Source organism: Ischnura elegans, chromosome 7, assembly GCF_921293095.1.
Source record: "Ischnura elegans chromosome 7, ioIscEleg1.1, whole genome shotgun sequence".
NCBI classification, from domain to species: Eukaryota; Metazoa; Arthropoda; class Insecta; order Odonata; family Coenagrionidae; genus Ischnura; species Ischnura elegans.
The window spans coordinates 79,169,971-79,242,059 of NC_060252.1; the positions used below are offsets into that span (position 1 = coordinate 79,169,971).

General features: G+C 39.1%; 1 protein-coding gene across 2 annotated transcripts; it reads right to left on the reverse strand.

Moving 5' to 3' along the window:
* Positions 1–3,023: 3,023 nt before the first annotated feature.
* On the reverse strand, positions 3,024–48,629 carry LOC124162777 (proton channel OtopLc-like). Of its 2 annotated transcripts, none has more exons than XM_046539415.1 (10): positions 48,491–48,629; positions 44,503–44,611; positions 22,960–23,124; positions 19,454–19,677; positions 17,778–17,858; positions 16,536–16,696; positions 13,057–13,207; positions 11,311–11,575; positions 8,737–9,018; positions 3,024–4,762 (listed from the first exon to the last, which is right to left on the reverse strand). In XM_046539415.1, exons 1-10 carry the CDS (start codon positions 48,606–48,608, stop codon positions 4,225–4,227), a joined length of 2,094 nt encoding a protein of 697 aa, XP_046395371.1. In that variant the 5' UTR covers positions 48,609–48,629; the 3' UTR covers positions 3,024–4,224. The 2 variants fall into 2 exon arrangements, with proteins under 2 accessions (XP_046395371.1, XP_046395370.1); XM_046539414.1 differs by having other exon boundaries at positions 11,311–11,578.
* Between the last annotated feature and the right edge of the window lie 23,460 nt (positions 48,630–72,089).

The following is a 72,089-nucleotide window of genomic DNA, read 5'->3' on the forward strand; positions in this document are numbered from 1 at the left end:
GAAGTATGAACTATATGGGCAAATTAATTTTTATATCTATGAATTATAAAAAACAAAGAAGGGGGTTACATTGACCTTATCGTCGATTACGCTGTCGTTCACTTATTTTTTGGTGAACTTTTTCATCTTTAGGTCCTCAATAACCATTCGCGCTATGTGTTAAATGAAAGTTGTAAACTGTTCAAACTTTGTTGTTGCGAGTGAAAAATTTTGGCAGTGGTTTCCATCGGGTATTCCCAAAAATATGAGTTTCTTAAGGCTCAGGCTCTATAGTGTTCCCTCCAGCTCCGTGTTACTAGCGTTAAATGCATGGGAATACGGTGTAATCAATGAATGGTAGTGATGAGGTATTTCTGTGGCGTATAGGGATAAAGACTTACCTTCGGCGTATCAATAACTCATGTAGTTATTCATCGTGTCGGGGAATCAAGTGTTTAGAGAAATGGGCTGGGGTATAATCATTGTTCTACAATTTTGCATCTCTTTCCCTGAAAGTAATTTTATTCTCCTTGCGGAAGCTTTCCATCCTCATGGATGCTGTTTTTTAATTTAATGTGCACGACTGATCACATATATCTGTGCAAACTTCTGTATGTTGTTAAAACATTTGATATAAATTTCACTCGTTTAAATTATATTCATGAAAATCCTTTGCTAATGAAGTGTGTTAGATACGTACTTCAGGCTTTCTTATTTGCTGCATGCCAAAAGCTATTATGCAGCGCTGAGCACGGTTTGTATTCCTGGCTCGTGGCTTTCGTGGGTTTGATTCTGGCATGAAGTAAGTTAATTCCTCTTGCAGTTTTCCCTTAATTTACAGTTAAATCAGAAAAGAGAAAAATCAACTTAATATAATTGTTTCGTGGTTTCGATGTAGTATTCTGATCTCACCTCAGGTCGAAAGAAATTCCTCATCAGTGTTGCCAGCGTACAGCTCTGTGTAAGACATTACCTTCAGTGAAGGCCCCACCGTTTATTGCTTATCTATACTGTTGAATCACCTTGCACACCCTCTTTCTTTGGCTAATACAATAATGTGGAGCTGTTGACTTACGCTATACTTTTCATAATGCATAATCATAGAATAGCCCCTCGTCTGCGACATACCTGCACGACATAAGGGTATTTCGGGCAGACAGGACAATAGGCGTTAAGGTCAGAGGCGGTGAGTTTTACTAGAAACCACATATCAGAGAAAGTGCAACTACTTGTTGACATTTTTTTTTGGATAGGAATGTTGTTCTTCTTAACTTACTTCCCGTGTGTGCTCAATTCCTTTACATCGTGAAATAGACACGTTTTAGGTGTCCATCTAAATTAATATGACGGGTATAATTTGTGAACATGAGAAATAGATTGTGAAACGTGTCTTGAGACATTAAATACGACACTATTTATGAGAATCGTACTGACAAATTATTACTCTTGAGCTTAAGTCTTGAATCTTAGCAATTGCTTTACATCTACCGTGGAACCTGCCATTCATTTCGAATTTTTTTGCAGCATAATTAATTATTTATTACGTGAGTTATGGGAGAAATGAAAATCGGGTGGATATGTAATGAGAAACCTAACTTAGAAGCAAAAAGAAGGACGAGAAGGTACCTAACACCTTTTTTATGATTATACTTGTTGGTGGCGTAACTTTATTAAAAATACGAGTTTTCAGTGCTTTCACAAGTAATTAAAAGATTTAGGACTTTGCGGTTTCATTTTAAGTAAGGTATTTAAGGCCTACGTGGAACACCGAACGTGTGTTCACTATCTGAAACACTAAAACTAATGGTTTAGTTTAAATTGTTTTAAGTCTTATTTAACGGTTTACAAAGCAAATCATTATTTACAATATGAATGAAAGAAATATTATTAGTGTGTAGTGAAATGTACGCTTATTTTTTTATATTATCATTATTATTTTATGATGCGGCCGCTCTTTCATTGGACGCACTTACATTGGGTCAATAGCTAATGCTCAATACATCATTCTCACCGGTATTTGTAAATGAAACACCTACTATTGTTGAATATCTAATATCGTATGCGAAAGATATTATAAGTTGTAAGTGTTTGACGCACAAGTTTGGAGGGCATACATCATTAAATTTTTAAAATGTGTTCTGAGAGATTTTATCAGGCCGTGTACTAGGTCGAAAAGTGATGTCTTGTTTTAGTGACCTTCATTTTACAATATTTGTGGCTTAGTGTTAGCTGTGGTTCATTGGGCAGTACAAATCCTTGTACGTTTTACTCGCTATTGAAATCATGACTTTCGGCAAATATGCAAACGAGAGGGTTAATATAGCTATTATTATTATTATTAAATCTGTATGGTAAAGGTGTAATGAATATTAAAATCCCAATGGCAATAAACGAGTTACCAGATAACTTGAAGAGAATAAAAACTATTAGGGAATTAAAAAGTAAACTAAAGAAGCACCTACTGGAGAGATCGTAAAACGGTTGTCTTATTATTTCTTAGATATGTTTTTGAGTGTCATAATGTAATTCTACTTTGTGGCTAGGGAATTTATGAATACGTTAATGCTCATATGTATGTTGGGGTATATGTATATTGTCTGTGTGTTAACACTTAATAAATGTTTTGTAAAAGTAAAGATAATAATGGAACCTGCTGATAAGCTTAATGCTTAGCGGGACCATTAAAATGCAAAAATAATGTAGCTTTCATTCAAATGTAAATATTTAAAGAACTTGAATGTTTTATTGGAATATATACTTAATTGAATTGAATTATATAATGACAATATTCTTTTTTTAGATAATATTTTATATATTGTAACTTTTTTTTAAATTTTGTAATATGCTAAGCAATATGACTACTTATTTGAATGGCTGTTAACGAATGGTTAATATTTGATAGGTATGGAACTATTGTATGAAAAAAAAAGTATCTGTTAGGTAGGAAAAATGACACAGTCATGCATTCCTTTCGGTGATATTTACCCTACCTTTCCTGATACCAAGGGTCTGCCTCACTAGGTATAAATATCTTCAATTAACAATGGCGAAAGAATTTTGCATTTCATTTTCTTCACATGATTAACAACCTTAGTTTCTAGTAAGGAGGAAGCATGTAATGAATTGATATTTGTTTTTTTTTACAACTGAACAAAATTATACATGTGTCATCGCAATTTTGACTCACTGCTATTCATTTAAGCACTTCCTTAGGAATGCACCACAGGTGATTATAAATTATAACAGATAGATTTAAATAGTTTGACGATGCATTTATGTACTAAATGCTTCGTTTCTGTCAACCAGGTGAGTTGAATGGTGGTCTGCCAACTTCTTAAAGTTGTTGTGAAGACGGTCGTTCGTTTCAGTTCAGAACTATCACTTCATTTCATTATTATTGCTTTTCAGCCATAAATGCAAGAAAGAGAAGTGCAAATAAATAGGAGACATAATATTATTGTATCTTAGAAATAACTTCTCGAATCAATTCCTTGTATATTTTCAATTGTATTCATGGTGAATATAGGTGAGTGTAGTCATCCATACCTATTCATAAAGTTTGAGTTCACTATGCTGGTGTACAAGCTTCCTTCTGGCAAACATCATTTGTGTCATCGAATTAAAAAACATAGCTGAGGGTGAGGCCCTCAGATCATTAGAGGTGATTCACGGGTAGCATAGTCCATCTACGTCTTTTTGAATTTCCTATTATTTGACCTATTATTTAATTTAGTTCAAAAGAATAAATAGTGCTGCGCGGGACTTTGGTTGGAACTGGTTCACAGCCCCAGGTAAAGTCATTGATAGGTCTCATTCTTTCAATCTGCCATCATAATGGTATCGCTTTAATTTAGTGTAGGCGATTATCACTAATCAAAGCATGGGCCGTGACAATCATTCTGAGGTAGCATTAAAAATTTTTAAATCAATCAAATGTATCGAAGTTTCATTTCCTAGCGCAATGGAGATTCTGTAGAATTCCCGGAGAGGGCGTTGGAACTTTAACGAAGCCAGCTGTTTTCATTGTGATGGACCGTGTTTTTTTTTTAGCTTCTCGTATGGTTGTTTGCAAAATAAATCTTCAATTTTGGTGTACCCCAAGGCTGCTGTAATTCAGCTTCATCCTAGGTAGATCAATAAGGAGGATTGGCTGAAATTCCACGCCCCCTGGCTTCACCTGCTAACAATAGGTGGAATAGCTGGCGCCCTCTCTGGGAACTTATATGTTCGTAACAAGGATGCTCCCTAGCTGCGGTGCACTTGGCTCTTGGGCTCTGGTTTCATCTTGTACGCATTCTTCCAGATCTCGTAGAGACACACGGTCGAGTGGAACCTGTAGAAGATGGCGAGAGGCATGCTGACGTGCGTGATGATTGTCCACGCCCACACGCCGTAGAAGTGGAGGTGCGTCGGATGGAACTCTGCCCGGTTCTTCTCCAGAGTGTTGATGGTCCACATGGCCATGTTTGCCACGAGAAGGAAGGTGACCAGCTGTCTCCCCGGCTTCCGCCTGCACTGCTCTTCGGTGCGGCACTTGCGGCACCACGCGTCCAGCACGAAGATGGTCTGGCACGTGGTCTGCACGAGGGAGCACAGCTCGGCTGCCACGCCCCCCGCCTTCGCGTCCTCCGTCATCTTCAGCTCGCCCTCGCCTCCCTCCCTCTCCTCCCCGCGGGCGAAGTACGCCCCCACGATGGCGAACATGCAGTAGACGTACATGCCCGTCTGCGCGGTGACCAGCAATGCGTTGTCCATGCCGAGCTTCCTCTGCGGCCCGCGGTACCTGGGAAAGACGCAGTTCATTTATGTATTATGCATTTGGGTGAAAAAATACGACGGACGTCTTTTTTTTCAACCTTCGTTGGGTCATGATCAGAGGACGAAGTGATAGATTAAAAATTATTTCATTGCTAATTTTTGAGCGCACTTGTGGTATCCTTTTGACATAATCGCCTCTGTAATTGAGGTATCGGTCGTGCCTGTGGACAAGTTTTACTATACCTCCTTCATGGAATGTTGCCGCCCGTGACCTCCAATGAAATTTGGCTTAGTTCTGAAGCTCAAAGCCTGTTTGAAAACCCTTCCCTCCTAGCCACTTCTTCACTTCAGTGTTAAGATGGATGTCAGTCAGCATTATGTCGGCATTGCACGGCGGGTGATCGAAACTGTCTCATTAAAATTGCTCAAGGAGCGGTTGGGCTGCATCAGCGCTGAGATGACGGCCGTTGTCATGGATTAGAACACTCCCTGAAGCCAGCATGTCTCCTCTTTTGTTTTGAATGGGAATGGGTGTAATGTTTCACACTATCCAAATCGCATAGAAGAAAACTTCTCTTCTATCGGCATAAAGGTCAAGACATGTCAATGCTGAAGCCATTCAGCGAGTTTTCTGGATTTCGCTCCGCAGCGCACACTTGGCGGGAGAATCAATTGAGGAAGTGTAGTTAATGATAAAATTCGAGGAATCAAGCGAGATGGAGTGGAATTGATTCATAATGAAACACTGACTTGCAATTTTCCACAAAAATAAAATTTTACTTCGACTCGAGTTTCAATGATACTACATCATTTTCAAGGTACAACTGAGAGAGGAGAAATGGGGTGGAAGGTCCTCAAGGATCTGGTTGGAATGGGTAGGGGTGCAAGGCCTCCCCCCCTCCCACGCCTTGCACCCCTCCTCCAAGGTCCTCAAGGAGCTGGTTGGAATGGGTAGGGGTGCAAGGCCTCCCCCCCTCCCACGCCTTGCACCCCTACCCATTCCAACCAGATCCTTGAGGACCTTCCACCCCATTTCTCCTCTCTCAGTTGTTACTTGAAAATGATGTAGTATCATTGAAACTCGAGTCGAAGTAAAATTTTATTTTTGTGGAAAATTGCAAGTCAGTGTTTCATTGTAGTTAATGAGATTGTTGCTAACCTTAAACTAAAAACATAAGACCAGAAATGACTAGAGGGTGTGTTGCGGAGGATGCGCAGTTGCCCTATGCGCGCAGTGCCCGCCTGTCGCTTGTATGGTGTTTTTGCTGAGCTATCGGAGGTTGGAATAAAAACGTCCCTCGTATATAGGAATGAAGACCTTCTCGAGTCCTATCGCAGCAGGAGGCTGCTGAAGATAAAAATGGACAGATAGGATGATAAAACAAGGAGGTATATAGGTTGATGAATAGGAGAATGGAGAACAATCTTGATCTATATACACGTGGGGTTTGCCATGTAATTATATGCAGCTTTTACGTAGGAAGCACGATGTGAGGCAAAATGAATTGAAAAGTCTCCACGTTACATTTATCATACAAGTCGCAATTTCATCTAAATTATGTGGGCTTAGAAAAATTCAAAGTTTGCGCTATTTCCCATATGTTTTAGTTGAGGCGAATTCTCTATGTCCTTCTCAAGATAGCCGGATGGTCCATTTCTTGGTTTGATTCGGGGAGGAGGTTATTTTTATTCCGTTATTTCGTTATTTTTAAAGCAGTTGCTGTGGAAAACTTAAATCGATAGAAAAATCAATTCTTCTTGCTTACATAGCTCTGGTTCTCTTTTGGCTCCGATCATGTCATGGATTTGCGTGTTAAATGATTATTCCATGGTTAAAATTATCTTATAATAAATAATTATATAATTGAGTCTCAGAGCTTGTGATTGTGGCAGATTTATTTTTAAGTCAGTCAACACTTATTGCTTACACAGGAATGACTAAGGTCATGTGAACAGATGCGTAACTAATTTAAAATATTGGTCCCAACATTATAACGTTTTCATGAGGAGCCGTGAAGAACTATGCAATTTAATGCGAGCGCTTCGATGTTTAGCTACCCACGGCTTCAATGGGGGACATATTTGCCCAAGGAGGGTCTGAGTAAAGCTGAACGCTGGGAGAAAAAAATACCTCGTCCGCGCTCCTCAGACCAGACGTCGAACTCCAGCCTCCGACTGAACCCTATACCCACCTACCAACTCACTAGAAATAGGTTTTAGAAAGTGAAAAAATAATTTCTGTACACATAGCGTAAGGATCAGAATGGTGTCCACGTTAACTAAGCGGTCATATGGTACGCAGGTATATTTCCACTTGTCAAAGAGAAAGCCTTTGTGTAAGGGAATATGTTTCGGTTCAGTGGGTGCTTAAAAATTTCCATAATGTCGCTCTCAATTTTGTGGTAATTGAAGTGGAAGAAAGTCGTGGGGTAAGACTGCTGAGTGGAATAAGTTGCATTCGGGGGATACAAAGGGAGGGGATGGTAGAAAAATTCGAATTTTGGTGTCCGAATTTGCGGGAAGAAATTGAACTATGGTAAATAGCATCATGGATAGCATATTGATTTAGGGGTCGGAAAGCATTCTCGATTTCACTTACCATTGCTGTCCGCCCATTCTTTCAGTCTAACAAAAAATATATTTCATCTTGCATAATATCCCTGCATTTAGTTTCAACGAGACTTAATGCAAATTTGTGGGATTTATGTTCTGACTAAGTCAGTCAGTGCGTCGTTGATCATCTATTGAGAGTTGAGACACTCTTAACTTTTCGTCAGGCGCAATATTGAAATTGCTGAGTTCAGGTGCAATGTGCCTGACAGGTACAGATGTGAAAAAAACATTATTCAGCATGGCTCATTGGTACACGTTTAAAGTTTTAAGTACCCGTATTAGTGAAAACGAACACTTAAATGATGTCTTTCATGCTATGTGTATACCCCTTTACATGCAGTCATACGACCCCGGACCGTTCCAGCAAGGTGCGATTTAACGTGCTCTTTAGGCTGTTATGTATTATTTTATGTAATGTATTTTAGCATATGAATTCTATAAGTTCAGTATTTTTTATTTTGCTATGTTATTTATCTAAAAATGACTTTATTTTGATTTATTGTGCCATTATTTCGTATAATTATGCTGTATAACCCGCCACTGATTTGTCGGCATAAATGCAAAAAGCATAAGGCTGCGTAGAACATGTAAAAAGAAACAACTACTATAAGCGCCAAGGGCCTACGCCGCCTAGTGGCACGAAGAAATGAAAAAAAAATCGCGCTGTGATCCATTGCGCCCAACGGAAGGTTGCATTGTTGCGTTTGTGTGTGTGTTTTATCGTTTACCTTGACCTGTGAAAGAAAATGTTTTGTGCTATCGTTAGCGGGTAAATTTAAAAAAATATGGAACAATCAGATAAGGGAGTTTCCGTGGGAAAAATTCCAATCACCAGAGTTTTTATATTATCCAAATTGGTTACGGTCTCAACTGAATCGGATACTTGAAGTTCTACTGTAATTTTATTGACCAAACCTCAGGTTAGTAATTTAAGAATACCGGGACTAGCCATGGTGATGTATTTACGGAGTCACCCGCGATGTACAAATTGTGCAAAAAATCCACAGAAAAATCAGCATTGATCAGGATTCGAACCGGATCCCCCGATTTCTGGGCGAGTGCTTCAGCCAGCCAGGCTACCGAGATAATTTGAAGATTCCACTGGACAAGGTGGTATGGACTGCTGAGCATATGATGCCACAAGCTGTCCAATTCGTGCTCACAGCGCCACGGCCGGAGAGCAAAGCCCAAACTTTGACCACATAGAGGCGGTCGCTCTTGACAAATTTAAGAATACCGGGACTAGCCACGGTGATATCTTTACGGAGACACCCGCAATGCACAAATTGTGCGAAAAATCCACAGAGAAAAAAATCATTCGCTTTGACTACGATTCGATTCAAGTTAGCAGTTCAGCCGAAAAATAGTTCTTAGCTTTTGCCTCACCTGAGGTCACGCATCTGGACGGTGCACACGATGACCGCTATCGTGGTGAGCACATACAGCACCATCTCGCACACCGTGACCTCGAACACGGCGACGGCCTCGAAGCCCGGGGCGTGCACCAGCACGAAGAACGTGATGAGCGAGATTATGGTGAGCACGAGCACCAGGATGCCGGCGAAGAGGCCGCGGTGCGCGTTTGCGCAATCCACGGAGAAGAGCTCCGCCGAGTGCGCCTGATGGTGGTGGGTCAGTGATGGCCTCCGGAATATCCCAGAGGGTGACCTGGGAGTAGTTATGGAATAATCATGCAAAATACATATATTTTTTTATAAAAAAACATTCTTATCGCGAACTAAAAAAGCACAATAAATTTTGTATGAGCCTGGCACACTCTCTAAATAATTTTCTTCTAATATAGAAGATCCATGCTACTGTCACGTGCAAATACGATTCTTGCCCATCCACAAATATAAAGAAAGTGAAACATATAATGGAGAAAAATAGCAATACAAAGCTCGTTGCTATCAAATGAAGTAACGCATTTTATCATTCATTGGCGTAACTAGGAATATGCTTTGGGGCTGATGAGAGGGGATGGGGGAGGGCGACCTCCCACCCCGCCACTTTTGGGAAAATTTTGGAAAAATGACATGCCTGCAAATGCATTTTACATAAGTTTAGCACTTAAAATTTGGGTTTCTTTAAAAGGTTACGTTAAAATTTACTATATGTCAAAACTAGACAATAGTTTTGAATTTATTTTTACTTCTCTGAGGGGGAAGGAGAGATCCATCCTCCTCATCCCCCCATAGTTACGCCACTGTTATCATTAATGCATAGGAATTTTGTAAAATTACGTCACCACCACTAGTGGTGATTTGAGTCGTCAATACAACGAGAAACGTTGGGCGCATGTTCCACTATAAAACTCAATTCATAATTAGTATCATAACAGAATGAAACTAAGGAATTCATTGAACTTAAGTGTATATAATTGTATGGTTTGTTCAATAAATGTTTCAAAGAACTTTGATGCAAACAATTTTTTTGTTATGACTATCATTCTCATTCCTTTAAATGATCAAAGTGCCGCCATCGAATTTTGGTGGCCTTTTTTTGAACTAATCTACATATTTAATTTTAAATTGTGAATAACGATAGAAGTACAGTTAAAATCGTAAAAAAGTGTGAGAATATAGCAAAGTCATATGGTTCTGAATTTTCCTTGATTGCTAATTGAAAGGTGGGTTGTAATTTAGTTGCAGAATTTGACCCGGACAAGATGGCTAACAACAAAGCGAGTTTAAGAAAACGTTATAAAAATGATTTGAAGAAGTGACCTGGGTGACAAGTGGGCTGAAATCGAAAAAAAAACTGGACAAAACTTCAAAAATCTTTTTTTTGAGTACATAATTTGAAACTTTGCAGAGTTATTGTCAATACACTAGTACATCATTTTACACAACACAGTTTTTCATTGCCCGCATTGAATTTTTTTCGAAATTCAACATGTTAAAACTAATGCCACACCTTTCATAGTTATTCAATGACAACAAAAATTAACAATATCATTAAACGGTTTGTTATTGTTAATTTTCATTAAATTTCACGACTTAGTTGCGGCATTTGTGGCCGAAACGATACAAAATGGCGGACCCTGTTTTTAGTCGAAATTTGATGTTTAGGTACGATTATAAAAAAAGAATCACCTAGTTACCTCGAGACATTTACACCAGATATTCAACAAAACTCGTAAAGTGTGATACCTAGAGAAGATGTGCTATCGCCTGCGACACCAGAATTAAGATCGATTTTTCGATCGTGCGGCACAGTCGCTCGTTGCTGGCTATCATGCTCGACGGGTGTTGGCAATTGAATCTTTTACAGCAAGTGAATTGAATAAAAGCTAAAATATATCAGTTTCACATTTATTTTGCATTGCATATAACCTAATTTTTTCACTGTAATGCGATATTTATCGTCGATACGATACTAATTGGCGGAATGTTTTTCGTCGAAATTTTGTGTTTATGTGGGATTATAACAGAAGGGTCACCGATTTACCTCGAGATATTTACATTAAAATTACATAAAACTCTTTAGAGTGTTCATCCAAATGAATCTAATACGACCGTTATCGTAAAAAAAAATAAAATCGATGCTTTTACTGCGCCGCGCATCCCGCGGCTGGCTGCACCGTGAGGGTATGGAATGCCTTGACGCGGCGTATATTTTACATTATATTGGTAATTTGTGTGTATAATCGTATGGTCTTTCTTTCGGATACCGTTAGCCTTGATTATCTGTAACCATTTTGTTTCACATGGGATAAAAATGAAATTATTAGAATTAGATTAGAATGAAAAACTGTTTGCGTAAAAAAATGCACTAATGTATAGACAGCATATGTGTAAAGTTTCGAATCCTTGCTCAAAAAAACAATTTTTGAGGTTTTGTCCAGCTTTTTTCGATTTTAGTCCACAGTGCGTCGGTCGGTGCTGAAGTCGAAATTTTCATTTCGATTAAAATCGATTTCTCGAAAAATCCTTTTCGACGACTTTTTTCCATCACTACCTGGCAGTGAGACTTCTCCCCGCTTTAGCGGCGGTCGCAGTTATTTTCTTGGCCGGCGAGTCCGTCGTGGAAGGCCCGTATCGACTCACGTCCTTCCACATGGCGTAGAGTATGACGGCACAGATGAGGCTGTACTCGATGGTGCACGGGAACAGGAAAGGAGAGGCGTTCTGCACTAGGGTACCCATTATGTTGGTACGCCGGCAGTCGTAGAGGTCAGCCACTGCACTTGAGGTGGCGTTGCTGGAGCCGTCTTCGTGGTAGTCTGCTGAAAAAGTGGATGAGAATAGTTTCCACGCATGTAGTCTGAAATATCCATGAATTTTTCCTAATTTTTTCGGCCAAAGTTTTATTTTTTCCCCAGAGGATATCAAACAACAGCTTTTATTTTTTGATAGTTGTTAAAAAATGAATGAAAGTCACTGTTGCAGTTTTCAATCAAAATATAGGCTATTTTTGAAGAAAAACATAATACAGAATTATCATATCAGGGTGCGGCTTTGAGCATGGTTTAAATGAAAACTGGATTTCATATCAGTTAAGTTTTTTTGTTTTTTTTTCTTTCAAATTTGTTGTCTCAGGCATTTATTTTTGCATGACTTATACATTTTAATTCGTGAGCTCTTAGTCGCTGGACAAGAGAGAAACCCAGTGTCTACACTAGCCTACTCCTAACGAAAGGTACCAAGGGCACCACGGAATGACGTCCCATCCGACAGACGGAGTACTGCACTTGAAATTCCCATCTAAAGGCACTCAAACAGAGATCGGGCGGTGTCTGAAAAATCACTGTTACCCCATCACGGCTCTCTTTCCAAAACTTACTAAAACCGCACCATTCTTTTAACATAATACTGTTTAATGGATTAATAATGAAGAAAGCAAAATATCAAAAGAAATATTTGAATTATTTTAAATCAAATTAACGGCACAAAATTTGACTTAAGCATAAAATATCCCAAGTGTATCTGAGAAACCAAAGTAATTGGGCGAAGGAAATAAAAGCTTTCACAATATTTATTTAAATCACGAGTAAGTTTTGAGGATGGAGAATTTCGCATCAACAACTGAGTCATCTTTCTGAGTATTTTAGCTTTTCACACCTGTTACTCAGAGATTTTCGTAATCAAGCTGCAATGGAGACAACTGACTATTCATGCTGCATATTTTTCTGTGCATTTTTATTGTAATGAAGTCATTTGGAATGGAATGGAGAGGAAAGAATGTTAATTATTTATATTTCAACAGTAGTTATTTTTTTGTAATTCCGATCTGGGGTTCTCATCCTTGTAGGATAGACATTCTTCTGAAGGCTTTATTGACAAGTTAGAGGTAAAATTCAGTCGTATTATTAGATTCATTAAAAATAATAACCTCAAAGCTCTAACCTCTATTAATAATAAGTTCAAAGCCGCGGAGTATCATGTTTCTCTCAATTCGTAAATCGATATTTGCGAAGGAGAAAATGCTACTATTATTTTCATTCTAAATACTGGAAAAAAGACTCGGGTTCCTCTGGGAGAGAAGTCCGTAGGTATCAATGGAAAGAATTTGATCTGTTAACAGAATCATCTCTGTGGTAGATATAAATGTATAAATAAGGGCCCAAAGATAGTAAAACCCGTACCAGGTAACCAACTGATTCATATATTGAAAAGTTTGTTACTTTTTTAACTTGGTGGAAGCACTCGCGTAGTGTATTGAATCTTATTTCTGATTATTTATGATTCCTTTGCATAGCCTTACCGTGATGATCTCCATGTGGTGGATAGGTCAGATGCACGATTTCGTGCTTGGTTTCCTCCACTATGACGTACAGCCATTCGCACATGTTCATGGCGATCATATGCATCAGGCCAAAGCGGGCGAACATCTTGTGGCGCCGTATGTCCACCAGCTGGAAATGAAACCAAGAAATACGGTGAAGAGTGGCAGACTAGCTCTTAGAAACTTTTCAATGTTTAGGAGGAAGACAAAAAATTCTGCGAAATTTCGCGGTATTTATGGACATGTGCGTGCTTGTATAAGTCCTCATGCATGCATTTTTTCTCGATGTCTTCAAAGAACAGTTTCGTCGATGAAACCGAAACGGGAGCTCGCAGAAGTCGCAACTCATGGCGTGAATGGAACATGGTCTTCGGAAAATTAGCCGAATTCCGTGAATCGCCTCTTACATTTATCTACAGTTGGAAACTTATACAAAACTAATGTTTTAAGAGTCATTCCTTGAATGTCAGATTTTCATACCTTGGTACCGTTTTTGAAATTGCCTTTCATTACAAAAATAATAATAATAATGAGCACGAAAAAATATTATTATTATTTGCACTCCGAGAAATGTACCCTATCTTAAGTTTTTGTGACACATTGGACTTCAGAGAGGTAAGCTTGGGTCAACTTGAGTCATGGAGGAAACTTTGGTGTCACCATTCTTATTTAATTCAATCAGCAGTTTTAAATACGTAGAATCCTCGCGATGAGTAGTAAGCCTGAAATTACCAATCTTACGACCAATTACCAGCAGAACGAACCAACCACATCCCCTCACTGACTTTGTATTTACACCCAAAGGGTAAAGAGGATAGGGGAGGTGAGAGCTCTCCCAGAATCAACCCCAAGCCTCTTCCCTCTCACCTCTACTGTCCCTCCCCACTCCCTCTAGTTTTTATATCTACCTTTTGTATCTACCCCTCTATTATTTAAGATGGTGAACCAATATATGCCTCACAAGAAGATGACGTAAACCGTCGAAACTATGGTCGTGATTTAATATAAAATTCTAGGTAAAAACAAAGTTAAACTAATTTATTTAAAAGAAGAGCCATAGGCCTTCAAGATTCACTTCATGCTCAGGGCCCAGCTTCATGGGTCATCTTAAACATTGATGACCTGTCTGAAGGCTTCCTTCAATGTCCCCAGTATTATATCGGCTATGTAGTGTTAAGGTTAGATATGAAGTGATACTACTTTGCATTTTTTTACATAAAACTTTATTTCAACTGAGTCAACATGTTTCACTGCACTGCAGCATTATCACGACTAACAAAAAAGTTAACCGTGCCGGAATGAATAGTCTCGTACAACTTGGCACACTCACAAAAAAATGAGAGGGTGGGGGTTGAAGGAGAAAATTATCCTTTTCCTTGGTTAACTTTTTTGTTAGTCTTGATAATGCTGCAGTGCAGTGAAATATGTCGATTCAGGTGAAGTTAAGTTTCGTGTGGAAAAGTGCAAAGTAGCAGGATTTCATGTCTTACAATCGATCTCCACAAAGCAGGGTTGGCAAGTGAAACGGAACGAAAGTTAAAACCAGTAAAATTTCAATAGTTTAGTTCCAGGGAGCGGAATGTAGAAACGAAACGAAATGGTTTTTAACCCAGGGAGCTAAACTCAGGGTCTAAACGAAATCGGAGTCAAAACTACTTCGGGTTGAAACTAAAATAAAACTCTGGGACGAAACGAAACGCAGATAATGCTTTGCACGGTAGGGATAACGTGCTTCACCTTCGTACGGTTTAGTTTTGACCCACACACCGAGTACGAAGTACGGTTGAATGAAGTAGTGGTTCGGCCTACCGGCATTAGATGCATGGGGCATTGGGGCTCTCATCTTTTTACCACTAGCATGAGAACGGTGAACGCAAACTGGCCATTCGATTTTAAGCTCGATCTTTTAACCTCTCTACACGTATGTCAAACGTAATGGGTCGAAACTATTCCCTCCTATCCCCCTCCACTCAACTTATAGGATCGAAACTTTAATATGAGCCGCGGAGTTTCGATTTATTTTAGTTTCGTCCCGGTTCGAAACTAAACTCGTTAATGTTTTTATTTCGTGCGGGAGCGAAACTAAACCGAGGCCTCTTATTTTCGTTTCTCTCCGGGTCGAAACGAATATTTTTCGTTTCGTTTCACTTGCCAACTCTGCCACAAAGTATCTGCTTCTCCCAATTAATTTAGTGTATGAGTGTTTTGTTTTACGCAATAATCCGCAGCCTCTAGTCAGGAGGGCCTGCTTCATATTTTAGGCTTAGATTACTTGATCGATTAGATATAAGCGATATTTAAGCGATACGGAGAACATCACCTTTGAACCTCACTATTATTTCAGGTCCTACAGAACTTTTTCCGAACGGATATGTATCATCATCATCATCACTGGTCAACAATCCTAGGATTGGTTTGACGCAGCTCTCCACTCAGTTCTCCTATCAGCTAATATTTTCACTCCTACATATTTCTTCTCTTTCACATCTCTCTTTACTTGTTCCATATATTTTGTTCGAGGTCTTCCTTTCCCATTCTTGCCTTCCACCTGTCCTTCGACGATTGTCTTCATCAGGCCATCATGTCTCAAGATGTGGCCTATAAGGTTGTTCCGTCTTCTTATTAAGGTTTTCACGAGGCTTCTCTTCTCTCCCACCCTTCTTAGGACTTCCTCGTTACTAACTCGGTCGATCCATTTGATTTTCATCATTCTTCTGTAGCACCACATTTCAAAGGCCTCTATCCTTGCTTTCTCCGCTGCGGTCATTGTCCATGCCTCACTTCCGTATAGGAGCATACTCCAGATGTAGGTTCTTATATATTGTTTCTTTACTTCTATATTTAAGTTTCCCGCTGTAAGCAGGTCTCTCTTTTGGTGGAATGCTCTCTTCGCCTGGGCTATTCTGCTGATAATTTCTTTCTTGCTTCTCCCGTCACTAGTTATCTTGCTTCCCAATTAACAGAATTCATCCACCTCTATCAGTTTTTGCCTCCCTATTTTAATGTTGGTCTTGACGGATATGTATAGGGATTAATTTTTCCCAGGAACATTGAAAAAGTTCAAAGATAGTTTTACACGGTGAAAGATTTTACACAAACGATAGAACATGAGTTTTTAAACTTTTCGGAACGAATTATGAAGTTCTAGTTTTCGTTCTGTCATTCGTGGAATCCGACGCCGTACTCAATGAATTTGCCTGCAATCAAATGTTCCCGAAAGAGTTGGTATTATTAAATTTTCCGTGTAAAACGGATTTAATTAATGCTATGTGGAACGCAGGATTAAGATCACTTCCACGTGCAGCTTTTTTCTCGTAAACGGCTGGTATCCTGAAATTCCCCGCCACTCGTTTACTGAGGCGCCTTTTGAGCTAGAAGGCACATGCTGGTCGAAAGGTACTGTAGTGCTGCTAGGATTTACGACCATATGGGGCGTGATGCGACGGAACACGACTCACCTTGTTGTTGAGGAATATAAATTGCATCTGTAGGAGGGTGAGCAACATTCGAGTGACAGGGGTGACGGCGTGAAGCACCTTGTGGCACTTCTGCTCCTTCCGAAGCTCGAAAAACTGGCCAAACTCCAATCCCGAGTATATCATACTCCCTATTCCAAAGCCTGTGAAACGAGAGAAAAGAGAGGAGAAAATATGATTTTCAGTTGGTCAAACTGCTGTGAATACCCTTCTACAATGCTTACAGACGAGATGTAGGGGCGTGTATGCAAGATAGTATTTCCATTTTGAACAGTACAAAGGGTCTCTCGGCATCATTCTTCTCGATGATGCATTTATTTTAATTTGATCCGAGCTATTCGTTTGTTTTTTCGTCCATTTATTTACGTTTCTTTATATTATGTTCTGTAAAGTCTCTATTTTATTGGGAAATATGCTACTCACGCTAAATTAATAAATATTCTGTAGGAAATTAGACCCAAAGCATTTAAACTTTTGATGAATTAAAAAAATATGTATAGTAGTGACAGTGCCTCTGCCGATGGAATTTCTCGGAGAGACTGTTCATAAAAGGATATGCTTTGTCTTATTCTAATGATAACGATGCTGTCATGTCGGTGGTGGATTCTAGATGCTAGGTGTCGATGAAATGGCTGTGGTTGCTAAGTCATGATGCGGGAAAAGGCCTGTAGCTTTTATTCAAGAAGTATTAAATGCTAAAAAATGTAAAAACTGGTTTCTGAAAGTATTGAAGCCCTTTTACACGATATGCCTGTTAACAACTCGAATTTTGACCAGAAGTGAAATATTCAAGATGACAACCAAGGAATCATTCAAGATGATGATGAAGTTAAATGTGCGCTGGCCTCTTTAGAATTGTCTTAACTTGCTGGTATTATCGACTTTTCTCATTGTTCTTGGAGTTGATAACACGATTATTTAGAAATTATCGACTTGTAAATCTTATTTTATGGGATATTGAAAAGCATTACGGTATAAATGAAGTGCCATGCGGCTAAATTTATCCTTTTCTGGAAAAGGACACGGAAAATGAGGATAACGTCCCATGCTAAAGGTTTAGAAAACTTTAAAACTAAATAAAGCGGAATACGGCCAATGGTGACTGGGATTTGTCGTGTTGAATGGAGGCATATACCACGCCGCAGGCTCTAAGTGACAGTGGGCTCGTCAGTAGTGCTCTCGTACGAGCTTCTAGGTCGATTTGGGGGAGGTTGAGGTACTCACCAATAGCTCCCACGCGCAAGTAAAAGCTGCAATACCTCTGGACAGGAGTTGGAGGCTTTCTGAACGCCCGTTGTCCGGACTCTGTGGAAATCGAAATTGAGAATTAGGATCAACAGTTTTTGTCACATTGCCGCATGAATACTAGCTTAGAACTGTTAGTTGTGGTCTGCATTAAAATACTCAGTAGAGTACTAAAGGTTCTACATTGGATATGAAAAATGACTTGTATCTGCTAGAGAATTTATCAATATTTTCAACTTTATATCTTTTTCCTCCATTAGAAAAAACGCTTATTGTCCTTAATTTGCGATTGATGCGTGAGCTCAGAATTAGTTTTTTTGTAAATATTCAGTTTGGTGTATTTTCTAGTTTCCTGAAAATAGCACAAGGAGGAAGTTTTGCATGAAATTGTGGATTACATTTTTTATCGTTGCTCTTGATGTTTTTCGCATTTCTGTGTTCGCCGGATGCATTAATCGAGCGTTATGACATTTGGAACTTTTTGAGGCGTGCTTCAAAATTATAAATTAAAAACCTGCGAAAGATGTTTAAAAGGGAGCTTGTTCATCTGAAATGTATCGCGCCTCCTCAAATTGATTTCCTTGGCTTGGGAGTTTTTACCGATATTGTGACTAATACTAACATTCTTATCAACCAATTGTGCATTGAAAATTATTCTGAGCTATTTTTTCCTGGAATTTCGTTTGAGGAAAGAAATTTATATTCAGCCAATGTTTCTACGAGTTATATTTACCATCTCCAGAGCAACCAATACGAAACGATACCTCAGGAAGTGTAATTTAATGCGAAAATTTTAGAAATTTTAACATGCATGGCACTTATATGATTAAGGCTAATTAATAAATAAAAATACAATAAAAAATATAATACTTAAACTTTTTCCTGGATTTCACACAATTACTTATACCACTTCTTTATTAACCGAGCGCGACCCCGGTTACAATGAAGTATCATCATCTTCAGGCCATCTTATCATCACCTTTGTCTGAAGATGATGACAATTCATTGAAACCCGGGTCCCGCTCTATTAAAAAAGAAGTGGTTTAAGTAATCCAGGAAAACTTATGAAGGAATACCACAAAGTTGACCAAGAGTTAGTGAAAATACTTAAAAGTATTCGTACAATGCTCTATCCTTTTTTACAGTAAAATCGTACTACTATTGTAACCAAAATTTAGGATTTGTTCAAACGAACTAAGTAACGATGCAGATGAAAACAGAAATTATGTGCATACAAGTCAGAATAGCCATAGTAATATTTCAATTCGAATAAAAAAATATTAATTATAAGATTGAAGAGGAAAAACAAATAGTGGCGAATATACTATATTTTTCTTTCAATAAACTAGTTGAAATATTACTTTTAGAAACCTGTACAAATTGAATTTGGGTTCAAAATACAACTGCGTTTATTATATGAATTTATATCCCAGGATACTGAGAACAACAATTCTTTTAACAGTCGCCTTTGTACTATTGTCTTTCCATTATCTACCTCATATTTATAAAAATCAATTGTTTCCATATTAGTTACTTGTGATCCGTTATATAGCTATTGAAAGCTATATCAATTCCTACCGTCGCCAGAACTCGAAAAAAAGATTCAAAATAATTTATACGATTAGTGACTGATATATAGATGAACTTTGTCTCACCACTGTGGTAGGCTTTCACGATGGAGAAGACGGCCCTCTGGCGAATCAGCGAAGCGTGCATAAGGAACACGAAGAGCAGGGAGCCGGAATAGAGGTAAAGGTAGAATCCGTGGTAGAAGGCTGCTGGCACCTGGGTAGATATCACCTCCGTGACTGGTAGAGCCACGCCCAGCACCACCAGAAGTTTTGCATAGAGTGCCGACAGCGCTGTTGTTAACGCCTCGCTTCGCATAGGGAGAGAGAAAATAATGAATTGTTAGGAATTCCAACCCAAAACTGCAATTCATGAAGAGGGTTAGATGAGCGGATAGAATGAAAAGGTTATTTACGACGAAAAAATATATTCCTCATTCAGCCATTATTTTGTGAATTCGAAGTAAGAAGTTGCGAAAGCTGCCTTTTCATGAGTTGGTGACGTCATTAGAGCTTTGGTTCAATTACTAGTTCAGGGAGAATTTTTCATCGTTTGAAAGAATCGCTCCCTATAGTGTAAACTACGGCGAAATATCTCCGTTATAAACCCATGCTATGTTTCAAAGAAGTTCACTCCTTCAGCAATAAACGAATTAATTATTATTTTAATTCTCGCAACAGATTATTAAGATCTGAAAATGAAACGTTGAACCAGTTTTTTTTTACGTTCCATGAATACCTCACAGTATACGTGTCTGGCGTGGAATTCGAAAGGGATATGTTTTCCCTTCCTTCTCCTTACGTCAATGTTCACTGAAATTCCAATTTCAAATAATTAGTTTTATCATCGTAGTTGGGGTGGGGAGAGAAAAATTCGGATTGCCCTATCGCCCTACGATGTGCAGGCATTCTCTTCCCCATTCCACGTTTGCGGTCCCGAGAATCGCCTCTCTACTGTTTCGCGTGCACCCTTGCGGTAATTGAGCTGTTGGTGATGCTTTTAGTTTCTCCTTTGCGGGAGAAGGAAGGTTTTTGACTCCGTAGCAAAGGCGCTCTGGAAGGACACTCCCCCTCCCACACGTTGCTATTGGAAATCGCATTACGCTCCTCTCTCTCTTTCCTTGCATTTCTCTCTTCCTCGCAAGAAGCAGTTCGAGACCCCACCTTCGACTCCTTTAGAGCCCTCAGAGCCCCATCCATATTGGCGTCCTGGAGTGAGTGTTGATTGGCCAGGAAAGAGGGCAAACCTTAACTGTTTTGTCTGAGGAAAGGGTCGTTTTTATCGTAGGAAGGTAATTTCTTGTACGTTGTCTTTGTTGCATATTATTCTCGTTGGAAAAAAAGAATGACATGAATCACTGCGTAAATTGTTGAAATTTTAGCAAATTCTGAGTCTGCGTGCGAAATAAATATAATATTTAGATGTCAAGTTTATATACTACCGTTAATTTAAAAAGTAACGGGAAAGGAGACAAAAATGCCCCAGAATTACACGGATATAAAAGCGCAGGATAAAATTCATTCAAACGTAACTGCAGTGAGGATGACTTGAGATTGTTCCGTCGAAACGTTAGTTGCCAAAAAAAATTAAATCGGCTGAATATACTTCGAAATGTGCCCATGAACCGGGATTCGCGATGAGCAAAAACTTTCAAGTGTCGCACGTGGATAGAGTAATAAGTTTATCGGGCTGTAGAGAGGGCACGCCAGAAATGTTGTCGGAGGAAGTCTTTATTATCTTAGGAAGGTATTTTATTGTATATTGTCTTTTTTGCATTTACTTCCTATTGAAAAAAATAATAACATGAAACACAATGTAAACATTTTTAAGTACAAGAAAACGATGAGTCTAAATAAATTTTATTATTAGATTGCGCGCTCAATCTACGAGGAAATTGACTTCTCAACATCTATGGAAACTGAACTCGAACGTTTTTAAGTGGACATGTAGTTAATGGTTGCCATATTAATGCCTATAATAACATTGATATGTTCATGATTTGCCATTTCTTTGTATCATGTCCCAAATCATATCAAAAGTGACACCAGCACCGTATAACGATAGCTGAAAAACAAATTTAAGGAAGTGACTCATTTTCGTTTTAATTTATCACAAATTGGACGAAATACACGTCGAGTGACAAAGGATTTTTCGTTAGTGTAGTGTTTTTCATTTTTTCGCCATGATGAAATCGACCGCCATTTTGAATCCTTAAAGTACTAAAAAGTGTGGCTGGACCAAATTGCCTTCATTGCCGTTCTCGACATTCCTGGCAATCCATTCTCAGTATTTCGCTCTTCCGACGCAACAAGCAGTGTGATCTTCTGCTCAACCTCTTTAGAATCCACTTCGCCCCATATTGGAGAGAGTGTTGTTTTTTTTTGTCTGGGGAGAGGGTACGCCAGAACTGCTGTCAGAAAGCTTTTTTTTCACTTATAGCATAACATTCCAGTAAATAAACTTGAGAGTGCTGGAAAAATCTATATGGTGCGTGAAATTTTTAATTCCTACAAGTTGGATTATCGCCTTCGGTAATCGATAACACTAGCTAATGTAAGCGAGAAATATCTCCACACAATTTGGTGAAATTGTTTTTAGACGCAACGATATAAATTCAAATCTATGTTAATTAACTTAGCATCTTATTTTTCCATCGCGGAGAGGTACTGAGTTGTTTAATTTTAATATGACCAGCAATGCCCCACGTGAAAGCAAAAACATTAATAGTCATAAAGTCTTGAACAAAGTTTCTTCAAACACGAGAAAAATTATATTAATGTAACTCATATAAATAAAATAAAAATGGGGCAAAAAACCCACAGAGAAAAAATCATCCGCCTTGACCGGGATAAGTACTTTAACCAGTTGAGCTATTGAGGCGTCATTCTACTCTGTGGAAATTTGAATACTATACCGGTCAAGGCGAACGATTTGTTTCTCTGTGGATTTTTCGCACAATTTGTGTAATGCGGGTGACTCCGTAAAGTTATCCCCGTGGCCAGTCCCGGCATACTTGAATAAATAATGAAAATTATTTTTTCGATTAATTCCCTGTAATAACCAAGTAATTAGAGATACTTTTCTCGTGATATTGGTTTCATTCGCCTTTTCCGTACTGAAATGTCGCAACCTGAACCATGGCTTGACCCCGTGTCATTGTTTTGATCCTGGGTGCGAGGGACGCAGCTAGGAATTTTGGCTAGGAGAAGCTTTAGGCGCAACTAATATTGGGGTATCTGAGGGTGAAGAATACCCGCCAGGGTGCGGAGCCCTCCCCAAAAACATTTTAGCGGAAATAGGGAGTTTTACGGCTTTCTGAGGGATATTTTATAAATCCTTACATTGTTCTATAAGTAATATTACTGAAGTTAATTAAAATGGTGGTTTATCCCCACACCCCCCACCCCTCGCTGCTGGATATAAGAGGATGTCACTTTTTACGTACGTATAGAAATTAGCAATAGGCATGGGAAAACGACAAATGTTAAAGCAATTACAAATACTGAAATTCTGTGGATTTTAAGAAATGCAAAGCCTAAATTGCTTGTGTCATCATGTTCACTGTTGGGTACGTCCTTGGTTCGATGCTTACTATCCCATTCGACGATCCTCGTTCCTCCGCTTCTTGCTGTTCATCCTGTGGCTGGAGCAACCGGGTGGACATTGGCCTCCGTGGCCGGACGACTGCGGTTGTTCGCCGTCAGCGACCTCTGTGAGCTCCAGGCGACCCGGGGCGTTCTCTCCTCTTCCCATGATGCTGTGAATTGGAAAGAAATGAACATCGTCAGTCAATGAGAAATATGATGAGTCACATCACCTCTTGAGTGGCTATTCTGACGTCACATATCGTATTTACTCGTTTAAGCCACGCCCTTGAGTATCTTGCGCCCCCCCATTTTTTGGCCGGATTATGAGGGGGGAAAAAACTTCCCAGCGCTTTTTGGGTGCGGTATAACGTAGGTACTCGTGATTCATTGCAAAATCAATAAATTTACGTTACCGTGATTAATAAGGTTAAATAATGTTGGAAATATAATTCCTGCGAATGTTTCCTTCATCAATGCTTAACTCTGAAGAAATAAACGAAAAGAATTTGAGGGAAAATGGTGCGCGGCTTACATTAAAATTTGGATGATCCGTGTAAGCCGCGCACCTCTTTTTCTCACCGGCATATCCGGATAAAAGGTGCGCGGCTTCTAATGGTAAATAAATGTGCATTGTTTGGAAGTTCAATAAGCGACCGCCTATGGCGCACGAGTAACTGCTCACTTCAGAGTCTCAAGATTGGCATATAATAACTACGAAGTAAGAAGAAGGCTAACTTCGAAGACGTGGTGAGGGAGTAGTGTTGAGATTGAGGACTCTGGGGTCACTAAACCCATTTCCGCCCACCATAGCTGTATGGCTTCTTCTGAGCATATGAGGAAACTCTTGAAGAAACTCGCACTCATTTTTGCTGTCGAATTGTCACAAATGTTGTTTAAGTTCGCGATAACTTGATCCACTCGTTAGTTTATTTGTCAAGCAGGTCGTAATGAGCCCACTGACGGAAAAATACGGTTTCGAAACGAATATTCAATATGGAGGAATACTGTCTTAAAACTGGAAATGTCATTTTGTAGATTATCTTATCTTTCCCGCATCCAAAAATGTGCTTGCCCCGAAGATTCATCCACTCTATCAAGACCACTCGTAGAAATTCAACAACAAGAGATTCTGACCTCGTTAATACCCAATGTAGCTATACAGAAGGGTGGTGCGAAAAAACTCAAGTTACAAATTTCGTGTCGTAATAGCGCGGAAAAGTTGCGATACGTTAGTACAAGAAAAACAAAAAAAGAATTATTAAAATCGGACGTCATCTTCCGATCCCGCAAAGCACCTGAAAAAATGACAAAAATGAAAGAAATTGTTTTTTTTTTTTCGTTGAAAAAAAATGAAATAAAATTAATATCTTTTAACGCAACAGCAAAAAATGGTTACAAATAGCATAGTTTATTATTAATATATGCATATTTATGGTTTTAAACTGTTATTACCGATCACACCAGATCATTAAAAATGTATAAATTTTGCAATTTTGCCGGTTTTTCAGAGTTTTGTAATAATTACTTGAGGATAATTTTTGCGAAGTTTTAAATAGTCCTTTAGATCAAAATGACAATAAAACTGGCCACTAGAATTGAAAGGCAAAATTGCACCTTAAAAAGGCAGCATGTTAACCCTATTGAAACCGAAAGTGAAGATGTTGAGGTTTTAAATGACGCAACGCAAAGTTCAACAATCAAGGAGAAATTTGTTGACCAGGAAGATCACATGCCTAGTACACCCAACAAAATATAAATCACCATGGCAAATTAGGGTAAATTTATAAACTACAGCTTTTCATTGTTATCAATACGGGGTATCTCACCGTGCAGCTGCTGCTATAGCATCAAGTGTATTTGTAGACAATGGTGTTATAACTGAAGAATATACTTCTAAGTTCATTGACTGATGTAGAATTAGAAGGAAAAAGAGAAATATTATTAGCGATATACAGAAAATCCATCTTGATCTAGGTGAGCTACACGGGCTATACTTTGACGGAAGGATATACAATACCATAGTAATAGAAATGATTGAATTGAAAGAGTACTGCCGGACAGAACCCATTAATGCCCAGAAGATTTTTTTCTAAAAATTTTACTTTTTTTGCTTAAATTATGATTAGGCATCATACCTGATGCGGGAAAAAATATTTTAAAAAATCTCTAACATTTGCATAGTACTTAATCCTACACGTATCTTAAGATACATCTGGGCACTTAAGGGGTCAAAAATGCACATTATCATTTAATTGTGTTTTTGCACGTTTTTGCTATATAATTCATTGCCCATGCCTTCATCAGTAGTTTTTAATACTTGAATTAGAATTATTATGCATCAAATAATATAATTTTGAGTATTATTATAGTATTATAACGTGAACAATTTACATTTGCATTTTGAAATTTTACAGCAGTGTGATACTGTATCCGAGTTTTTTATACCGTAACCATCCCTGTACAACTGATACATCCAAGTCTCATCTGAAATGTTTGAACCACCATTTTTATTCCTGATTGTTGTCCGGTAATTTATCAGGAATTGATCACACATGTCCACTCCACCCATGTGAGAATTGTAGTCCGTGATCGCCACTGGCATTTTGGAAACAGAATAACAAACAGGAGTTTTCATTTTTTTATGTATACTAATAGTAATCAATTCTGATATGAATAAGTTGTCAGCAAACATGTTTGTACCTGGTGGTAATTTTCACTCATCCACTAGTCCTAAAAGTACTTCTCCTTGACCAAGATCTGTTCTCTGAAGGTTGGCTACAGCAGGATAAAGGTTGACTTGATTCGAAATTACACCATAATTTTAACCATAATCTTACTCGTTTCCCTCTAATTCATTGCTTGCAGCCATATCTACTACAGTAGAGGTTGATTGATTCATCCACCAAACAGTATTCTCCAGCGCTTACAATTTTGAAATTCTAGTTCAAAACCTCAAACTAAGGTTGAACTTTATATAGCCTATCCTTGCGATCATTCTTCCCATTATAATAATTATCTGCCAGATGCAGAAACCTTAACATTTCTTCAAACCTGTTCCTTCGCATTGACTGAGAAAGTATTTCGATGGTGCAGTCTGGAGATGACCTCCGATAAAGCCATCAACTAAGTAGGCGGTGACCGGAGAGAAGCAATATTCCAAACACTTCATAAATCACTTCGATTTGTACGTACGAAGAATGTACTAACATTTTTAACAATTGTTCATAAAATTTGTCTTGAATTTTTTCTGCTGACAGCGCTGATGTTAGAGCTATTTCAGATTTGTTTCACCTCTGCTCCATCACTAAGGTACGTCTTCTCTTCTCAGCGGTAAATGGGAGCCCCTATGCTGTTTTCTTGACTTATATAGCAAGCGGTGTGCAACAAAAGCAACAAAAAAGTATTTACAGATGAGACGATTGAAAAGTCTTTAAAGCGCAGATTCCTCCTTATGTCAGGTATATCTTTCGGAGACTCGAATTTGAATACAAAGTACAGAGTTTTTGGTGATGGAGCGTAGTACAAAGTTTCTTTATCAAAGTTCACCAAAGTTGCTTATTTCGCACACTGATTTCCGGCTTGCAAATTGGATATTATTGCCAGTGGAAAGTTGAACGAGAAACAAAGTAATCAATCCATTCCACCGTCGGCGATACAGAATACAAGTAATGCAATGACATTGGCAGATACATATGGGGGGCGAAGGGGGAGCGCGCCCCCCTCTTACCTGACCGCCCGCATTGCCTAACAGGGCAGAACTACAATTGTAACTCTTTCATATCATAAGATGGCATTGCCTTGTACATATAATAATTATATAATATATATTATAATAATAATGCCTTGTTTATAATCATTTTATATAAAACTTTCCTAAACTTTGCACGTGACTTGATTATTTTTCATTACGATACAAGTAAAGATAGCTCAAGATATTTTTTGTGCCCCCCTTGAATTCTTTTCTGTATCCGCTACTGTGCCAGGATAGGCAACTTGATATTGCGAGTATTTGCATTTCCAAAAATCCAATACTGACTCATTTTCTGCTTCCAGGGAAGGTACTTCATCACAATTCAAATGAGGATGCACAACAATTCTGAGAAAATTCCTGTTTTCCTGTATTTACCTAATTGTTCAATATTATACTTCATGAAATGGCAGGAATATAAATTTGTCTTCGATCTATCACATAATTAGGTTTATAAAATTATTACTTATTCATCTAATGAATAAATAGAATGAAACATACCTATGAGTCAAAACTTGAATTTTTAGTGCCATAAGTGCCCAGACGTATCTTTAGATACGTCAAAACTTTACGGATTAGTTTTGTGATGAGCTTGAAAGAAAAATGAATCTCTTTAAAACGATAATATTCCTTATACATTTAAAATAAAACAGGTAAAAACTGGATTCAGATAACTCAATGGTTTATGTGAAAATTTAATTTTCACATGACCATAGCGTAGCGATTTCTGAGTAGTTCATGACCAGCCATGTGTAAGTAAGCGTAACAATTGCAAATATTGGCTTAAATAATCTAAATCACTTGTATACCATTTGAAGACTTTATTTTGTCATATTACGTAAAGAAATCGCAATAACAACAAACCACAGAGTATTTAGGAATTTTTAAAGTGTGATGTATCTAAAGATACGTCTGGGCATTAATGGGTTAAAGCGGATCACCAGTCTCTAATAAAAGAACCGGATTTTGTGTATTTGAGTCATGTTTCTCCAAGCTCCGGGTCTGCTAAAGATGTAGTGGTCTCCATATTATCTTATCTCTCTGATCAAGGAGTATCATTAGAGTACTTAGGGTTAGTTTGCTGTGATGGCACGAACATCAACATTAGATGGAAAGGTGCACTATTAGAAAGCTCGTAGGAAACATTGGACCTTCGCTGGAGTGGGCAGTTGGTTTACTTCATTTCATTGAATTACTTTTGTTATATTTTTCAGTATTTAGATGGTGAAACAAGTGGCCAAAAATCATTTAGTGGGCCAATTGGACTAATCTGAATGGTAATGGAAAGTTTCCAATTCTGCATTTCCAAGCAATTCAATGTGAAATTCTACAAGTTGATAGATAAATTTTAAGCAAGGACAAAAGATACCTTATTGACATTAGACAAGCAATCACAAGTGCTGAATTTCCAAATGACTTACCAAACCATGATCCTGGACCAATTTTACATGCTCGATGACTCGTGTGGACAGAGCAATGGAAACCTCTCGATACATACCTGAATATTAAAAGAAAGTAGTTTTCCCTGTTATTGAATGGAACTCTAACTTTGACCACGCAGAGAACGTATTGATGGCGATGGTTTTTGAATACAGAAGGCACATTAGAGAGCTAGGGCTAAAAAGAGTATTTAAGGCCAGACAGACTTAACTAAAAGCAAACCTATCGTAAACTTCATTACTCCTGCTATGAACTTCGAAATAAATGACTGTATAGAATTGATTGCCTGGAATAGGTGCTTTCCATTCATTGACACAAGTCGACTTGGGTCGCGGTTTTCGTGTTCCATTCTGTGTGTGTCGCCGACTGTTGTGACACAAGTCAACAAACGGTAACGCACAGGAATAGGAGAGTTATAAACAGTTTCCGTGAGTCAACACAAGTCGACTCGTGAGTCACATGAATGGAAAGCACCCAATTAATGAAGAAATAGCTTCCTTCATTGAATCTGGTGATAAACAAGATTGGGATATTATAACTTCCTACATCACAGGCAAGCAATGGAGCCGTGTGTGAAATTGGTAACAGAGGCATCCCTATGCTTTGTGGCTATCGATCCAGAGATGGATTTATTAGGGCTATATTCAAATCAAGGTCCATTATGCCCGACTTCACCACAAAATCGCAGTACAAAGTAGTTTTCACAAGCTAAAATTTAAAAGAAGGACAAAAAATTTTAATATTGTAAATAGCAGTAGCCCTCATTGGTTGGATGGATGGAGGGTGTGGGTAGAACTCAAAGTGCAGCCACCTCTCCGCGGTGAGTTCTGGATTGTTTAAATATAATTAAATCATATATAAACAAAGGAAGAGCTTCATAATCAAACATGTATTTTAGCCTAAAATATTACCTTAAGTAATTATTACACAACTCTGAAAAACCGGCAAAATTGCAAAATTTATGCATTTTTAATGATCTGGTGCGATCGGTAATAACAGTTTAAAACCATAAATATGCATATATTAATAATAACCTATGCTATTTGTAACCATTTTTTGCTGTGGCGTTAAAAGATATTAATTTTATTTCATTTTTTTACAACGAAAAAAAAACAATTTTTTTCATTTTCGTCATTTTTTCAGGTGCTTTGCGGGATCGGAAGATGACGTCCGATTTTAATAATTCTTTTTTTGTTTTTCTTGTACTAACGTATCGCAACTTTTCCGCGCTATTACGACACCAAATTTGTAACTTGAGTTTTTTCGCACCAGCCTACAGTATACAGCTACGGCTCATTATGAAGAAACAAGCAGTTGTATCTCCAATATATTTCACTGAAATATAACAACTAAAGACAATTATAGGAGCAACGTACCTAAATATCTTCGCAATCGCTAGCAGAAAGTTTTCTGGGAGGAAATGGGTTAAAGGTTTCACTTCAACGGGAACGGTTCATTTCCTACGTGTCACGTTGTTGCCTCTAGCTATGAAAGAGTCATTAATCGATTCGTTTAAAGATCCAATAGGTCTCGGAATGTGGTCATATTCATTCGTAAATACAGAAAAAAAAACCACTAGGTAATGCAGTGAAGGACATGGACACATTTTACTTTCTATCGCAAGTTCTTGGCGGCTAAAATCACGACATAAAAAGTGAAGGTTCATTAATTCCTTCTAGGAGAACTGCTCTTTGAGGGAACGAATCGATCTAAAGAGAGGCAACAACTAACAAAGTGCCGATGTGGGAGAAAAAGTGATCCGCTTGGTAGGTGTTTATGACGTGATCAGTTTATCTGCAGAATGGTTTAGGTCTTCGCTTTTTCTCCGCGAATGGCTGGAGAAGATTGCGACGGATTAAGAAACGGAAAAATTGGGGTCTCTGTATTTTTTTAAGTATAATACCACAATTGAGAATAAATAAAAACAAATTGATGAGCGTGAGTATTAATATGATATAGATGCAATGTCAGAGTTTGCGGAAACTTATTAACCTAGCGCGACTTTACCCTCTTAGAGCTATCCTTTTTCGCGGAGCTCTGGCGAGAAATGCGGAGGGTATTTTAACAAAATTTAGCAACTAAGAAAAAAAATAAAAAGCAAATTATTACATATCCAAATGCGGTTTTTTTAATTGATGAGGTTAACCTGGTTAATATTGAAAAAATATTTTTACGTTTACTGAAATATAAATATTTTTATTGCAATGTAACAAAGTTAAACAAACTTTTCTTAACAATAACTTTTTGATTTTCAGACACAATATTGATATATATTTTTTAAACTTTTTCTAATGACGTTACTGTTTGAACAAACTAAGTACAATTAAAAATAAATAAGAAAAAAATCATATAATATCAGAGTATCTGAGTGACTCAGAGATCACAATATCAGAGTTGTCAGAGACGGAATTATCCTCATCATTCAGATATTCGCTCAAGTCTTCTTCTTTTGTATAATCATCATCATTACGCATCGATAACAGGTAAATTGCAAGTTATTCATCCACTTTTTCGTTTGGAGTTGCCATTTCAGGTAACCGAAACAAAAATATAAGATTGCTTGAAATAGCTTTAGACACAACCACACACCTCCTCGGTCATAAGAGAAGTATTTTCCTCATGTTCTATGATCAATGTATTCACTATCTCAAGGCAGAAAAAAATAAAGCCCTTACACGTAGGGAACTTCTAATAGTGCAATTCCATTCCACAGGGTCTCAATGATTTGCTAGAAAGGATGAAAGGAGAGACCAAAATGATTACAAAGTAATCCTTTCATATGTTCATGGAACGTAACACAATATACTGAGTTAGCAGTTCTGAATCAAAAAACTTCACCAAAACGCATTTATTTGAAAGCGGGACTATCAGGTTATAAGCCATCGGGTATCTGATCGCGAAGGAAAGAAAACTCATCGGAAAAATTATACCTTAGGTTGATAGATAGATCTTGGATTGCGCTGTGCTTCCCGACTGGGAAAGAACCAACTGAAATTATAGTATCATTTATGTTTTATCAAATGTATTTCAAAGTGACGATAAAAATAAATAAAATGTGTTGCATAAAGCAGACAATCTACACTTTTGAAAGAACAAAACTCATAAATCATTCAATATAAATGTGTATGAGTTACAGCAAATTAAATAATGGACTACGTAAGAACCAATATTTCGTCCCGCCGCAATTTTCACCCGAGCGGCAAAAACCGAAATTTTGGCCCGCTTAATGCTAAACCAGTTCGTTTTTTAAATTATTTTATTTCAATTCGAGTTTTTAAACTGAGAACTCGCTCTATTTTTCTTTGTTTAAAATTCCATTTTCCTTGGCATAGGTCGTCATATGAGAAGACACTTTTTCGTCTCGAAACTTAGCTCATAAAACGTGAAATATCATACAAAATGGTGCGGGTGTTCTCATTTTGTATTCAGAAGAGCAATTTACCAAATTTTGTCAAAATTATTTATCTCAGGGTTCATTTTTTTCAATATCTTTACGATTTTCTATACACTGCACAGCCATTGTTTAGAATGTTCTCCTTAAGGAACTCCTGATCCTCTGCTTTTAGCCATAGGCTATTGACAAAGCTTTATCACCATGAATAAATAAAATTAGAGTAGAGAGTCACCGGGCCTGATAAAGAGGATTCGTTTGGGTGGAAATTGTTTTGAGGGGAGAGGAGAGTGGTGTATAGTGTTGCCTTCCCACCCAGAACAATCGGGTTCGAATCCCAACGGCGGCAGAAATTTTTCAGAGACCTACTGATCCCTGTTGAGTGATTTGTGGAGGACGCGTTAAGTATTAAGCGGTCGGGCCATCAAGCCGTGGTCTCCTTGAGGCCTTTATATATGACCGTGATTTATACTTAAACCCGGCGAGGACCAAATTTGGCAGTCAGTTTTAACCCTGATAACGATGAGGCAGTTTCTCATCGAAACTTTGGCCTTAAACAGACTCTCCCGGTGCCAGAAGCGAGAAGATTTTATCAATTGCTCCTCCCTCTTCTTTTCTTCTTTTCCTCTTTCACTTCTGCTCCACTTATTTGCAAAATCCAATTTGTCGTTATGATGATTTGTTTCTATGATCGCAGCGCCGCCAGCGGATTTTGTTGGCAGTTTTTTTTTAACTGTTCCCCATGTTCAATTTTAAATGAGTAGCTGGATGAAGAATTGAAAATTTACTGCTTTGATAATTTAAACGAGGATTTCAAACGGTTTTAGGGGGTCGATGGAATGATTTTTGTCGTATCTCGTCTTGTTCACCCCAAACATTTGTAAGCATGAGTGATTGGTCGGAAATAGGTTTTACAATATATTATACACATTCGCCAGGGAAAGCCTACGACCATTTATCAAGCTAATACCGATACCGAGTTTCTCTCCACCCTTCCGTCATGGTGCTAATGACGTCCATTGTCAGTCATATCCTCCGAATGCCATACCATACCTGTTGTTTCGGCGCGACTCTTAGTTTATATTGCACATATCTGTGGGAATGCCGAAATAATGCGCAACACAATTCCTAAATAAGGTGCGTTCTCCTGCGACGATGGCGAGGTTCCAACTAGCAAAGGATGAAACGTCAAGGGACCTCCTCCTCCTTGAGCGACACCCTCCTCCATTACGCGCAAATATTAGAGGGCGCCCAGGGAGCCAGCCAGAGCCCCCTCTGCTGCAAGCAAGGGTGGACGCCAACACCGCCACCACCACCACATTGGGGAGAAAGAGGGTTAAAAGGGGTCCCGGCACTCTCTCCACCCACTTTTTGCAACATGCCCTCACCTACCCCCTCCATTATTTCCTCCCATATTCCCCAACCCGTCTCCCAACCCCCTTGTCCCTCCCCCGCCGTCGTTTTTTGCCAAGTTGAGCAATTTGCCGCAGACGCAATTGAATTTGCTTCTCCATTTGGGAGAGCATTTTGGGAGAGGGGGTTGGTTGAGCAGAGAGTTGGCGGGAGAGATGCCTCATCCCCCCCCCCCCCCCCCCCCCCCCCGCTCCCAGAGCCGCTGCACAACCCCACCTTATGTAACGAAGCGAGAGGAAGTGAGGGAGGAGGGTGGTTTGGGTCCCTGGCGTTTTAAAGTTTCGCCTCTCCTGCAAACCCCTCCCCTAGAACGCCTACCAGCCACCCACTCAGCCTCCCCCCGCCTTCCCACACGAGTGTCTATGTTCGTCACCGACAGAATTTGACAGCGCCGCCCTCGTATGGCAAATTGTGCACAGCACAAAAGAAGAGGTCCTCGAGAGAGAAAAAAATCCCCTTTTTCCCGAACGACCTGCTTTTACCTTCGTGAGTTTCATCGCTCTATCCTCCGGTGGCATCGCCACGCTGTGATTTTGGGGACGCCTCTCTTGTGTGCCCTTGCAAAGAGGCGACGATCTGACAGATTCGTGCACCTTGAGAGCATTTCACGGGGCTCTGGGAAAGTGGAATTCCCGGGAAAACTGCGGCGCCAATTTCTCTGCAAATTTGAGGTGAATTTATTTTCTTACGTTCCACTCACCCGGCGAAAAGATACTTCAAGAGAAGGGTGCGGCGTCAAAAAGCATCTGCTATCAGTTTCTACTTCAATATCCGTAAAATGAAAACTCATGGCTTATTACTGCCTTTGAGAATCCTTGGAAAACATCACATTTTTATGGTTTTCCTCACGAAATAACTCTGAAATGAATTTCGAATGCGTTTCAAGTGTCGACGTTTTGATACGTATGACATTTTTAGTGAAAGAGTTTTTAAGCTGAAATTCCTGAAAATGCTATGAAATGGATGTACGACTGATTATTAAGGTATTTATGCATTTATTTGTAAGATATTAAAATCTAAGGAACCTTAGTGCATATTTAGTCATCTAACTCCGAAAGAAAGGCAAAAAAGGTATGGGAATCGCCTAGGGTCGTACAAAGAAGGTAAAAAAGAATACAAAATGGATCATATGCCACGTAAATGGTATGTAGAGTGGATCTCTAACTGCAGAACAACACTATTTCAAACCGCCAAGTGAAGAAAATAGAAGAGGAAATCAAAGTTAATCCCGAAAACGATTCGCTCTGATGAAACGGCCATTAAAATACAGTCGTTCCAAATTTCTCCATAAAGGTATGCACAACGAGCGGTGGAGACTGCGAAAAGAAGGAAAATCGTCGAGTGAAAAAAAAACCAGTTCACACCATTTAGTAAACACAATTACCTCGGAAGGTAATGCGATTATTGGCAATTTTTATCCTCGAGAGTTCGGATTCCAGGAGTAATTTTTCTGTTTCCGATGAAGTTTTTTCTTCAAAGATCTTTCGATGAGAAATGTCCTAAGCCCAAGAAGCATATTTGAATTCCAATTCAGCGTTTTCATTGCTAATAACCCATCACCGTCAGAATTACCTCATCCTTTCAAAGCGTTGTTCATGTAATCTGCTTGCTCATGAACGTGCTCGGAAATAGGATTTCAATAATTATGAAATAATATTTGAAAGCGTCGACAACGATTAAAACGGGTAAAACGATTGCTGACTGGTAGGGTCACTTAATGAAACAACGAATGCATGATTAAATGATAGATTCTAAAATGTTGCTTATGCTAGAAGACACTTATTTTCAAAAGATCTCATAAAAATTATTGCGTTATATAACACTGTACTGAAGAATACAGCATCATCACATGATTAGTATCTCGCGGTCCATGATAATTCGATCCCTACTTATAGATTTTCAATTGAATTCTTATTTATGAATGGAGTTCAAGCTATAATAACCCTTAAAAACCAATGAAAAAATGTTTCGTTTCTTCCTTGGTAAGCAAGGACGGTCGCAACTTTTGGGTGATAATGGAATTCGATGATGATGATACGCTGTATCGAAACCGGTCGCAAATATATTTTATTTTGTGAAACAGCGAAGTCCTTTCTTAGCCTTTGTGCGTCATGAAGGAGTTTCACCATGTTACGCCAACCACCATCGCATTTTTTGAAAAATCGATGTGTCCGACCCACTATAATACCCACGGGTACATACCGTGTTTTCTAGGAAAACTCCATGCTGATCGTTTCTCAATAGCTTTTATATATGCAAGTGTAATTTCCGTATGCAAATATAATTGGATATAATGTTGAATAACAGTGAAACTGATTGCTTGGGACCCATTTCAAGATCAATATGTCCATGATCAAATGTTCTTCTACCGTAAGGAACTGATTGTTTGCGGAAACGAACTTAAAATGTGAATAAACTGTCAGTTACAAAGTTAAAAGACATTTTCAGTGAGGAAATGGAAGCAAGGCGACGCAAGAGAAACGCTGAGGACTTGTTGTAGACAGGAACTGCAAACGCAGTTGTGGGGGGGTGAGGGATATTTGGTACTGGTGCAAATCATGATTTCCCATTACAGTTGAAATCGAGTTAACTGCACGGCAGGGATGCTTCGCTATTAATCAACACCTTGTAATGGGAGCAGACGTGAAGTAAGTTAATACTTGGAGGAGATTCACTGCAGAGCGTATATGCGCTCGATATAACGATAGCGGTATTAGAGTCGGAACCCACATTTTCTCAAGGCTTAAGTGGTTTCTAGGTTGTTTGCGTCAAGGGATTGCATCCTCTTAAGAAGTCATTGAAATGAGGCTGGAAAAGAACACCGTAAATGGTGACACTGGATATATCTTCATCCGGGAGTGGAAACCGTTCATTCAAAAAATAACGGAATAGGAGCCAACAATGAGACTTGAATATAAAAGCGCAGAAGAAAGTCGTACAAATATTAATGCTTTGAAGATGGTATAAGTGTTCCATCGAAACGTTAGCAGCAAAATATTTAATTGTATTATTTTATAAATATTTTTATTTATAAATATGCTTCGAAATATGTCCAGGAACTGAAATTTGCGCTGAGCAAAAACTTTCAAATGCCGCACGTGGGCAAAGCAAAAAGTTTATGCTTGAATAGATGAGGTTTGCAATTATTTTTTATTTTTTGTTTCTGGGGTGAATCGATACTCCAAAAAATATTCTCGTTAGGTCTCTTGGAATGCTGTGATTGCTGTCACATCCCAAAATGATTTCCAGTAGTATGATTATACGCTTTCGCCAATATACGGATTTTCTATGCATGTAATAGCGCAAAGGAAGTATTTTCGTTGCTATGTCATTTTTTACTAATCTGCGTCTCAGTTAATTACAATGCAAAAATAGCTAAGTTTCGTAACAAATTATTTCATAGGGTAGATGCCGGTGAAATTTTCTATAATTATAATCCCTCATTGAAAAGCGGTATTAAACTTTTTTCTGTTCCATGGCATATTTTTAATTGCCTGGATTTATTGTGATTAAATTTCAACCTCATAAACATGCAACATTCTGGCGCGCATCGATTACCGATTGAAACTATATTCTTTTTTCTGTTTTAAATCTTGGGATTTCATTTAATCGAGCAACCGTGTTTGGTAAGTATTCTTATTTTAGCATAAATATACACACAAAAATTTAAAGAAAACTGAATAGTTTACAGCGTGACGTCAAATTGATTCGCGTTGAAGTGATTAATATTGTAAATTTATTGTAGGAATCTTTAATCCAGGTACCGGTTTCGTCAATGTGAGACATGATCTGCAGCAGGTGCAAAAGATGCTCTTCCATAAATACTCTGGGTCAATTGGAGGGAAAAATAGTGATGGCAGGTAAAAATACTATGGGTCAGCAAATAATATCAATACGTAACAATTCTTAATTGCGACTTGTTAATAACTGTCATGGACTGTAGAGCGTCCACCTTACTGAAGATTAATATTTCCGCAAAAAGTTGGTTTGAACCCCTTCATATCATATTCATTTGTTCGAACTAACGCATGGATGTCCTCAGGGGATGGATGAGACGCTTGAAATGTAGCTTTTGAATTTTCTAAGAGGAAAGATCCATCGACATCAGCGTAGTTCTCCGCCAATCTCCTTTTCTCTGCTGTACCTATCTCGACTGCCACACCTTTTGTCGCATTTCCGCGTCTCTGACTTTTGGGCTCGCTCTTTATTTAATGCCCCTCTCCACCTGCCTTTGGTAGTATCCCCGGGAAGAAGGCAATCCCCTCCCGAAATGTAATTTCGGATAAGGAGATTGGAGAGGTCGCACCGAGCGGGAGGTTGTGCGGAGATTATCTCGACCTTGTGACTGTTTGACGTCGCGTCGAACTCGTGGGTTGGCTCACATATTAGGTCACAATCCGGAGGCAGGTGACTCGGAGATAGATATATTCTATGCATATATATATACATATATATAAGGTATTGCGGGAGGAATCTGAAATACGCTAGTATCCAAAAGTTAAGCGTAATTTACGAATGAGCAAGGGCACAGGAAATAGACCGAAATGACTGGACATGTGTATCTACCAAACATACGTGATCGCTCTGTTTAGGAAAGGAGTATTCCCTGCTTTAACTAGCGGCGTAACTCCAAGGTAAACACGGCCAGTGCGTGAACCCCTAATTCCTTCAATCGTGCATATTTTGCTGTGGAAGACATTGCCAAGTTTTGTTATTTTTTCCAATGGCGTACCTAAGCTATCAGAAATGTGCAGGCTTGACATGTGCATCTACCAACCATACGTGATGGCTCCGTTTAGGAAAGGAGTATTCTCTGCGTTAATTAGCGGCGTAACAGCAAGGTAAACACGGCCAGTGCCTGAATCCCTAATTCACTCAATCGTGCATATTTTGCTGTGGAAGGCATTGCCAAATTTTGTTGGTTTTTGCCAAAGGTGTACCTTAGCTATTAGAACCTTTCTGACACTGTTTATATGGACGAAATTTGAGATTCAGCTTCAGTATCTTCAGCAATCAGTCTGACATTCCTATTAGGCGGTGCGGTATCGTTTAGTGATTACGCTTAACTTTTGAACGCTAGCGTACTTCAGGAGGTGGTTGGGGAGACAATTTTAAGCATTTTTTGTCCTTAAAACATGGGGTCACAACTCCTTAATTACGAGCTATGGCAACGCAAACATTTTTTTGAATGCACTTTGCAGTTAGCATGACAACAGTTTTTCTTGTGTATTCAACCTTGTACACATTTTATGTAATACTCTGGATTTTTAAGGACAATTAATAATTAAGGTTGGACGTAAATGTGCGATTATAATTGTCTGAAACAATTGATATTTGAGCTTAGACGAGAGTTTTAAGCGTGTTTCATGAATACGATGCGCAATATCACCCATTTTGATATTATTTATGACAGTCATAATGGTACAATTTACTCAAACGTTAATTATTCGACGTCCTTAAAAATCAAGAGGTTTAAATAAATTGTCGAATAGGCTGTATATCCAGGAGAGACCATTGTCATGGTAACCGCAAAGTGCATCCGAAAAATATTAGCGTTGCCATGCCTCAGTAACTAAGGAATCGTGACCCCATACTTAAAATTGTCTCCCCAACCACCACTTGAAGGAATGCAGATTCCTCATTAAACACCCCGAGAGAACAGCGCGAAGAGTTACCGTGATCTTGCATGAGTTTTATTACAATTCTGTTAAAGTAATGTGTTGTAACTGTCGGGTGAGGATTGAGGGAAGTGGGTAATGAAGAGAAAAATTGCAGGAAAAGTCCTCCGAGGAAGATCTAGAGATAATTACCTACTTGAGACAAGCAAAGAAAGGAGGACAGAAGGAAGAGGAACATCAACAGTGTTGTTAAAAGTTCGGAGGAAAGGCAACTGGCCTCAATTTCAGTTACTTCGTAAAAAAGCTGTCAATTAGGAGTACTAATTACTGACTTTAAAAAGTAATCAGAAAAATTACTTCTAGTAAGATTTTCCCCTTTCCTTGAAACCCTGTAAGCTGTCAAATATTGAAGTAAAAATGTGGAATAATTGAGTAATAGAAATAGCTAAAGTTGCAATCTCGCATGTAATGCATTCAATTATGACTGCTGTACCTACACAAGGGGTGTCATATTTTGCACCATTCATAAGTAGGCCACAATATAAGAGTGGCTGAAGTTAATAAAGTTAATTAAGCTTCTCATGGACTCGAAATTATCTGTGACTATGGGTATCTCAGTTAAATCAGTAATAGTCGATTACGAGCAAGTGACGATAAAAATGAAAGCAAATATTCCTCCTCGGAGTAAATTGCGAAATGAAAATTTTACGAAATGTAATTTTTACTCGCAAAAATAATTTTAACAAGTAATCCGATTAATTTTACTCGATTACTGAACAACATTGAACATGAGGGATCTGAAAGAACATGCTGTGGAAAGGGAGAAACGGAGGGCTACGATGCACCGGTCTCAGGATTTTAAAACTTGGGATTGTATAATACTGATATGAGAAAAATTCTACTTCTTTTACCTGGAATCGGTTAATAATCGCGCTCGGTCGGTTATTCGGCGTGTAGCACTTATATTTGTGGTACATCAGTCGCGGAACGTCAGTATAGTTCCCTTAATTTTTGAAAATTATTTTGTTGGTATACGTCGTTTGCAATTCAGCTAAAAGGATCTGTTGAAACCTTTTTAGTTTTTTTCTGGGATAATGTGATATAAAAAAATTCAATGCTGGAATCACGAATATTACTAAAGAGGATTCTCAAGTCGGCCTCTAAATGCGTTCTCAACCACATTTAAATGGGTTTATGCATTTAAATGGGTTTACAAAAGTCACCACTCGTGTCGCTGACAAACTAATTGATCCGAATTTCACGGGGTAAATAAGGTATAATTAGTGGTTTTAACCAAAATTTTTATAGATATGATTATGTGGTCTATCAATTGCATCATAACTTAATGCTATTCCTCGTGATTTCAATCATTATAGTAATGATAAAATAATTCCTGGAGTATAGGTCATATGTACAATGCAAACAAGTTGTTAGCCAACGTTTTTTACCTTGGAAAATTTTATTTTTATTTAATCAATCAAAATTAGTGGTAACAAGGTTTGGTAATAGCTTAGTAACCTACTATCAATAAACAAATATGTGGCAAACTAAGGTATGTCAAATTTTTGTGTATTCTCTTCTAATTTAAAAAATTATATTATTGTAAAAACTCTTTTGTAACATTTATTTATGTAACAATATTGTATATCTATGTATTTTATTGTGTTCTCATGTTTTCATTCATAGCCCTGATGAAGGCTTTAAATAAGAAAATAAACTGAAACGTTGGCAAACAACTTTTTCGCATTATATATATATATGACCTATACTCCAGGAATTATTTTATTATTAATTTAATGTGATCAAGATAGGAGGAAAAAGAAAATCTAATTACCCAATCATTATAGTGCAAATTATTGAAAAAAATGGATCGCATTGCACTCATCACAGCGCCGCAGAAGTTTTTGAAAACCGATAAAAATGCAACCGAAAGGTAACAGAAATCAGCCTTATATGGGATAGAATGGGGTCTCCATGCAGTCCACTTGTTCGATGCACTGATTGTGAGTGATGCCATATCAATCGGAATAAAATTTATTCTCGTCACCATACTACTTGCATGGGAGTGGCTAAATATAAGTGGAAGGTGGAATCAATCCGCATATCGCATAGGCGAGCCGAGGATGGCACGGATGAGATAGGGCGCGTGGGGCAGGGGGGAAAATTCTCTCGTTTTGCTGGGAGGGTGGGCTGAGTTCCAGGGGTTTAGGCGGATGAGAGCAGGCTCCCTATTGTGACGGAAGGGGCGCTTATATTTCGGAGGGAGGATGTGGATATTGAGAGAGGGTGGGGAAATGAAGTGGCTTCAACTTATTCTCCGCCTGACTTCGACCCCTCAAATCCCCAACTGAGGCCTAAATACTCACCCCTCTGCTTGCTTGACTCGACGGGTTAAAGGGTCGTCCACACATGTATTGCGTGAGGTGGGAAATATGGGATAGGAGTTTGGTGGAAAATCAGAGTATCGTTAAGCGATAATTATGAAAAAAAGGTGCTGGGTGAGAATGCGCCGTAGGTGACACGTGAGGTCAATATCAAATACACGCTGGAAAGATTTCTCGCGTCTCAGCAGGTGAGGCCCTCCATATCTCTTTCTAACGTTTCGATAAGCATATTTCTGAATCCCTGAAGACGATGGGCGAGTTGCTTATCGAAGCGGTGAAGGAGATATGGAGGACCTTACCCTGTAAGAGACCTGAGGAATCTTTACTGCCATTGTTCGTCGGGAAAAATAAAACCATCAAGTGTACGCAGTCAGGTAAATATCATCACCACTGGTTATCGATCCTAAGAATGGTTTGAAGCAGCTATCAACTCAAATGTTCCTATCCTTAACATGCTATCACATTTGACGATTATTCTAAGTCCGTGCATTTCACCAGCCCAGTGCAACTCCCGAACCCTGGTAATGCCAAGCGATGTCGTCCTTAATGTCTCCCGGCGATGGTTTCAAACATAGATGGCAGCACCAAAGCTCGCCCGTGTGCTCCTATTCATTTACCTTGTTAGGGCTTAGCGGAAAAGGCTCTCAATATGAATTTATATCTTTTAAATACTGACTTAAGCACTGAAACGTATTTTCACAATTAAAAATCTTTGTTCTATGAAATAAATGCGTGGAGAACCATGAAATAAGCCCCAAAACATGACATTCTCTACCTCATTGCATTCCGTCCGCTAGGCTTCAAACAGATCAATCAACGGCGTCAGTCAAGCACAAATTCTACATAATGGGATTATAGCTAATACTTATCGCAAAAGGTTATCAGTGGAATTCAACTTCCTGAGTTATAAGCACGTAATTCCGATTCAAGGAGATTATATCGTGCTATGAAACAGTCCCAGACTAGAGGTGATAGTATTGTATCAACGTATGTTATAAAAGAGGTTCTAAACAACAAATTTAAATTCTTTAAATATCGAATCAAGCCCTGAATAGCATTTTTAACACACTATTTCTTTCCTGCGATAGAAATGTGGAAATACATAAGTGTAGGCCCCCGAACTTCGCATTTAGTGTATCATTAAATATCATCTGCTAGGATTTCATTAGGTCAATCAACAATTTAAAATAGTAAACTGTACACACTGCATGGATAAACAGTTAATACTTATATCAACAGTTTATAAGTGAAATTCAGCTTCTAAGTGGTGAACAGGTAACTCCGTTTCATAGCATATGTGATGCTACGAAAGTGAATGCTAGATTGGAAATAATTGCACGTCATAGTTGTTTTACTAATCGAGGCGGAAGGAACAGGATAAAATGATAAGACCCTATATAATATACTAGCTTTAAGTGCCCTATTTCAACAAGAATAGCGCCTTCCAATAAATATTTCCACTGTGTTGGGGTCGAAAAGTTTGAGGCTGAAAATCTTAAGGGATAGATATGGAAATGTCAACGAAGTCAATTCTACTGCAAGAAATTCGTCATTTCCCTCGAAAGAGTCAAAAAACTTCATCGAGAAAAATTTCCTTACACATCGCACTTGGTATCTCAAGAAAATTGATCGTTCTTAAGTAGCTTCTGTATTCGAAAGTTTGCTGAAAAAAGATCACTCCCGTACAATCACCTTAAAACTCCCTAGTTGTTTCGGGCGAGCTACAGTGCTGCCGTCTATGAGAATAATTTCTCGCTAGCGACAATAGCGACGACAGATGAAGCTTTAAGTATCCAGTCCTGATCATTCTAAGTCCGTGCATTTGACCCATGTACCCTCTCGAGTAGTTCCCGCCCCGACATCCTAATGAGGAACTAGTTTGACTCCGGAATATTTTACTCGAGAGAATTCCATCATTTCATGATGTAAAAGTAATTGGAGTAGTTGCGACTCCATGGGATAATCATATGGTGGTTTCCCCTTGCCTTCCACATCGCAGTACTACAGTGTTTGAAGTAAATATTACCTCGCCCGTAGTAGAATGTGTGTCACTGTACGGACCAATATGGTCTCCACCTTCACACATGTGAAGAAGAGCTGCTGCCCTCTCCCCGAGGTGATGAGGGGCATGATTGTTGGCGGCCCCCAGTCGCTAAGTCACGGCATCTTCACAGGTTTCGGTATCTTTTAAATGCTCTGCCTCACCCAAGAATACCCCATCTGAACGTAGCCGATTTTTTCCACGTCTTCTCATTCGACGAGTGAACTCGCTTTTCTCGCAGCTGACTTTTCTTCGCCACTGACGTGTGAATATCACACATTTAGGCTAGGATAGCTAATTCCTTTTCCTGGTGCTCCTAGCATTATGACGCGGCTTACTCTCTATCCATCATGACTGACTAACGTGTAGTTGATGGAAATTTGAAAAATTATTGGACTTTATACTCAAAAGGTGTAAGTTAAGAATTAAAAAAAAAAATTCTTGGTCATATGAGAAAAAATCGATAATTATATTATTTTGTATGCATTATCTCATTTCGTAAAGTAATCTTTAAACGTCGCAAAAATATCCTTTAGGTGACCGCACTCCAAAAAGCATGCTTCAATTCTGTGACTTGCTTAATCATTTCAATAAATCAAATCAAGGAATATGTAAATATTTTACGAATCCATGGTTTCTTTCTATAATTTTATTCTGGCTAACCTCTCAATTAGACTGAGAGATTATTCCTGATCTCCCGCTATGTTTTCCTGGTTCTTCATCGAATTACCCGCAGTAAAATGATCTGCTAGTATGATAAGACTTGTATGTGGACCTTCCATTGGAGAAGACTACGACATAGTAGCTATCATTCAGTGGGTGATTTAACTCTTAGGTTGGTTTGCATATATCATCTATGCAATTAAACCGTTAGAGTTAACCTCAGAGGCGTGTCATAATCACACATTCAGTGTAGGAGGTTCAATTCTTTCCATGGGCTAACTAGCTCTTTGATGGTTCTATTTTGCTGGCGTCCAAGGGCTGCACTGGGAATATGAAACCGCGGCCTTTCGATAACCAACCAAATTCTTTACCCATGAGGCGCCTACCTTTAAATTAAAAGTCATTGCATCTGCGTATTGCGCATTTAGAGTTTTTAGAATTTAATTTTACACTTTACACTTGTTTTTTATGGGTTTCTTAGGATACCTTGTCATAGCTTCTGCGTATTTCAAATCTTTGTTTTTTTAGAAATTAATTTTATCCTTTACACTTGAGTTTTTATGTGTTTTACAGGTTACTTTTCATAGCTTCTGCGTATTTCATATATTTGGTTTTTAGAATTTAATTTTACATTTATCACTTGTATTTTTATTTTATTGGCTACTTTGTCGTATGTTCTGCGCATTTTACATCTTTGGTTATTTAGAATTTAATTTTACCCTTAATAGTTAATTTTTAAAATGGTTTTTCTTGGCTACTTCCGTGCCCCTTGGAGATCACGCGTGTGTTCCACGGCACCCACTGTAGACACCCCTGCGTTGGAAGCGTTGAAATGAGCGGTTAAACTCACCTGTAGACGACGCGTCGCGAGGTCCTCAGGGGCCGCATCAACAGGTCCGCACCCTGATCCGACACGAGAGTGCAGCATATGGCGCTTCCGCTGCGGGGCAGGAGGTTGCCTGTGGAGGGAAATTATGAAGAGAGTGCGTAGGAAATTGCAAGGGAAGAGGGGGGTGAGGGAGGCTAAAAAGAGATCCAGCCAGACGCGTTGCCGCTGCACGCGGCTGCTATCGATTCGCCACGCTGCTGACCTAATGTGGTGGTGGTGGTTAGAGCCAAACCCTGGGTCGTCGTGACCTAGAGTTGGATGACCCGGGGGATCAGAGGGATGTCTGCTCTTGTAGCTTGGCTTTATACATATTCGTCGTACAAAAACGGGAATCGTGCTATTAAATTGTGCCGTTTACTTAGACCAGAATTCAAGATTCATAAAACCTTTCTTATCCAGTGTTGCTTCTGAACAACATGAAGAAAAGTCATTTACAAATGTGAACAAATAGTTTTATCTCCTCCTTCATATCTGCCGACGTTTCGGGGCACGAGTCGTACTCCAATCTCAAGGCTGCATGAGCTGAAGGGCAGGGCTATCTTCAGCCCTGAAGATGGAGTACGACTCGCACCCCGAAACGTCGGAAGCCATGAAGGAGATTACCTGGTGGAGCGCCCGAGCAGCCTTCACTTCTAGCATACGCCGGGAAAGCAACATATCTTTTTTCACGAAGTATTATTGACTGTTCTAGAGATGGATATGCACAACTAGTCACTTTATGTTTCGAAAAGGAATGGCCCAATATAAAGCTGTTATTGATGATTGTGATTGGCCTGAGATTGCTCATATTTTCCTAATGATAAATCTTCAACTTTGATTTTCCCAGAAATAACGCTGGCTTGTAAAGGAAAGAATTCAGGAAGTGGAAGGGACATAAGCCGCGGTGAAAGAAAATCTTCCCCATTTAACCATATTTCCATAAGTTGAGAATAAGAAAATGCGAAAGTTGCGGTCACTTTTATGGGCAATATAAATGGTGTTTCAGGCAGGGATGGCAAGTGAAACGAAACGAAAATATTTCGTTTCGACCCGGAAGGAGACTAAAAAATACGAGGCTTAGGTTTAGTCTCGTTCCCGCATGAAATTAAGATCACCAAGGATTTTGATTTCGATCCGGAACGAAACTTTACTCCCGGGAACGAAACTAAAGTATTGGAAACTTCGCTGCTCATATTTAAGTTTCGATCCCAAGAGTTGAGTGGAGTTGGAAAAGAGGGAATAGTTACGACCCATTTCATAACAGAATGTGGAGAGGTAAAAGCATTTAGCTTCGTCACTTTGCGACTGAATACATCGTTGCGCATTATGAGTGAGAGAGTGCCCCATGCATATAATCTGAGGTTTCAGGCGAGATGGAGTGGAAACGTGACATTATGAAAAGTTAAAAAGCAGGAGCAATTTCCACAATTTTAAATTTATTGTACTACCGGTTTCGCTTTTCAGCATCTTCAGGTATCAGGTAAAGCGAAATTGTTCCTGCTTTTTCATTTTTCATTGTGCCCCATTCATCTGGAGGTGATAAGGCGAACCTTTACTCCATTCAACTATACTTCGTACGCGGTGCGTGGGTCGAAACTAAACTGTTCGATGGTGAAGGACGTGGTCCCCCCGGTGCGAAACGTTATCTGCGTTTCATTTCGTCCCAGAATTTTATTTTAGCTTCGACTCGGAGTAGTTATGACTTCGAATTCCTTTCGACCCTGAGTTTGGCTCCCGGGGTTTAAATGCATTTCATTTTGTTTCTACATTTCGCTCCCGAGAACGAAACTAAATTTTACTGGTTTTGACTTCAGTATAGTTTCGATTGCCATCCCTGGTTTCAGGAGTAATAAACTTACAATACTTCAGGAAGTTGTAGGGGAGACAATTTCAATCACTTTTTGTCCATAAATATGGGTTTAACAGGGGTCGCAACTTCTTCCAACTGCTCCAAGGTTGGACGAAAATATGCGATTGCAATTTTCTGAAACAATTGTTTTCGAAGTAGGTGAGATTTCTCAATCGTAATCTTGATATTTGCTCAAAGCTCTCATTTAATTAAGCTCAAATATTAATTGTTTCAGACAATTATAATCGCATATTTGCGTCCAACTATAATTATTTAATGTCTTTAAAAATCCAGAGTATTAAATAAAATGCCGGAAAGGATATATATAAAAAAAAGTTTTCATGGTAAATGGAAAAAGTGCATCCAAAAAAGTATTCGAGTTGCCACAGCTAAGGAGTTGCGACCCCATGTTTATGAACAGAAAATGCTTAAAATTGTCTCAATTACCTCCTCCTGAAGCATTGCAGATTCTTACTGAAATACGCGGTATATTCATGGTTAATTTCAGAATTCTCCTCTACAATGGCGTCGTTCACTTAGACCAGAAATCGTGATTCATTAAAATAATTCAGGAGGTGGAAGGGACAGATGTAATTCACGACGATAAGAACTCTCCCCAATTAGCTATTCTGTCCTAAGTTGAAAGTAAGAAAAAGTGAAAGTTTTTCCCACTTTTCATGGCAATATATACTACTGAAATGACGGTATGATACACCTTAAACAGTAATTCATTAAAAGAAGTCCGAAATAAAGAGGAGAAAGATAAGCTGCAGCCGAAAATAATCTTCCTGATTGAGCCATTCTCTCGTAAGCTAAAATTAGACCGCGTGAAAGTTTCCGTTCCCGCTTTTCATTAGTTGGTGACGTCAGTGGAGTTCTGGCGTATCGTTTGGCCTTACTCGTTCAGGTACAACATTTAATTTGAGAGGAAGATTCGCTCACTGGAGTGTAAGCGACAACGAATCTTGGGAAGCTCACGAACAAGACCGAGGGGACAAGCGGTTCTCCGCTTGTTATGAGCTCGTGACGACACCAACTTATCTATGAAAGTATTAAGGCCGTTTAATTTTGTCACGAATAGCTCGAAAATCGAAAAACGGAGGAATACCGTAACTATTTATTTTTAAAACACGTTAATTTTATCCATGATAAAGAAAAAATGTTGAACGAGTCCTTTACTCCATTGCGTAAATCATATCTCATCTTATGGATTTGTAGTTGATAATTAGTGATATGCTACAAATTGATAAAATATAGCAGAATGGAAGTATAATTCAATACTTATGATGAATTTGAATAGTGAATGGTATTCATTCTTAATTCCTGCCTGAAGAATATATGAATTTATGCTGAATCGCATTTCATGGGCTTTACTAATGCCTGTAATGTGGAGGAATGACCGTGAAGTACGAGGAAGTACGTGAAAAAGAAGTTGTTCAGAACTTATTAATCACAGTGACCATTTTTTATCTCGTGCCATTTGACAAAGGAACTTGAGAACTCGTTTCACAAAGAATGATACGGCCAACCGGTATGGAAAAAATACCATGAAGCACAGAGTATATCCCTTATCAGGACTCCCTGCCGATGATAGCACTTAATTTAAATGAACGTAAGGTGCAGTACAGAAAATGGTGACCGAATCGCTTGCAAATTTTATGTGGCCGTTGGAAAATTGTTTTTAAGGTGAGCTAAAAGTTGATATATCCAGTTTTTATCACATTTAAAAATCAAGTCGGACTGGGAAAGGTGTTACTCATCATTAAGAGTTGTTATTTCCTTTGAAAACCACACATTTTGTCGGAGAAACTAGAAAAATCCCATGTTTCAAATAAAAAATAGCAAAAAAAGGAGGAAAAGTTTTTTAAACGAAATTCACCAGAGTCTAATACTTTTTATTCAAGTTCATTTTTCTGTTGTTTGTAAACAAAAAGCTGCGCTAAAGAATTTACCGTCACCTTCAGCTCTCAAAATTTTTTTCTTCTTCTCAATGCTATGGTATTCAAATAAATTTAAAGTGATCAAATGCTGTTTTTTCCTTGCATTATTATTTTCATATATCAACAAACCTAAGGACAAGGAAATGTAAAAAAAAGATGTGATTGTTTTGTATCTACTCACCATGGGATCCGGTGTCGACGGTTGGCGCGGTGGAGGGCGTGACGGTCGAGGGATTGGCCACTGCAGTGGACCCTAGGGCCACCACGCCACCACACTCGTCTGGAGGCGATGACGTCATACCCAGGGACACAACAGTGTCTATTCGCTGGAATTGGGAGCGAGATACAAAATTATTTAATCAGAAAAGAACAGACATGGCTCAGATGCTTTAATTGAATGCTTCAGAAAAACAGGGAGATCATTATCTTACAACCACACCAAATTTCCAGGTCCGACGGAAAAGATTAAACAAGAGAGATGTCTTGCCAAAAGGAGAACTGTGGGAATTAATTTTTCTTCCGAACAGTAAACAACTTTAATATATGAATAATTTCTGGGCTGGGTATTTGTGGTATTGGGTGATTGGTCCCAGCGTTTCAACGGCCGAGTCTGCCATCGTCCTCATACAGATGGCAGACTCAGCCGTTGAAATGTTAGCGCCAATAACTCAAAACCACACTTGGTGGAAAACCCGAGGATTATTCCTTCAAACTATACTTAGGGAAAAACAAAAATTCTAGAACTATAATACATCTCAGGCGGTCAAAGAGGTCAAATCACTCGTACCCACACCTTTTTTTTCTTGCAAACGTCTGGCGTCTTAGCAACGCTGCCGCCAAGCACCTTTTCAAGCGACTTGCTTGGAAGTAGTATGTAGATGTACTTGAATATCTAATGACGCGCCGAGACCATGTATTTTTAATATTTTCGCTTGTACTATTGGCAGTTAATTGGTCGATGTACAAATTTTTACAATAAGAAGTACTACATGTTAGCAAATATATTTTACTTTTATCATTTTGATCATTAGAATGAAAAAATAGTTTTTTTGGAGACTCGGGATGGTACTCCACGGCGTGGTAACCGCAAAGAAAACTCTTTTAACTCCAGAAAAGTAAACTCTTTAAACCTTAATTTTATATCTTACTAATGGGCTCTAATCAGCGTCATATTTTCCTAATACTGTCCCGCTGGCGTGTTATCAATTGCAATGCACTTGGACTGCACGGTCGTAGTTCGCTCACAATCAGTGAAGGTGATTGTAAATAAAGTAATTGGTGAGTAGGGATGAAATGAGATTGCGGATGAAGTGGAGTCTCTTGAACTAATTTAACTCCATGGCAGCGCCCATGCTTTCTTGGCTTTGAGGTTTATTTACATTACACTGCTTGCTGTACAATATGAGAAAATTTACGCATTCAAATGTTCTCATATCCTAATTCCTTCTTACCGTCAAATCCCTCTGATGACGCCTTAGGTATGCGATAATTGTTGTGTGTCTGATTTCAAGAAAACATACCTTTTTCTTTAAAACGCACCTTCACTCCTTATAAATACACTATTTTTAATTAAATTGTTCCGATAGCTTCCTCCATCAATTCCTGAATGTTACTTTTGACCCCAAACTAACTTTTCTTCCGCACCTCAACTAAATGAAATCCAGCCATGTCAGTCGTGGGAGTTCTTTATCGACTCACCACCGTTACCGACTACATCTCCATGAGAGCTATTTTCACTGGTTCCGTTCTCCCAATCCTTGACTACTGCTACGTTATTCACTCCACTGCCTATCCCTCCAGCCTTAAAATTCTTGAACGCCCTGTTAATTTCTTTATTTCAGCAGTCCGACACCGTGCTCCTCACCTCCGTAATTCCTCTCGCTCTGAAGTAATGTCTGCCCTATCATTGGTCCCCCTCTCCTCTCGTAGGAATTTTCATGATGATTCCCTCATTTACAATGCCTTAAATGGTAAGTTCCGATCCTCAGAAATACTGCCTTTCTTTTCACTCCACATTCCCACCCGCGCCTTTCGTAATAACCATCTACTACACCAACCGAAATTCCGTCTTTCTCTCTCTCAGAGATCACTTTTTTACAGGCTCCCTACCTCTTTTAATACCATTTCGACTAATCTCTCTTCCCTGGATCTTTCAATGCCCATCAGATCATTCAAGAGGCAGCTTCGAAAAGCCATCTTCTGATTTAAAAAATCCTTTTTTTATTTTTTTATAGTTTATATTTGTTAAAGCTGCAGATTTTAAGTTGTCTAATCAATGTAAAGGCCGTTTTAGCTGTTTTTTAATGATTTAATAAATATTTTTTTAAATATACTATTAATGAAATTGTTGATTTCTCCTGTTAAGTTTTTCATAATGAACCTTCACTTAAGAGAAACAGACACCATAGTGACCACGACCGCGATAGACTGAGTGCTTCTACACATACTGGCGGAGTGTGATAAATGTCGGTCCCCTTGAAGGTAGACCGAAGTTAAGGGAGCCTTAGAAAATTTCCATATCGATTCACCTCATAAGTACTGCCCCTTTGTAATAAGTTGTAATATTTTACATTTTTTTAACGTAACGGCCAGGATAGGTATATTTAATTCTTCATATGAGTATTAAGTATTGCATTGCAAATAAAATACGAGATCGTTCATTAACTACGTATTATCAAATTTATATACACCAAGAATGAAGGTTTCAACACTAGGGGTCACTTCAACACTAACCTCACCCTTTCCTTCTCGACCATAGCCACCGCCGGATTGGGTATAAAACCAAGTAAGAAAGTCTCCTGTACCACTAGTCTTGAGAATAATACAGTGTATCGAAACTCATTGACGACAATATAAGTGTCTTTGTAGAAAAGCGAAGCTGTTATTTTTTTCCTAACCAGCCGGTATTTTAATTTGTGGAGCGTGGAGGGAAATGTTTTTTTTTTTCAAAATCTATATGGTATCCAAGGACCCGCTGCCAGCGGGCCGCTGGCGCTCTTCTTACCTTCTTTTTATGTGCTAAAATAATAATTTTAATTTAATTAATTATTTTTTTACTTTTTCCCGCATGTTGTACTCAGGATTTTGTACACATCTTCAATTTGCAAGGGCGTCCTTTCTTTTACGTTTCTCAGTGAGGTTTTAATTTGCGATTGAGGTTTGAAGATGCTTTTGATTTTGTATTTTAATGGAATATTCCCTATCTTGTCGATGGTGCCTTTTGCCTACCACATTGAACTATGCAGTAAGACCCGAAAAAGTTAATTATTTCTGCAAACAATCGACCGCAAAAGCCTCAGTGAAGAATGACCGTAGTCGGCTACGCACCCAAATATCAAATGAATTTGCGCGATTTCTGGCATGCAAAGGGTACATCCAGAAGTAGAAAAAATTGAGAAAATTCGTGTTTCAGAATTTTTATTTTACTTCAGTATGTCACAATTTTTAGATGGACTAAATTTTGTTTTAGATTCTACCTTATAGCGTGTCGACCACTGGGCTGTTCGTCATTCCATTACAGGGGTGGTTGGAGGGATTTCCCTGCAAGAGCGCGTGTACCTAATCGCCCGAGATCAAACATGAGGCGTGAACTTGTGCCTCCTAAATGAGGCGCGCGTTCTCGGGTGATTTTTCGCTCAGTGGACCGTTCCATAACACCTTCGCGAGTAGGAGTACAAGGATTGGCAAAGGACGGAGGGTGGTTGGGTAAAAATGCTTTTTAGTGTCTCTTCTTCCCTCTTTCTTTGAGCCATTGGACGGTGACTGATAGGGCTGCTGTGTAACCGCTGAAATCAAGCGGAGAGGGTGGTTAGGTGTGGGGAGAAGGGAGGGATGGAAGGGTGGGCTAAAGGCTTCTATCATCTCTTCCCCGACTCGGATCCTAATCCATACCATCGCCTTTCCCCATTGACTAATGCGGCTCAGGAACGCTCAATTTGTGACACATACGAGGGTCGTTCAATAAGCCCTTAGAATCTCTCATAGTATCAAATATTAATGCAGAGTAGAAAGTAGCACTTGTGACTAGTCAGCTGAGAAATTTCCAGCTGTATCCATCCCATAGTTTCATTGTTGTTGCCGATTGTAGTGAACAACTTTCATTTGTTTATAAAAATGGATAAAATTGAGTTTAGTGCGGGGTTAAAACGCATGTATTTGAAAGTGTTAACGCCGAAAGATTTCAAAGCTAACTTGAATGAAACTTATGGAAGATCCTTTCCTGTGTTTGAAACTATTTACAATTAGTTAAATGAGTTAAAACGTGGCCGTACATCCAAAACAATGAACATTTTCCGGACGCTCTGTGTTAGTGTCTACCCATCAAAATGATTGAAAAAATCCACTATGAGATTTTAAGTGCTAGACGAATGAAAGTGAGCAATATAGGTTAGGCTGCAAGCATATAGATATGCACAATTGTTTTAATTTTTCACGGAAACTTGGGTGTAAAAAAATATCGGCAATATTGCTGCCGCGTTTTCTCACTTTGGAGAATACCCGCAATCGTGTGGTCAACTCAAAGGCGCCTTTCCTTCGCAATCCTGTGGACTTTCCGCATCAATTCATAACTTTTTATAAAATATGGAATCATCACTACACTACAGAGACAAAAAGTCTAAAACAATGGAATTCCGAAGGTAAATGGGCTCCAGGGTAGGCGAAGATGGTGAAATGGACCGGTCAAGTCATGGAAACGATATTTTGGGATGTATGCGAAATAATCTACACCGATTACTTGGAATAGGGAAAATAGATAACAGGAGAGTATTATGCATTGTTATTAGACCTGTTGATAGTAGAAATCAAGAAAAGCGTCCTTTTTGAAACAGAAAATGTCCTTCCTTCAACAAATCAACGCACGGGTTCACACCCGTTCAGTTGCAATAGCCAAAATTACGGAATTTAAGTTTCAATAATTAATAAAATCACCAAATTTATCAGATTTAGTCTTCAGTGACTTTTTTATAATTTCACAACTTGAAGAAATGGATATGCGGACAAAGGTGTATGTCTAAGGAGGAGATCATAGCCCAAACAAATGCCTATTTTGCGGAGATCTCAAAATTCTACTTATTGGGCAGCCTTAAAATGCTTGAAAAATGCTTTAAAATTTTTATGTGTATGAAAGATGACTATAATAAAAAAATTTAAAATTCACCCATTATCATTTCTTTTTATACCTTTTTCTAAAGACTTATTGAACGACCCTCATACTTTTGATGAAATGCACGCCCAGGTTTCAGTGGATGTGTGAGTTTTATGTGACTAAGTTGTAATATGTATTTCCTTAACCATTTATAACCTTGAGCTGCTTCTGGGAGAAATTAAATTTCAGGACTTCTCATTTTTAAAATGTGAAAATTTTATGCTCAATCATAATTATTTTGGCAGCTACTTATTTCTCCATTAAACTTTACAGCACTGAAGAACACGTATTTTTTTAATATGTATGAATTTACACTTTCCCGGCGAACAGAATATTTAAACTTTTCTCGAGTTTCCGCGTGGGTAAGATATTCTAAAGCGCTCTTAGAATATCTCATCCGTGCGGAGTACGTATTTTAAATATTTCCTGAATAGAGATGGAAATTAATACATGTTTGATGTTACTTAGGCGCAACATTGGGTTATAATGGATTAAGCATGATTGATGTGTTTGATAGTTGGAGATCTGTACTCCATGTTATTATGAATAATAATTATCAACTAAGTGAAATACAAATATATCATACGTTCACGTTTAGATACGTTTTATGTTAACCTTAAAATATTGTTTGAATAAATAATAATCATTCTAATATGCATAAGAGTGGATGCTTTGGACAGCTTAATTCCCAGGTATCAACATTCGGGATATCGTAAATATGTATATGTATTTCTATCGGTACATATTTTTTCTTTGTTGTTTTTCTTTTTTATCACGTTTTAATAAACTCGCTTTTTGTTTGTCCTACCGGGAAAAATCTTGCTAATCAAATTTCGATCTATTTCTTAATATCGGCAGCGGTGAAAATTTTAGGATAGCTCACAATTGGATGGAAATACAACGTACTTACTTGCGTATTTTATCTTTGGGGAGCGCGATAGCGGGTGGAGCACTTGGCTGATGATCGAGGGGTCCTCGGTTCAAATCCAGTTTGAAGACATCGCACACCCCAAGTACAGTATCATACAGAAACATGATTCACAGAAATGTTCTTATGTTGTCTGTTAACATCAAATTAAATACGTAGATATGTCCCGGGACTGAGGAGGATATGATACCGGTCGTGCCCTGTGTAAAACGATTTTACGTTGTGTATTCACGTGAGAGTTTGAGGTGAGGAGAAAGTGTAGGCAGAAGTGTGAAGTCGCCTCTCTCTCTCTCACTTTTGCCTTCGTTCTTGGTTTGCGTGGGCGCCGCTCTCAACTCACCTGGATGGCGCAGGCGGCTCCCTCCCCCGCCAGCAGCCCTCCCCCCTCCGCACCCGCCTCCGCCGCCCCCAGCGACTCAGACGACCTCTTCACGATCGGCGACAGCATCATCATCTTCCCCTCCCTCCCTGCACCTCCGATCTATTTCTCGTCACGGCGACGGACTGACCCCCAAGGCCTCTTGCCTTTTGGCGGTCGATCTGAAACGGGAGGGAAGCCGGCGAGGGTCGTTCCTTGCTCAGGGCATGGGTGGATGTAAGCCTTAAAGGAAGCTGGAAAGGAAATATTTTTTAAAAATCCTTACAAAAATCAAAATATTACTATATTCTACGTGAATTTCCATGAGAAAAAGATGGAAGGTATGGAATTTGGAGGAGGTGTCCGACAGTTAAGTTTATTTGCGCCATGAGGGAATAATAATAATGCGTCTTTATTGGGCGAGATTGGGACTAGAAAGTCCCATCTTCCATCTAACCCCTCGTCAAACATAAAATATACGCAGTTAAATACAATATGAAGGGTAGGGAGGGAATGATGGAGCGAAACCCAGCGTCGACATTAATCTACTCCTTACAAAAGGCGACAAGGGGACCACGGCTTAACGTCCCGACTGACGGACGGAGTGGTACACTTGAAGTGTCCTCTATAAAGCACACAAATAGGGATCGGGCAGTTGTGAAAAATCTCTGCCAACGCCGGGATTTGAACTCTGACCATCTGGATGGTAAGTCAGCACTCTAGCCGCCATAACAACCCGATGGCTGGCATGAGAAAAAATGGTTCAAGGTATTCCTTTTGATACTTCTGCCATGGGGACCACCGTTGATCAGTCCCTCTAATGAGGGTTCAGCCTCGACTCCGAGCTTTATGCGTCCCTCTCTTGGGAACATAAGCTCGCGGGTATCGTGAATATAGCGCACTGCGAAAAAAACACACAGGTAATCCTTTTGAAATTACATAAGGAAACCAGCCTCTATCTTCGAAATAAGGAACGCCGAACTATTGACCCATCCATCTTCTTCCTAAACTCCCGATAAGCGTATCCGTTATAAAGTGCAGCAGGCTTATCGTTGTTAGTGGTAATGACTCCCATAACTAAACCATGTAAAAATGCTCAAAACATTTTGATTTTCAAAACACAAAGTAAACTATTAACTACAAATTTAACTCTACTTTGTAAGTTTAAAACACTGAAACAGACGATTTCTGCTCCCGTAGTGACTTGGAGGACCATCAGGACAGTAATGACAAAGAACTGCATCTTCATAATACCTAGCAAGCCGCCTAAAAGGCGTGCGGCAGGGGGTGTTAGGGCACCAGCCGTTCTTACATAAAAAGGAAGTGCTCTAAGGAAATTACGACTAGTATTTATTAAAGTCCTTTATGGTTCGGGGGAAAAACGAATTCCCATATATATCCGTTCGGCAAAACATCTCTCTTAATTTATCGCTTCTGTCGGACCTGGAAATATAGTGCGGCTCTAATATTATGTTCCCCGTGTCGCTCTTAAAGATACCCATTGTTCAAGCAATCTAAGCCTAACGGGTAGCCTCCGAGTCTCCAGCGGCTCCCAGCCTAATTCGCTTAACATCTGAGTAACGCTGTCTGTACGCACGTAGGGGTTTTTGACGAACCGCGCAGCCTGATGGGGTGGGTGAAGTGATGCGGGTACTCGGGAGTACAGTCCAGCAGTGTACTTGCGCTATTGTATTGCGCGATGACATTCCTGAAGGGTGAGGTAAACTGTGGTGAAAGGTCAGGAGGAATGTACCTGAGCTGTTGTATTTCTCGAAGTTTCATCTCCAAGCGGCGACAAGTTTACGTATCCTGAAATCAGGTGATTTGGCGTGACTTGGTGGAACGTAGACTGACCATCTATCCGCCTCTCCCTCCCCAGATCTTATACTTTTATGCTTTGACCGTCCCTCTAACCTGCCCGCCCCCCTTTCCCTCATCAGGTCCCCTTTCCCCCCTACTGTTGTCGGATATGCAAGGCTCGACGCTGCAATTACTTCTTCTGCTTGCCTTGATAATGATGCTATAGCCGTCGGAACTGGTCGACAGCAAATAAAAGTTCGTGGAACAGTAATGGGCTTTTACTTCACCACGAATTTACAATTCCTGGTTACGTGAATCCTACACCAGAATGTCACATTGTGCGCTTTCTACGCGCGCATCTGTTTGTGCGCTTGTTTTCGCTGTGAGCTTTTTTTTCGCTCAAGAAAGACGGATCCGAAACACTGAGGGACCCCTCCCAACCGGGTAGCGTGTGGTGCAATTTTCATTTTACATTTCTACTATTTATCAAAAAATTATGACTTTTATCGCTTTCTTGATCACACCGAAGATAATGACGTGTTTTGGTCTTCTTTCTATGGTGATTTTTTAAGAATTTTGTGCTATCTGCGATTTATGTCCTCTTACGACGTGGCAACGCTGTAGCCATCAGCTGTGGGGTGAGGTGGGAAATCGAGGTTGGAAAACAACTCCTTCCTCCAACATACCCTCCCGTAAAATGGTGGTACATATGGCAGTACCTTTTACCTAAAATAATTCCCTAGAACGAGAATCGAACCACGGATCTTTGGCTTTTCGGGGCCACTAAAGGGAATTCTTTCTAAGGCAATTCGCGTTAATTTCACCGCCGTTTACAAATCAGGCTCTAAACATATTCTGTTCCTTCCTCTCCCTCGTTCATCCAACAGTATACCATCTAACAACATCCTCGCTCAGAACTTGCTCTATCCAAACCTTCTGTCGCCTCTGTACCTTTTCCAGAAGTGTCCTCCCCTCGCTGACCATTTCTAGTTCTTCGTCATTCCTCTTGCCATCCGTCCACTGCAATCTTTCCATCCTCCTCCACACCCACATCTCGAAGCTTCAAAGAAATCGGAGATTCATCCTTATTTCCTTGTTTTTCATTCTTTTTCCAACTGTTCAGGAATCGAGCAATTTTTGTTTCCACGTTTCTGCGTCCGTTGTGTCAGTGGAAACGTGATAAAAAATGTCGTTGACAAAAATCCGATCGATATCTTGTGCACTGTAAAAAAGTAGGTAATCCTTCTCCCTTTTTATTGACTGCATAAACAATTAGCTGAATTGTGGCATTAAATACGATATTATGAACGTGCAGAAGCCATAATCAATTTAAGGTGCCTGAAATCGGTTTTTCAATTATCATAATTTCCGATATTTTCTCATCAGTTAATTATCATCAGCGTTTTTTTGTGGGACAGGAGTTCATCATCGGGTTATAGGTGCGCTAGATGAATATTTACTAAGTGTCCTGGCTGACACCATGATCATCTGGTTGGTTTATTCTTGAGTACCCGGACCGGACAGCGGAATACAACACAACCCCAACTATCTTCTTGCTCAGACTAGTCCTCCGATTACACAGTATAATGCTAGTTGAAGACCACGGTCTGCGGGAAAAATCTGGACAGAGGTGAAAACGGTCTCGTAAGGCAAATAGGTTGACCGCACTTCGTGCCTCCAGTTCTGACCCATTTTAAAATCGCAAAGAAAAACATTTCCTAATGCTGCGGTGTATCTCCTCCCCGTAGAGGAAGGTGAAGAAAGATTTCGTACTTTCCCGGCGAGTAGCCTGACTGAAGAGTTCTCGGGATCGCCACCGGGTCAGGAACTGCATAACTACCGATTTTTCGATGTGCCCTCAGGACGATGGCCGAGTCGGACATCGAAACGTAGTTAGTTATGCATTTCCTGACCCGGTGGCGATCCCGAGAACCCCTCACTAAAAACATTTCCTCTTATCCACTGTTATTATGATTTTTCGATGTGCCCTCAGGACGATGGCCGAGTCGGACATCGAAACGTAGTTAGTTATGCATTTCCTGACCCGGTGGCGATCCCGAGAACCCTTCACTAAAAAACATTTCCTCTTATCCACTGTTATTATGATTTTGGAACTGAAGTCCCAATCCAAGTTTGCGGAGACAGATATAGGAGTAGGCCAAATTTGTTTTTTCTTTTTCCAGGGTCAGCAAGCGGAGTGGTTCTGAGGAACTCGCTCGGTGTTTCAACGGCAAGCTTTCTTCGCATGCATTTGTAGATGGCTAGCCCCAAACGAAACCACTGGCATTTGAATTCAGGTAAGGAGGATTTCCCTAGGGCCAACTAGCCACTCTCCTCGCCCGAAGGCCTTTGTTCGCCGAGTCTCCGAAGGCTTCGCACGAGTTTTGAACCCGATATATTTCGGTTGAGGGACAATTGCTCAACCCACTGGTTTACCACGCTCCCCAGCAATTAATATTTGAGCTTAAATACACAAGACCTTTGAAAGAATATCCATTGTACTTTTGGGCAATCTCACCCATTTTTAGACTGTTTCAGATAGTTGAAATCGCACATTTTCGTCCAACCATAATTATTTAATATCCATAAAAATCTGGAGTAATTAATAAAATATCAAGAAGGCCTGATACCCAAGAAAAACCGTTTTCATGATATCTGCTTAGAAAAAAATGTTTGCGTTGCCATAGCTCAGTAACTAAGGAGTTTTGACCACATGCTAATGGACAAAAAAATGCTTAAAACTTTCACCCTAACAACTCATGAAGTATTGCAGATTCATCCTGGAACATACTGTATACAAGCTCTTTGTTCTACTGATTTCATCCTCGTTGAGGATGTCGTTCAGCGTGCGAAATGGAAAGGTGTTAAATGATGGACAGAATCATGTCATTCTCCCGCCAGAGAGGAAAGAGCGTCCAGTTGCGGAATGCGGCAAGCGCACGTTAATTTTTCTCGGTCTCTCCTTGGCGCCCCTTCGAGTGCCTCAAACGAGACGTCAGTTAAAATTCCTGAATTGACGGATGCGTCTATTTTCGACCGAAAAAAACATTCAGTCGCTGTAGTCCATTTTACTGAGGGCGATGCAGGCCGCCGATGTCAATAGGTGATATTGCCTCATGAGCTTCGTTAGGTGATGCAAACATGAAATATTTTCAGTATACATTTTAAGCTGCACATTTGTAAAATTTATTTTTTACCATATCTGCGCCTTATTTCGTGCATACATCTAGTTTCTCGCTGTTTAAAACCTTCCAGTGGTTTAATATTAAATTCCTAAATCCATTAAGATCGAATCCTAAATTTATTTAGGCCCGAAGACCGAAATGCGTCTCACAGAATTCACGTCTGTGGGTATTGATACTGATATGTTTGTATACTTAAGTGTTAAATCCTTCTTGCTATCAAATATTATAACTTTCATCTATTCGAATGAAGTTTATTTTTTAACTTATTAATTTTTTAATCGATTTTTTTATTAATTTGAAAATATACGATAATGTATGTTATTATTTTCAATTAATTGTTGAAATTCGTCGGTGTACTCATAAATCCTCTCTGTGTGCGGCTAAATACATTTGAGAAAAATATTTTTTATGGAAAATGGTGTCTGAGATTGTATTTAAAACGAGTAGCGACTATTTCCTTTTTTTAGCGGATACAGAAATTGATCTCTTACGAGGTATCGTTAAATATTTGGAATGGTGTCGATTGAGCTAGAAAATTGTTTCTTCATGCGTAATGATTACTGATCGCAGTGATCGACTGGCGTCTTCATTAATTATGACCGCCGTCATCGCTACTGTACTCATTTTGCTTCTTTGGAATTTCATGTTGATATTTGATGCCAAAATATTTCGCCTTTTGCTTTGTTCCTTCCAATCGATTTCCCAGTTTTATCCTCGATTACTTAAACACTAAAAAAACCATGTAATCTCTAATCATTTATGTTTTGGTTTAGTGTTCATTCAACACCTTACCCTTGTAGCCTAAACGAGTAAATGCATTGAGCATAACGTGCTTATTCGTTTTAAATCGAAGAGAAGAATTTAAGACAACATTTTTAAAATCACGGAAACATAGATGTGGCATCCCATGACACGTGCTAACTAAGAACTTGTTTGATGATTAAAAAATGAGGTCAGAGATTCCTAAGCATTGTAATATATGGTTGTAGTGAAAATATGGAGGAGCCCATTCCTATGATTGTTCGGGAAAGTTTACTATAACTCGTAGGTAAAGTTATGTCTTCGTCCGTATATCTTGCTAACCCTATCTTATTTGAGTCAAATTCTTGAAGTCAACATGTGTCAATGAAGCCTTCAATAGTATTGACTTTAATAGTCTAATTATATCATTTGGTTACCCAAACTCCTTGAATATTGTTTTTGTTATCTTGAGTGTCTAAAGTGCATTTTAGCAATGTCATACAGGCACTAAAGCATGCTAACAATAGAAGGAATTATTTTGAAGAAATAAGAGTAGTCTGTAGAGCTTGGCGATGAGAAATTGGGCGCTACTGCATTTGAGAGAAAGAAAAGTAGTGCTTGTACTCGCTCAGAAGGCGCCATAAGTCGATGACTCTCATCTGATTGGCTTCAAACTGAGAGTTTCTTAAAAAGCTGGGCATGAAATGCTTTAAGAAATGCGCAAAGAGTGAATACAACCTAATGGCCTTAGAAACGTTTTCATTGTTGAATTTTAGTGAGAGGTGACTTTTGGAAAGAATTTTGAAGTTGAATAAAAAGGTTCTGTTGGAGGAAAAAGTAAGCAGTTAAGAAGATGAAAGACAATCGTAGATTAAGATGGCAGTGGTAAATGCTAAATGTAGGCATTTAGTTATAAGAAAACTTAGGAAAATAACGTTAGTGGTCGATATGAGGATTATTCGATTCCTCGAGAAGGAAGGAATCCTCCAAATACTATATCAAAGATAAGACTGACCAGTATATTAAATAGGCTCACGTATAGTTTTCGGAGAGCGTGGTGACTTTCGGCCACTGTGCTGAATTTTAAATATCTGAATTCGTTTGGGATGCCACCAAGTTCAGAGGCTACCCTATAAAAGTTCGTTGTGACAGCTTGCAGCAGGTATAAAAAACTATTATTCTAGCGAATTTAATGTTATCGACGAAAGCCCATCAGAACTGACAAATGGTGGACGTATATGCGAATGTGCTTTGTACTGCAAAATGAAATTCTCAGAGTATGCAAATAACACAAAAAAATATTTCAAATGTACGAAGAGTAGTATGATCTCATCATTTGCGCTAGATTATCTTTAAAGGTAACAATACCGCAAAGCAAGATATAAGTACCAGCATTAAATTTAGACATCTATACGCTGCGAAAGATAACGTATTGTCTATAGCAGCAGGAAGAGGCCTAAGAATGTATTAGACAGTATAAAACTTTATGAAAAAAATAGAAAAAATCTTACCTATGGAATATTTATTCTGCGAAGCAATCTCTTTGGCGAAAAAAGCATGAAAAAAATAAACTTCAGTAGCCATAAGGGCTATCACGTTTTCCTCGGAAACCACCCGAGAATCAGGATATCACGTGGCGTTTTTCTCCTAAGGTAATGGTTGTTTGGCGAAAGAATAGGGAATGGTAATTGTTTGAGCTAAATCCTTGGTTACGACCACAAAATGTCATTCTAGTAAATTTTGAACATGTTAACGACGAAAGCCTGATTTAGTAGGTACTGGGAAACGGTGGAAAATTATTAAAGTGTGCTTATTAATTTAAAATTTAATTCTTAGAATAAGCAAAAACACAATGGAAATAAAAAATTCACATTGTGGAGATGAATTGTTTTCAAAGCCGAGAAAGTGTACAAATGTCCGAAGCGCAGGGTCAATGTAGGAATAAATCCTTGAAAATATCGTACTTGGAGTGATCGCAACGAAAAACTGAAATACTTTTACACATCAATAAAATGAATTATCAAATTGGAGCTTTCTTACCTCTCGAGTGAATTGATGTGCGCCGATTTCTCCTTCCGCTGCTTCTCTCGCGACTCCTGTGATCTGCTTAACTGAGCGAGGAGGAGGCGATGTGATCCGAGATAATTAGCGATAGATCAGCACCATCTCCTTGCCCGCCATCTCTTTCCCCCTAACACCCCCTCAGTGGCACATTCATATCCATCTCCTCCATTTGGTCACCTGGAAGCGGACAAGTTGCTGCTCTTTCATGTACTGCGTGGAAAATTACGGAAAGTTCTATCTCATTGCCTGTTGTCACTAAAAGTTTTCTTGGATATCACACAATTACTGATAACACTTATTTTTTTACAGAGCGCGACCCGGGTTTCAGTGAAGTACCATCATATTCAGGCGCAAATTATTATTTAAGATTTAAATTAAGATGTAATTGGCGCTTGAAGATGATGATAATTCATTGAAACTTCGGGTCGCGCTCTGTAAAAAATAAGTGGTGTAAGTAATTGTGTAGTATCAAAGGAAAACTTATAATGGAATACTACAAAGTTAATCAAGAGTTGGTGAAATTTGCTGTCAATAAATTTAGTGTACGCGGTGGGGAGGGTGAAATCACACTTTTTTGCAGTTGTATAGTAGTTGTAATTGTATGTTGAATTGCTTTGCTTACTTTGTTTGTTCATCATTTAATAATGATCTCCTAAACGTGTCGTCTCATTTTTTTTACATAGGCGGAATGTGCTCGTTGTCTATATACACCTTTGACCACGTTGCCAACTGGGCCCTTAGGCAAGCAGACTGTTCTTTTTTAAATATTTATTCCTGTACCAACGAAAACAGCTCAATCGGACTTTAACATCGGGGTTTTTAACTTAACAATAAAGCATGTGCGAAAATACATTCCGTGGATAGGGGCAACATACCCAGGCAGGACTCGAACCCGTGACCTCATGTGTGCCAGGCAAGGAATTAACACCTCCGCCACCGAGACCCTGGCTGAACAGGCCTCCGACCAACAGGGTAGAGTTCGCATTTTACTCAAGACAAGTAAGTATTCGATTACTCGTGGTTAGAGATACGTGAAAATCGCACTTTCAAAAACAGTTTATCGCAGTTTGTAGTGTCTCTTTTTTATTTTCATAATGAGGTAGATGACGATAAAATGTAGTGAAACACAATTATATTACAAAATACAGAATATTTTAAATAATTATGTTGTAGAACAATAATACATAATTAAGGAATAATACATATAGTGGCGGAGGTGTAGCTTGTCCGCGTCCACTTGTAGTTCGCGGCCACGTAGAGTCCCAGCTTACTAGCAGCTGGCCAGTTGCTCATATGCTTTTAGCGGTGAGTGTGGGCGGAGCATTTTATCTGCGCTCGGCACAAAATGTACATATTTTGCCGTCGAAAAGGCAAATTTTCGTAAAAATATCATATAAGTCCAGTCATCGCATCTATGTCGCATTTATTTGCGGACATCGCATCTATATCGCATTTGCGATTTAGATCTCTACTCTCTGGTATTCGTGGTATTTCTCTCGCTGCTCTACTCGTGGTATTTCTCTCGCTGCGGCATCCGTGCTGTGGAGGAGGCGAGTCCTCGAGGAGAGGGAGAGGGGAGTGGGTTCTGGTTAGGCCTCTGGCGCCAATTGAGTTCCGCTTCGAGTGGCGTCAGTCCCAGCGAATAATCATCACTAACATGTCTCGCGCATGGATAGTAAAACAGCATGCATCTTGGAATGAGACGACGCGCCGTGGATTTCCCCTGGTCTATGCCTTTTTGTCGGCGACGGGTGCTGAAGATGAAATGGAAGGATGGGGTATGCCGAGGAATAGGATAAGAGAGGGAACTGTGGTGCATCATACGCCAGAGAACGTCACGATGGATGGGTCATGTCCTAAAGGAAATAAATTACGTTAGTATAGTGAAGGGAAAAATTGAAGAAAACCCGCCCGTGGAAGACTTATGCAGTAAACTCTCGATTATGCTAAGTCAGCGGGACCGAAAAATAGGCACTTCGTAGTATCGAGTTTCGAAATTTCAAACCTTTTTAATAAGTCGCGAAAAAACGTTTGCTTTTGTTCCCACCGCCTTTTTTCTGTCTTTAGTAGCCTTGTTTAACGTTTTCGGTAGCTATTTAAGATAGAATTAAAAAAGATCTTTCTTATTGATTTTATGCTGTGAAAGAGCGTTTAAAATCACTAAACCCTGATCTTCCCTTGCTGTATAGTTAAATATCAACGATCTTAGCGCTAATTAGGTTCCTGTCCATTTTAGAAAACGTAATGAAACAGCATCTTGAAAGTTTCGTCCATCGTTGGGGCTTGTCTTTGCGTTGTATCACAGCATAAGTGGGATCACTCAACGCAAAGACAAGCCCTGATGACGATGGACGACACGACCATCGAAACGTCGGCAGAGATGGAGAACCTTATCCGGTGGGAAACCCGAAATAACTTCAACAATGTCATAAAGATTTTTGGTATATAACCTGTATGTGGCTTTACTTGCCTTTTTGTTCTATGTGATGAAATAAATGGGATTGAAAATCTGTTTGCATGCCAATGAACCGCGAAGATTTCGTTTAATACCGTGAGAATTCTGTTTTTTTGAACATATTATTGTGTTGGATTGCTTGAGAAAAAATAATATTTTGGTTTTTATGCTCGTGAAGGTTTCACCAGAAACCATAAGAAAGAGACTAACGCGGGGGATTTGCTATAAAAATCATGGGACGCAGTAGTGTAGTGGATAGCATGGCCGGCAGTTAGATTTAAAGTTATAAGTTCGATTCCTGTCACCGCAAGAAAATGGCTCGCATGCAGTGCTTTGCATTATCACCAGTAGTCGTTTGAAGTTGTCAATTTTTTTTCTTATTCAGGAAAATGCGTTATCAGTTTTTCAGCTCTTATAAAGACTGACTGAATTTCACCGGTACTCTTTAAATTCGTGTCGGACAGAGCTCTTAGAAGCGTAGGATGCGTTGCACGCTGTCCTGCCGCCTTTGGTGGTCATCCAACTGAAGCTACTTATGTTAATTAGAGGATATTTGGCTGTATTCCTTCCCTATTCCTCCCTAAAATATTATCCTTGCCTTACATAAGTTCCTTTGCTTGCGATAAGCTGCTCATATATTTTTTTCCCGTCAGAAAACCATAAGAATTGGATAAATATCATTTTGTGCTATCTGGATTAAGTTAAAATTGAAAATACTAACCCATATATTTCACCGGAGTGATTTTGGACTCATCGATTATGTATACGATAAAGATTAAAAACGAAGATAATGGCTTTATGATCAACTAAGGAAAACGAAAAAATGAATCACCCATATTGTATAACAATACTAACTGTAGCCATTTGATGGTTTCACGCAATAAACAAAGAATGACATAATATATTATAGAAATATAACGTAATTTTAACTTTAATTGTTACGGACTGAGGAGGCGAAGTGTGTTTATCTCATTGGTTGTTGTTGTTGATTGTTGGTTTTAATTGAAACTACTTACCCATAAGTTTCACCTGAGTCACTTTTGGACTCATCGTGTACACCAATGCAAAAGATATAAACAAAGAATATGGTTTTATGCTCAACTACGGAAAACGACTTATGGATTAGCAATATTTTACAGCAGCACTAAGTGCAAAGATAGTGTTTCGCAATAAAAAAATTATGACATAAAATATTTCAGAAATATGATACGAAATTAATAAGTTTGCGCTGTTCGACGTACTCGAAGCGGAGCGAATATTTTCTTCGCGATTATTCTTGTTCTTATCGCGCCTATCGCTTCCTTTCGAGTAACTCCGTTTCTTGGCGAAAGATTGTGACTCAAGTATTGACGATTTACCCATTAGTACCCATAGGCATGATTTTAAATACTCTACGCAGGATTCTCCACCTCCATGGTTCCATTGATTTCCACCGATCGCTATAAATAGCAGCGCAAGAGTAGCTAGGATAAGAGTTAACATATGTATTAGCTAGCAAGAGATAGGCTACGCGTTGAATGTAATCGTTCATTGCTCAAACTCAAGCTCAATTAATAAATATTAAGCTCAATGTCATATATAATAGTTAAAAAACGCCATTAAACATTTACAAGTTAATTGTACTCCCTTCAAAAATAGGACTAATAATTGTTGATGTGGTCTAGTGGTTACGGCAGCTGGAATACTATTTTAAAGGTTCATGCTCGATTCCCATCTGTGGTAATATTTTTTCATTATTTCCTTCTACTTTTTCTTTTACAGAAACCTGCTAGGTTTTCACATTTATAACTCAGAAGCAATGAACTTTCTAAGGACTGTGCTGCGATAGTAATAACTGGTTATCCGCGGAACTCAAAGACACGGCTTGAAATCTGGATAACATCGCTCTCTGGAGTCTAATGACGTTCACGCGGCGCACGAGCCATTTACACCAGTCATCCGAGCTCGAGTAAGCTTATATCTCTCCCTTTCCACCACATACTTCCCGGGCGTGCAGGCTTTGAACAGAATTATCAAAAGCCTTTTTCCGATCCTTTCTAACAACGTCACTACTGGAAAAATCTTCTCTAGCTGTCCATCCTTATCCTTCCGTCGGCCGCCAAATCTATCTTCCATTCTCAAAACGACTAAACCACTCTCAAGGTTCACCACCCGTACTAGCTCTTTACCTATCCCTTGCCAACGACCCCGGTGCAAAACGTGTGCTATCCTCATTACCCAGTCACTTCCTAACAAAATTCTTACTTTCCGCTTCCTTCCACTCCGTCCCCCACCTGTACAACTAGTAATGTAATTTATATCCTTTTATGCAATTCCTGCCCCGCCTTCTACATTGGTTTAACCACCACCTCACTCAAGCTACGGATTAACAACCATCGAGCTTCTTGTAAACCCACTTCCCAATCTGCTTCGCTTCCTGTCCCTACCCACGCCTTTTCCCACAATTTAGAATTTGATGATTGCTTTCACATAGGAATACTTGCCTCTCTCCCACCCTCCGCCTCTATGTCTATCCTACTGTGTGTGTGATTGTGACCATCTTTAATTCCATTTCTTCTTCTGTCCGCGTTGAATTCTTCGTTCGTGGCGGGACCTACGCCCAGAGCCATCTCTTGGCCAAATGATAGGGCTAGACCTCGGGGGTTTTAGTGTATAAACCCCCGCCGAAAACACTGGAGATTAGATTAGCCTGGATAGCTCGGTGGTCTGAGCATCTGCCCGGAAAGCAGAAGGTCCGTGGTTCGATTCCCGGTTCAGGTGAACTTTTTTCCATGTGTTTTCGGCCTTCATTCCATCTCCACGCTATTCCTAACTCCCCCTCCCCATACACCTCTCCCCTTACCCCTCTTCTCCCTCTTCCAACCCTCTCCTTTCCTCACCATTCATACTTCAGCTGACGAAGAAGCCTGAAGTGCTTCGATAGCTTCGACGAGTTTATTTATTCAATGTGAGTGTTTCTTTTTTGTGTTATATATATATATATATATATATATATATATATATATATATATATATATATATATATATATATATATAAATAACGAACAAAATAAACACTAATAAAAAACATAGGAACACATAGAAAAGGACACTCACAAAGAAGCTTGCAAACGTTTCAGCGGGTTGACCCGCTATCGTCAGTGCTGAAGGTGAACTGCTGCAGGCGGATCCTCCACCCTGCAGCAGTTCACCTTCAGCACTGACGATAGCGGGTCAACCCGCTGAAACGTTTGCAAGCTTCTTTGTGAGTGTCCTTTTCTATGTGTTCCTATGTTTTTTATTAGTGTTTATTTTGTTCGTTATTTATACTATCGCGTAGTGCGCTTTCCTCAAGACTTTATATATATATATATATATATATATATATATATATATATATATAACGAACAAAATAAGCACTAATAAAAAACATAGGAACACATAGAAAAGGACACTCACAAAGAAGCTTGCAAACGTTTCAGCGGGTTGACCCGCTATCGTCAGTGCTGAAGGTGAACTGCTGCAGGCGGATCCTCCAGAAGCTCTCCTTGGTGGAGTAGTGGGGGTGGAAGAAGGGGAAGGGGAGAAGGGGGGAAGGGGGGGTAGGGTTTGCTTTGACTATTAGTGGGCAATGTTTAGCCCGGGCGTTTCGAACGCCTTTTCAACCCAAATATGTGCCATTTCCCTCGTTCTCACCTCGATGATGGTTGCGTTTTCTGGCAGAATTTCAATGATGGTTAGGGAAAAACATTTATCGAAGGAACTATTGTGTGAGGCGGTGTGAATGGGGACGGGTTCATGAAAGGGGGGGGGTTTTGCAGGAGTGTCTGTGGTTGTTCATTCGGATGGATATGGGTGTGGTGCATTCTCCTATGTAGTACGAGGGGCAAAAATTACAAAGTAGCTTGTAGACAGCGTTGAAGGAAGTACAAGACGGTATAGAGGAGGATCTATTGATGACAGGTGAAGTGGTGGGGCGTAGCAGAGGGCAGCACTTGCAACGAGGGCGTTTGCATGGAGTAAGGGAGGAGAGTGGGGGGAGTGTGTGTCGGAGGAGGGGGCGGGTGGATTTTAAAATATTACCTAAGTTAGGTGCTCTTCTGTAGGCAATGGAGGGGCAGGATGGAAGAAGAGCAGCTGTGGTTTTGTTTTTGCTGATGATGGGGTACAGATCTTTTAATATTTTTTTAATTTTTTGAGAGCCAGGGAAGAATGTGGTGGTGAGATTGAGTTTTCTGGTTTGTTCTTTTTTGGTGCGTGGGGTGTACTGTTCAGAGGGAGAGAGTATTTTCTTTTTAAGCAGGGATTCTGGATACTCTCGTTTGAGGAGAGCATGGTGGAGGTTCTGTGTGGCTCTTTGAAGAGATGGTGAATTGTTGCAGATGCGATGGGCGCGGACTGAGAGGGAGTAGGGGATTGCGTGTTTGGTGTGAGGTGGATGGCAACTGGTGTAGTGTAGGTATTGTGCAACCATCATCGAGGTGAGAACGAGGGAAATGGCACATATTTGGGTTGAAAAGGCGTTCGAAACGCCCGGGCTAAACATTGCCCACTAATAGTCAAAGCAAACCCTACCCCCCCTTCCCCCCTTCTCCCCTTCCCCTTCTTCCACCCCCACTACTCCACCAAGGAGAGCTTCTGGAGGATCCGCCTGCAGCAGTTCACCTTCAGCACTGACGATAGCGGGTCAACCCGCTGAAACGTTTGCAAGCTTCTTTGTGAGTGTCCTTTTCTATGTGTTCCTATGTTTTTTATTAGTGTTTATTTTGTTCGTTATTTATACTATCGCGTAGTGCGCTTTCCTCAAGACTTTATATATAAATAAATATATATATATATATATATATATATATACTACTTCATTCATTCACACGACGCCTTAAGCGCAAATATGCATATAAATTCACAGGTAAGGAAAGAAAGGGAAAGGAACATGGAATAGAAAAAGGACAAGGACAACGGTGCTGTGGTAGATGGAAAAAGCCAGAAATCAGAGGGTAAAAATGCGGCCTGATTATATATATATATATATTCCTTCCGGCATTGTTATATTATTCTACGTCGCTAACTTGCAAAATTTCCTACGAATTCGTTTCGCCATCAGTTCAAAAATGTGAATGATTTTCAAATTATGGCCATATAATGTTATTTCTACTCATATTATAGAAGTGCCAAGAATGAAAAAATTATTCTTTCACATAAATCCCTTGATGAATTCTGTAAAACGATGGAATAAAAACAACATCTACAGAAGTGCTGAAAGTTTGGCATCCATTTTGCCATTACTCTGGATATTTGTCGGCCTGGCCGAAAGAAACCCGTAACAAGCTTACTTGATAAGCGCCTTCCTTATTTCTTCCTTTCACCTTATCTCAATGACTTATAATGTGCTGGCTGGATTCATTCATAAGCAACACCAATCTGCACTAGAATAATTATTGCCTCTTGCGCACCTGTTTTCTCACTTAAAAAAAAGGCTTACCCCGTTCGGCCCCGGGTTCCCCTATCTGTATTAGTTTATGCATTTACATGAAATGAATGTAATTTAACGCACTCTACAAATTACTGAATGTTACAAAAAAATTGTTTCTATTATAGTTCATGAATTGTCTTGATGATTCTCTTGTATCACTTTACCTTTCCTTGTATCGATTGTATTACTTTCAAAATAATCCGATCAATACTATTATTTCGCAACGAACCATTATTCACTTGTAAATTTATTAAAAGCTCACATGAGGCTGAGGGGCAGTAGTGCAAATACGGTAGTGAAGTGTCCACTCGAGATTGCCATACCATTAGCTCAGATAAAATTTAAAAAATATGATTTCAATATTTGTAATATGTCTAACTATTAATATTTTATATTGATCCGAAGCTCAGTCTTTAAATCGGTGAAAAGAAAACAAACAATTCAATTAGTAGTTTTTACCGACTTAACTACTGTTGCAGTGTTACCAACTCTTAAAGTAATAGCCCTAAGATCAAGATAAATTGTTTCGATGATTTTCACTTTTTTAAAATATTTGTTCTGTTATCCGGAGCATAGAAGAATCCAAAAAACCAAATATTATTAAAATCGGTATAGCCGTTCTCGAGTTAAAAATGTTCTAATTAATTCGATTTTCGACTTTTTTTTATATGTATATGACTAATTAGTGTAGTAGTAGGTAAAAATTTCCCTTGTATAATTTTGAAATGCAATGTAATAATCAAGAAAAGGGTTAAGATTTTCTAAATTTTCAAAATATAAATTTATTTCACGATTAATTTGTTGTCATAATTGCAAACTTAGAGTAAAAGTTAAACCTCGTCTCCCTTCAAAGGAACAAAATTGCCGTACCAGCGGTGGTAGACAATTATAGTAATCCATCAAATATTTTTTTAAAAATGCCAATTTTTCTTTAATAGAATAGATAAATCGTGCAAAAAAGTCCCCTTTATACATAAAAGTAGGAAAATAAAGGAAGGAGAACACTTGTAATAATTAAATTGAAAAAAATATCCGTAATTCTAGACACTGAATGAAAGCCTTTTCTAGATCAACAAACTAAATCGTTACCGGTGTGGAGGAAACGTGTAAATGCCTTAGTTATTCGTCTGAAACAATCATTGAATTGTCGAAATTAGGTCCAACTCCTAGTAAATAGATTAGTCAGCAGTGTAAAAACTAACAAAATTGCTTACTGACGACTGATAACTCTTCTTACCGCTCACTACTGTCAGCCATTAACTACCCCTATGGGATACAGCAATGGGTAGATAAACTACTGGTTGGGAAGATAATTCATCCACTTCAGAATCAGGATGCATCAATGATAGAAGCTATCCCACGTACTGTAATGTTATCAAATATTTGCTGTCACCCCTGCTATTTTAGTCTCTATTACATCCAATTGAAGTTTTACACCGCCGACTTACCTTATTTTCCTTTTCTTTTTTTAACAAATGAGTGAAAATGTTACCTGCATAAATGTTCTGTTTAAGTAAGAAATTCGAGCATGATTCATGAATACTTAAATGAGTGTATTCTGCATGTTATAATTACATTTTTATTTTTGAAACTATATCAATGTTCGATTTACACAATTAGAAAATTTAGTGGTGACTGGTATTTCTTATCA

Bases quoted from the DNA above. Each gene is read 5' to 3' on its own strand.
- LOC124162777 (XM_046539414.1), bottom strand. From the start codon at position 48,608: ATGACGTCATCGCCTCCAGACGAGTGTGGTGGCGTGGTGGCCCTAGGG. The intron at 13,208-16,535 runs GTGAGTCGTGTT...TTTCATTTCCAG, and splicing joins TTATATTCCTCAACAACAAG to CTGGTGGACATACGGCGCCA. The intron at 9,019-11,310 runs GTAGTGATGGAA...AACTACTCCCAG, and splicing joins GGGAGAAGTCTCACTGCCAG to GTCACCCTCTGGGATATTCC.